Source organism: Ochotona princeps, chromosome 1 (assembly GCF_030435755.1).
Source record: "Ochotona princeps isolate mOchPri1 chromosome 1, mOchPri1.hap1, whole genome shotgun sequence".
Taxonomy (NCBI): domain Eukaryota; kingdom Metazoa; phylum Chordata; class Mammalia; order Lagomorpha; family Ochotonidae; genus Ochotona; species Ochotona princeps.
The window spans coordinates 72795017-72867105 of record NC_080832.1 but is presented as its reverse complement, the minus strand read 5'-3'; the positions used below and the strand labels follow the sequence as shown (position 1 = coordinate 72867105).

The 72089-nt window shown below is 38.2% G+C and overlaps 2 pseudogenes; one reads left to right on the top strand and one right to left on the bottom strand.

Moving 5' to 3' along the window:
• Window positions 1-1753: 1753 nt before the first annotated feature.
• LOC101534451 (zinc finger CCHC-type and RNA-binding motif-containing protein 1-like) lies at window positions 1754-4601 on the bottom strand (annotated as a pseudogene).
• A 12128-nt stretch (window positions 4602-16729) lies between these two features.
• Window positions 16730-67559, top strand: LOC131481269 (DNA (cytosine-5)-methyltransferase 1-like; annotated as a pseudogene).
• The last annotated feature ends 4530 nt before the right edge of the window (window positions 67560-72089 follow it).

The window sequence follows — 72089 nt, the reverse complement described above, 5'->3', positions numbered from 1 at the left end:
CATCCTTGTCTTGTTCCAGATCTCAGTGGGAAGGCATCCAGTTTTTCTCCATTTAGTATGATGCTGGCATTGGGTTTTTCATATATTGCTTTGATTATGTTGTGAATTGTTCCTTCTATGCCTACCTTGGTTAGGGTTTTTAACATAAAGTGTTGTTGGATTTTGTTGAAGGCTTTTTCTGCATCTATTGATACTACTATATGGTTTTTGTTTTTCAGTTTTTGGATGTGATATATCACATTTATGGATTTCCTTATGTTGAACCATCCCTGCATTCCTGGGATGAATCCTACTTGATCCGGATGAATGAACTGTTTGATTTTTTTGTATTCTATTGGCTAGAATTTTGTTGAGAATCTTTGCGTCAACGTTCATCAGGCAGATAGGTCTGTAGTTTTCCTTCTCCTTTCCTAGTCCTGCTGGCACTGGGGGATTTCCTACAGTGTTCCCTGTGGTTCTTTTCCTCTCTGGCTCACTGCAGACTGCTCTCATCCTTCACTTTTAGGACCCTTGGTCACATCGGTCTAACTCCGTCGGCCATCTTGAATCCTCTCTAGGTTAGACTTTTAAAAGGTAAGTCTCAGTCTTTCTGGAACTGTACAGTATTTTAAAGATTTATTTATTTTATGTGAAGAAGGAAAGAGAGAGAGGGAGAGATCTCCCACTTGCTGCTTCACTTCCCAAATGGCCTGCCAGAGCACAACCAGGGCAGTCCAAACCTGGGATCCAGGAGCTTCAACCTAGGAGCCAGGAGCTACTTCTAGGAACTCTGAGTTGGGTGTAGGGGCCCATGACTTGAACCCTCCTGTACTGATTCTCAGGGCTATTAGGAAGCTGGGTCAGAACTGAAGCACCTGGTCTTGAACTGGCACCCGTATGTGATACTGTTGCTGTAAGCAGATAATTAGCCTGAAATGCCATTGTGACAAACCCAGGAATTATACAATTTTTTTTGTGGTTGATAGATTTCTCCTATATGTTTGTACAAAATAAATGGGTTTCAAGTTACTTTTTTTTCTTCTTTTTAAAAAGTTTATTATAATGAATTTTTTGAAGACTAAATTCCATAGGAATTTAAGCCAGTCAGACGAGAACATAGTTATTTAATGGACAGCTCAAATAAATCATATTAATACGCTTTTCCCATGGGATGAAAATGGTATAGCTTCTCACTTTTATTAAAATTAACTCCTTTCAAGATTATTACTTGCAAGTTCTGATTTTTAGTGAAGCTTGTGTATCTCATCTGAAATAATTGGGAACGGAAGAAGTAGTTTGGTTTCTGGGTTTTTCTGGATTTGGGGATAGTTAGTTGTATAAAAGTAATGGGATATCATAGGGATGGGATATTAGTCTTAATATGAACGTCCTTTAATTTTATGTAAACTTTACGTACATAGCGTGGCAATAATTTTACACAGGATGTGCACTAATCTTGTCATGTAAGTGTCCCATGATGTGGAATGTCCTACTTGAAACACTGTGTTGCCATTGAAAATGTTTCAGATTTTGCTTTTTTCAGGATTTCTCATAAGGGATGTTCAAATTGTACTGTCGTAAGGCAAGATAGAACCATATACATTTGCATTTTTAAATTTCCTGTAAACTATTTTCTAGCCAAAAATAAAACCCTACAGCTATTTAGTATTACTTTATTCTTATGCTTAAAATTTGAAAGTAACCTTAGTCTTCAATTAAACTTTATGCTCCAAGAATTTTATTTTATTTTAGGGATATTTTTACAATAAATATTTTAATCACTGAGCTTCTTCTTGTCACTGTAGTATGTGTTTTTCTTTATCTTCTGATGTCTTGAATCATTTGATGCTGAGGGACCCGTGATTGGGGTTTTTATTTCATTCATTTTCCAGTTTTGACTGTGGCTTGGCTCAGGCTTTCCAGAGCACAGTCTTCCCCTTCCTGTTCGCTTTCTTCTACTTCCTCAGCTTCTTTTGTTACTATGACAGGGTGCAACCAGGTGATAGTCCATAACAGTGGGCAGATGTAATTCCATTTTTATTCCTTGACTTAGTTTTGAGCACAGCTAACCACAGCTGTCTGCTTCTGTAAACAGGCTTGCCGACTGATTGGGTTAAGGTGTGGAATGAACTTAATCTATTGGAGGACTTATAATGCTCACCACCTAAGTTAACCAGAAGGGAGCTTAAAAACCTCTGATTTTAGTCATCAGGACAGTAGTTCCTGGAGTATAGTGGTAGCTGCCGCTGCCAAGATTGGCTAATAAAGACTCTTCCTATCATCCTACACTTGTGTCCATGTGATCTCTCTTGCTCTCCATAACAGTCAACAAAAGAACACCATTATTTTTTTCTCTTTCTTCTTTGGAGGTCCATGTTCTCCAAACACATTTTTAGGACAGGCGTAACTTATGTGTCCACTTTCTTCACAGTCTAGCACTTGTATTTCTCAAAGTAGTTTTGTCTTCAGATGAACTCAACTGTTCTTCTGTTGTAGTTATCAATGCTTTTATCACTTAATCATATAACTGTTGTTCATCACTCTGGTGCAGTTTTGCTGAGTCTTTATACAAAAACGAAACAAGTACAACCCTTTACTGTTCCTGAACATTTGAGTTTTCATTATAGTAACATCTACAACTTTGCTAGACTTGGAAAACATTCAGTTTAAGTCACTATCAAGAAAAAAAAGGCAAATTGAAAACACACACTGTGCTTTTGCTTGGGGCCATTCCACCATTCTTTTCAGGGACACCTTCAAGCTACGTGGCTTTGGTCAAAGTTATGGAAGACACAAAGACAGCTGCTGTGGTGGCAGTCTCTGGAAAACACCCAGGCTGATGGGTGCTTACTTTCTCATGAAGTGTAGGCACAGGAGCCCAGCAAATTCAACCTTGACTACCTCCTGCTCCCGCACTGCCTTCTGGGCATCACGGGTCCTGGTAGGAACAGGTGCTAAAAACCAAACCAGAGTGATTTTCTCAAATATCTTTCCAGCCAGGCCCGAGGGAACTGAGATATTATGAAACTTGTTTCAGGATGTAAAGTATACTTTTGCATGTGAAAAAATATCCAGGTGCTGCCATACAGAACCACAAGCAGGTTACTTTGTATATCTCACTAGGGAAAGATGTCAACGAATTGAAGACTGGCATTAAGTTTACGGAGGTTTTGGAGCTTCAGAGGCCACTAGAAACACTAATTGTTTAACACTATGGTTTCTCCTTTGTGAAGAAGTCTCAAGGAGGTTAGGCCCATTATTTGCAATGCAGCCTTACTACAGTGTAGTTCCTGGGTTTCCCATTTAGCTTCCTGCTAATCTGCAGAAGAGAGTGGAGACGGTTTAAGTACTTAGGTCCTTGTCTCCATCATGAAAGTTAAGTTCTCTATCTCTGCCTCCCATTCTCCTCCAATTCACTCTTTCCCATTCTCTCTTTCAAATACCAAAATATAAAGAGTATGATTTTTTAGGTGTTAAGTTTGTAGACTAAGGCTCCCAGAAATTGTGATTTATTTTTTAGAATAACTTTTTTCATTCATTGTCTGAAATGTTCTTCGTTGGTGTTTTGAACAGTTCAATTGATACTTAGCTAGATTTATTCTAACTTGTGCATGAGTCAGAACCAGATTTTGAAAAGTATTTTTGATTCTGCTACTCTGTTCCTTTTTTTCCCTCTCCTGTTGTTAGATTGCCAACCACCAGTGAAAAGAAATATCAGCCAGTTGTAAAACAGATGCACAGAGGCTTTTATTTGAGATCCTCTCTCGGGGAGAGGGCTGCAGGGGAAAAAGGCAAGCTGGGGAATGTGACAGGGGTTTTCAAAACTCTCCCAACTCGGGAGCTGGCATAGGCTCTGCTTAAGTCCAAATAAGTCAGGAATATACACCTAAGGCTGTCATTGGTCAGCAGGAGTTCTGCTAGCACGGTGACATGTCTGGCTCCTACAGCCCTTTCCAGCCATTCCGGGCTGAGGTCTGAATGATGTGTCTGGTCTGAAATGAGCCCAGTCCCCCTCCTGCACCTGCAGCAGCCATCAATGTGTTAATTGGGTTCTTCATCTATTCAGTCCAAATAGTTGCCTATTGGTCTTCCAGAAATAATAATTTAACATTTTGATAATAATAAAAAAGACTAATGAAGACTGATCATATCTGCAAATAGAGAAACATTTTTTTTCAAATCATTTGCTTCAGCAGACTTTATTTTAAAAAAGATTTTATTATTTGAAGAGCAGATTGACACAATTACACACACACAGAGGGAAAGATGTGCAGAAATCTTCTAAATGCTGGCTCATTTTCCAAATGGCCACAATGACCTAGGCTTGTTCAATGAGTTCCATCTGAGCCTCCCATGTGTGAAGGTACTGGTGCCCAAATGCCTGGGCTATATCATCTGCTGCCCTTTTCTGACACATGAGAAAGGAGCTGGATCAGAGGTGGAGCAGTCAGAACTGGAACTGGCGCTGTGACTTGAGATACCAATATCACAAGCTCAATTAACTCCATTGCAACACTGGCCCCTGTTTCGGTTGACTTTAAATCCATCAGCAACATGATGTGGAGATGCTCTTTCAGGTTACTGCTGCTGTCCTCTAGGATGGATTTCTCTGATTGTACCATCTGTATTTTGCTCAACGTCTTTGCTTTTCACCAGGTCATTCTTATCATGGACATTTGGACAGGAATATTGTCTTAGTGTTTCATAATCCTTCTGTTTATCAAAAATTTTGCTTCTAGACTGCAGATATTCAGGGTTCATATCAAGAATAATTGTAGTGCTTGCTAATGTGGGTTATTCTTTGCATGATCAGTGCAAATTATTCCACTGATTCCATATTGATATGGAAATGAATGGCTTCTGACCCTGACTAAAAGCTCTCCAGAGGAGGCTTGGTGGGTCATGCTGGCTCCCAGAGGAAGCTGCTCCATGCTCTGTCCATTTGTGCATACAGAGAGAGTTGTGAGAAAGGACTAGGTGTTTCTGCTCTCCATAGTAAAATTTGCTATTGATGAAAATTTTTGCTTATTAGAAATTTTAGCATTATGCTGATTCCATATCTGTCTTGTGTGATTTTCACCAGTCTTTGCTCTTATCTTTGAATCATACACGTTAAAAGTGACCCCTTTAAAAGCCTCATAGTCAAATGATGCAAACAATGATGCTGAAAATGAGGGTTAAAAAGTTGCTTTCTAATTATTGTAAAGTCATAGACTTATTATTTAATATATAGAAAATCTAGATATACTACATGAGAAACTATGATCTATTATTAGATTACATGTCTATCTTCATTTAGCATGTTTTCCTACTTTGTCTATGATTTTCAATAATTTGTCAGCATCATATGTATAGTTTTAAATCATGTTTTCTAAATAATAAATGGATTTTCATATTCAATCTTGTCACTTAAAAATTAGATGGCTCACTTATTCTCCATCTTTCTAATGCTAGTCATTTAGTACTTATGTTAGTTTGATAAAAATTTTATGATCATCCCCAGTATCTAATTTCTTCCCATGGTAGCAGGGAATTTGAGAGACTATTTTACTGTACAAATATGCTGAACGTTAATCTGTTTCAGAATAAAATCTTGTGTTATGCTACTCTTCAGAATGGCTTGGTATTTGTGACACTTATTCTTCATGCTTGGATGGAGAGGCAAGCAGTGAGAAGTGATTACTTCTAAACACAGCAAAGAAAATTTCCATTTACTTATTTTCCTCACCCACAGAAGCGTCTCTGACAGCTCTAAGGGCCTCTCTCCCGGTTCAGTTGAAGTTTGGATAGTTTACAGGTAAGCCACGATCATGGAACTGGGTAACTTACCCGTACCTTCACCAGTGCCATTTTTTTTTTTAAGTTTAGCATGAGGGATCATTCTCTCATCTCCATCCTATTTTACAAAGATTAAATAATAAAAGCCCCCATGGAAACTTGGACCTAAATTAAAATGATTCTTTTCTGGAGTCTCCTATGTAGGAATTTGTCCTTTCTGTGTTGTGCAGTCATTGGAAATACAGAGATTTGCGAGATCAACCATGCACTGATGTCTAACTAACTTTTCAAAGCAGCTCATTCTGAACAATAAAGAATTGGCTAAGTGTAGTCTCTAAGATATTATGAAAAAGATCTTGTCAATTTATAATTATCGGGAACAGTTTTTGCAATGATGTATTTTAAAACTGCTTTATAATCAAAAGCTTAATTAATTTTTTTTTAAATCCTAACCCTAACCTTAACCCTAACCCTAACCCTAACCCTAACCCTAACCCTAACCCTAACCCTTACAAGTAGTAAGGAGAAAGGCCACTGTTTCTTAGGAGTATAGGCAAGGGCTATAAACATTAAGCAGGTACCTTCCTTCTCCTAGTGCCTAGGCAGCCTCCATGGACCTGAGGACTCCTGTTGGAGGGTGGCAGAGTGAAGCTGGCCTGAGAACTCGCACATGTGTTTGGGTCCCAGGTGGATGAGGGAGGAGGAGGGGAGTTAAGGCCCAGGCTGGTATGTTGGCAGGGTGTGCTGGTGTAAAGGGCTTGGAAACTCATTAATATTCTTGAATCTCAGGTGGGCAGAAGGGTAGGGTCCCAGATCGGCAAGTGTGCTGGAGGACTGGATCTGGGGTTCTGGATGGGTGAGTTGGAAGGGTTTCAGGCCACAACCTATCTGGCAAGAAGATTGGGCTAGGGAACCTATGTGCTCATGGGCATGGGGGATTTTGGATTGATCAGGGAAGTGGGCATAGGATGTGTGGGAGGTGGGCCCAGTGAGGAAGTATGCTACAGGTGAGGAAAGACTTCTTGGGAACTGCTGCTGACAAGGCCACTGTACTTGCTGGAAGCAAGGGGCTTTGACTCAGAGGTTTCAATGAGGTATTTGGAAGGATATTTCTGGGTCAGATTGATGCACCCACCCACGTGGGAGACATAACTGAGCTAGTTAACATTGGCCACTGTGCACATGAAAGCTAGGTTGGGGGCCTACCTCAGGGTTAGACCACAGTACTCACCAGTGAGTGTCAGCAGGGGATGAGTCAACGTTAGGAGGGCCATGACACTAACCAGCACACAAGAGAAACAAGTCTGGGGGCAGATTCTGAGGGAAGTATGTGGGCTTGCCCCTGTGGGACTGTAATATTCTCTGGTTTGAGCAAGAGCTGGAGTAGTGATGAACCAAACTAGATATAACCATGAAATTCTCTGATATTCATGAGTATTGGAATTTGGAACAGGCCAGGGTAGAACAGGAAGCAGCATCCAAGGCATCCCCAAGGATTGGGAGTCGGGTAGGTGAGGCTGCAACATCTACCAACACACAAAGGCCAAGATGAGTTGGTGGGAAATGGTGGTGGACTATGCTCGGTAAGGGCCTGGCACTCACTGGCACACTATGGGGTTTGGGTCCTGGAATTGGCCTGGTGGGGAAATTTTGGGCTCTTCTCTGCAGGCTGTGCAGTGAACAGCATACCCAGATGCACATGGGGGAAATACCGGATCATGAGAGTTGCAGAGAACATCTAGTACCATGGATGGCAGAATAAACTGGACAATTCTCCTGGCTGAATGTTGACAGCAAGTATATGGGCAAGTGGAGACTCTAAGGTAGACTGTCAGTCAATGGACTTTGGAAGGATTTCCAAAACCTTGGAACAATGAACAGAACTACCAAAACCACCTGGGCAGTTATAAAAGCTTATAACAACAACAACAACAACAAAAAAAAAAAAAAAGGAAAAAGAAAGAAGAGGAAAAAAGCTTATAACTGGAGACATTCAATGTTTAGCCATTAGGGAGCTACCTTGGCTGATGCCCCTTTGTGTAGAAAAATGGTTACTTTCTTTCCACAAGTGGCTATTAAGTCTCTAGTGGTCTCAAATCTGTTAACAGTGGGTTATGGGAATCTTAAAATTTATGCTAAATTCTCACTCCTATTCATTTATGTTTTTAAAAATATGTCAAGTACCTACTTTAAAAAGATTCGTTTTGCACGGTTGAATATAAACCAAAATTGAAATGTCTATGAAGAAGTCACAGGCTGTGGTTGAGAACCTGCATTTTCTTATTAACATATTGGTTAATCAATACCATGTCAATTAATGCCACAATGTTGTAAATGGTTGGAAATATTATGTTGGGGCTTTTAATTGATGGGATGATACTCTGCTGGCTCCACCTTCAGACCAGAGGTGGTCTCACCAAGAAACTATTGAACTTACCAGGACAATAAGATGCTGGACTTTATGCTTGGTAAATACCTCCAATGAAAGAATGTCAACTGAATTTGAACTATGGAAATGCAACAAGGTGGCGCAATCCACCGTGGGGGAAGGGCTTGGGGAGGGGCGGGGGGAATCCCAGTGCATAAAAAATGTATCACATAATGCCATGTAATTAATTTAAAAAAATGAAATGCAATAAAAATATGTTTAAAAAAAAGATTCATTTTGATTTGAAATGCACATTACAGGGAGAAGGAGAGACACTGAGAGAAATATTCCATCCACTGGTTCATTCTCTAAATGGCTGCAGAAGGCAGAGCTTGGCTGAGCTGATGTTAAGAACCCGGAACTTTGAGGTCTCCCACATGAGTGAAAGTGTCCAAGGCCCCGAGACATTGTCTACTCCTTTCCCAGGCCATATAGCTTGATAAAAAGTAGGATAGCTGGTAACTGAATCAGCACCTACACAGGATGCCAGCATGACAGGCAAGTTTAGCTTACTAAACCACAGCATTAGACCCCAGGTCTCTGAATTTTGATGAGAATTAAGGGAAGAAGGACTCAGTAGCAAAGCAGGAAGACATGTTTTTTTGAATTTTTAAAAAAGATTTAGTTATTTTTATTGGAAAGGCAGATATACAGAGAGGAGGAGACACAGAGACGAAGATCTTCCATCCAATGGTTCACTTCCCAAGCGGCTTCAATGGCTGAAGCTGAGCCAATCCGAAGCCAGGAGCCAGTAGCTCTTCCAGGTCTTCCACATGGATGCAGGGTCCCAAGGCTTTGGGCTGTCCTCAACTGCTTTCCCAGATAACAAGCAGGGAGTTGGATGGGAACTGGGGGCTCGGGGATTAGAACCGGCGCACATATGGGATCCCGGCGTGTGCAAGGTGAGGACTTTAACCACTATGCTTTCGCGCCAGGCCACAGTTGTTTTTTTTTTTTTTTAATTTATAAAGTTCCCATTTTTTTAGTAAAGGAGGTTTACTAGAAATTCACTTTAGGACTGTATTAGTTGCTTTTTTGAGAATAGAAACAAAATGTGCAAACTGTTAGCCAGATTAACAATACAAAGGCAGAAAAATTCACTCAACATCAGATCAAAAAGGAGACATTACATATAATGAGATATAAACGATTATAACATACTGGTATAAGATATTATATGCTAATCAACTAGAAGACTAGGAGAAAGTGCATGAATTACTGGATAGATCTAACCTACCAAGGTTAAATCAAGAGAACATAGATAATCAAAGGATCCATTGCAATCAATGAGATTGAAGCAGTAATTAAGTGTCTTCCATCAAAGAAAAATGAAAGACCTGATGTTTTAGTACTGATGATAATCATTTTGGAGGGCAATTTGCAGATTCCTTGGGAATCTGCAAATGTATCTACCAGTCATCTCACTTCTGGGACTGTACCCAAGTGAAATTAAATTAGAATATGTGAGAGTTATTTGCACAGAGAATGAAATCAGCATATGAAAAAGGGTTATTTATTGTAGTTTATTATGTAATAGCTAAGGTATGGAATCAACTCATATGTCCATTAACTGACGGAAAGAGAAAATGTTACACGCACGCACACACACACACACACACACACACACGATGTACTACTCAGCTATATGAAAGAATGAATTCCTGACTTTTGCAACAAAATTGGATGCAACTTGAAATCATACTGCTTAATGAAATAAGCCAGTTCCCCAAATCAAAATTTATTTGTAATATGTTGGTAATACACAGAGTACAGAAAGTTGTTTACATGAGCGAAACAGATTCTGATATTTAATTATCGCTTGTAACCTTTTTCTATATTTGTTGAGGAACAGTAGACTTTTTTTTACTAGCTATTTATTGAATTCTTTACCTAATCTAGTGTTAAGTGTGAGATTATGTATACTGAAAAGATGGCTGAAGAGATTGAGTTGGGAATGTGAGCAGGATGGGAAATATTTCATTGTTTCTAAGTTTGTTTTGTAAAATATGTGTAACTTGTTCATATTATACAAATAAGTGAAAATTTACAAGTGAAAATAAAATAATCAGAAATAATTATTACTGTGATAGTTTATCAGTATTTACCATTGGTTTTACAAAGTTGTAAAACAAAGTGTTGTCAAAACTGTATTTGCTGTTGTGCAGATATGCATAAGCATTTCTGTTTTTGTTTTTAATTTTTTAAAATTCTAGTTCAGGCCTATTTCAGTCTAAATGATTTCTTTCAATTCTACTCATTTTGATGCAAACAGTAAAATTTCATTCTTGATATACTCAAATGATATATGTTACACACTATATATGTATGTGTGTATGTATATTTATTGCCCCATATCATTTCCAGCATTCATTCACTTATTTTTTGATTTTTTTTAAAATAAAACAAACATTTATTAAACTATAATAAAAACATTCAATCAAATTACAAAACCTGAGCAAGAAAAACAAACAGCACATGCTTAACTATAGTTAACATTCAAATAAAATTTACATTCCCAAAATATTATACAGTAATTAGAAAATACCAGCCAAAGTAATATTAGGATACTTTTACGTGCGATCTCAACAAATTTGAACAGAAGCAAATTTTAACAAAGGTAAATTTTACAGTGAAACATAGCAGTAGATTAAGGATCTTAACGTGTTTATTTTACTGCTATTTGACACTATGATACAAAAATAAGAGGATTTACATGACATTTTTAATAAATATCTCATGGGCTGTTGAGTGCCTTACTGGTGAAAAGATTTAACTGGCTAATCTCATCAATCCATTTTGTACATTTAGTAGGCATCATCTCTGCCCTACCTAACTCTTCATGCAATTCACAGCACACAAATTGTTATCATATTAAATACATAATCAACTCTGACTTCTCAACAACAAGGAAATTAGTAAACCATCAAATGGACTGCTTACCATACACTTTCCTCATAACTAAATAACACACAAAAAAATCAAAATAATATTTGTCATCACTCTAAACTACTGCCAGCAACTGACGAAAACTGCCAATTTGCCATATTCATGTTCACAACATGCTAAATATACTCTGCTGTTACTTCATCCATGAAATGCCAACATGCCTAGAACAGAGAATTTTCACCATCTCTTGCTGTGGGACCTGACTTGCAGCAATCTATATTTAGATCAGAACTCCATGGGCACTTGATGAACTCTACCTTTCCATGTTGGCTTTCTTATATGAGAGAGAATATATGGTATTTATTCTTTTGTGATTGACTCATTTTGCTGAGCATAATAGTTTCTAGTTGGGACCACCTGGATTTGAATAGAATAATATCGTTCTTCTTGACAGCTGAATAATATTCCATTGAATAGATGTAACACAGTTTTTTTAACCATTCTTCCTTAGACGCACATCTGGTTTGTTTCCATGACATTGCTATTGTGGATTGTGCTGCTGTGAATATAGGATTACAGATCCCCTTCTCATATGCAGATTTCACTTCTGTTGGGTATATTCCTAAGAGCGGGATTGCTGGGTCATATGGCAGGTTTATTTGCAATTTTCCAAGCACTCTCCATATGGATTTCCACAATGATTGTACTAGCCTACACTCCCACCAGCAGTGAAGGAGGGTGCCTTTCTCCCCACATCCATGCCAGCATGTGTTGTTTTTCGAATTCTGAATGTAGGCCAGTCTCACAGGAGTTAGGTGGTACCTCAAGGTGGTTTTCATTTGTATCTCTCTGATGGCTAGAGAGCCTGAGCATCTTTTCATATATTTATTAACTATTTGTATCTGTTCTTTTGAGAAACGTCTGTTCATTTCCTTTGCCCATTTTGCTACAGGGTTTATTTTTTCACTATCCTTGGGTTTCTGAAGCTCTTTGTAGATCCTAGATATTAGTCCCCTGTCACTTGTGTAGAATGCAAAAATTTTTTCCCATTCTGTAGGTTGTTTCTTCACTTTTTTAATTGTTTCTTTTGCTGTGCAGAAACTTTTTAGTTTGATATAGTCCCATTTGTTCATTTTGGATTTGATCGCCGTTGCTTTAGGCGTCTTTTCTAAAAAGTCTTTCCCTGTTCCTATATCTTGGAGTGTGCTTCCTATGTTTTTCTTTAGTAGTTTAATAGTTTCTGGGTGTAGATTTAAGAACTTGAGCCAATTAGAGCTGATTTTTGTATAGTGCGACAAGTACGGGTCCTGCTTCTTTATTCTGCAAGCTGTTATCCAGTTGTCCCAACAGCTTTTATTGAATAGACCAGGTTTTTTACCTGGATTGTTTTCTGTTTTCTTGTCAAAGATTAGTTGACTATTTTTTGATTTTTGATGATAGCTTTCTAACTGGGGTGAGGTGTAACCTCATTTTCATTTTTATTTGCATTTCCCTGATGGCTAGTGACCCTGAATGTTTTTTCATGTATCTATTTGTTATTTGATTTTAAACCTTTTAAATGACCTGTTCATTTTTTCTGTTCATTTCCTAACTGGACTTTTTTGTTGATGTTGAGTTTCTTGAGCTTTTTATTAATCCTGAGTATTAATCCTCTATCAGTTGCACAGTTTGTAAATATTTTCTCCCATTTTGTTGGTTGTCGCTTCACTTTGTTAATGATTTCCTTTGCGGTGCAGAAGCTTCTTAGCTTGATTTAATCCAGTTTGCCTATTTTTGATTTAATTTCATGTTCTTCCTGAGTCTTTTCCAAGAAGTCTTTGTCTACGCCTATATAGTTTATCAATGTTTTCCTCTAATAATTTGGCAATATCTGGTCATAGATTTAAATCTTTGATCTTTTTTGAGATGATTGTTGTACATGCAAGATGTAAGGTAGGGATCTGATTTCATACTATTGCAGTTAGATATGCTTTACCCAGTACCATTTGTTGAGGGTCTGTCCTTTTCCTTGGATTGAGTTCATTTTAAGTTCAATTTGATTGTTTAAAAAAATAGTTGCCTTAGATATATGGATTTATTTCAGTTCTGTTTTATTTTATTTATTTATTTTTTAAGATTGCTTCAGCTGGGCCTGGTGCAGTAGCCGAGTGGCTGAAGTCCTACCTTGAATGTGTCAGGATCCCATATAGATCAGAGAGGAAGATTCCATATGCACAGAGAGGAAGATCTTCTGTCCACTGCTTCACTCCCCAAGTGGCTGAGATGGCTGGAGCTGAGCCAGTCTGAAGCAGGGAGCCAGGAGCTTCCTCCAGGTTTGCCAATTGAGCACAGGGTCCCAAGGCTTTGGGTCATCCTCAACTGCTTTCCCAGGTCACAAGCAAGGAGCTAGATGGGAAGCAGGGCCCCCGGGATACAAACTGGTGCCCATATAGGATCTTGGTGCGTGCATGGGGAGGACTTTAGGCACTAGATTACCACCCCGGGCCAACTTACAAGTTTTTGTAAGACATGGAATTGTTTGTGTATATAATGGTATTCCTTTTCTGGGGATATAGATTTTGTATCAGTCTACTTTAGTAAAATCTCTTATGTGTCCCAACACTCACTTACTGGTTTGTTTTGGTCCCCCTAAATAGAGAATTACATGATCTATAGACAAGGACATCTTAATTTCCTCCTTCCCAAAGCATCCTTTTAATTTATTTTTCTTGCTTTGTGGCTCTAGTGAGACTTGGCATTCTTGTCTTATTGTGTAGTTTAATGGAAATTGCTCCAACTTTTGTACCTCTCAATGTGGTACTCACAATTGGTTTTTCATGTATTGCATTGATTGTAATGAAGAATATTCCTCTATAAACAATTTTGCCTAACTTTTTTTTATCATAAAAGCATATCATGTTTTATCAAATGCTTTCTCTGTACTTACTGTGATACTCATTTTTATTCTTTGGCTTGTTGATATATCACATTTATTAATTCTAATAAATTGAATCATCCTTGCATACCAGGAATAAATCCCACCTGTTGTGGATGGACTTTTTAATGTGTATATGTTATTCTATCAACATAAATTTGTTGAGGACATTTGCAGTTGTATTCATCAGGTCTGTAGTTCTCTATCTTTGTTTTTGTTAGTTTGCTTGTTTTCTTTTTTTGTTTTGGGAATTAATGTGATTCCTGTCTCATAGAAGAATTTTTGGAGGATTCTTTCCCTTAAATTCATTTAAGCTATTTGAAAAACATTGGGATGAGTTCTTGAAAAATTTTGTAGAGTTCAGCTATGAAGGCATCTCATCAGGAGTTTCTTTGTTGGGAGAGTTTTTATTACTATTTCAATGTGTATCTTATTTGTTGATCTGTTTAAGTTTTCTATGTGATTGCAACTGAATATAGGTAAATTGAATGTGTCCAGAAATCTATTTATTTTTTCTGGATTTTCCAGTTTGTTGACATACAACTATTTGTATTACAAGGAATGAAGAAGGGGAGCATGAAGGGAAGGAGCGATGGTGGACAGTACACTGTATTCTTAGATCTTATTGAGAATCAAGGTGGCAGGATAATGTGAGGACATGTTTAAACAGATAGGGAATCACTGACCAGGATGACACACAGAGGGCACATTCCAGGGGATAGAAGAGAACAAGTCAGCAGCAGAGAGACATCTTGAAACTGGCAGAAATGGGAAAGCAGTGGAGACAACATTGTGGTGTTGCAGTGACCAGATACCCAAGTGGGATAACTGAGCTCCACCAGCAACAAAGTGGGAAGGAGAGTTCATTGGGAGCTCAGCAGGTGAACTCCGGCAAAGAACTGCCTGTCCTGATGATTTGTTTGATTTGACCAGGAGCAGAGACAGAGCAACAGATCCCAAAAAGACAGTGCAGGAGCAGGGTAGATTTCACAGCGAAGATGTCCACCAGAGCCGCACTGGGCACCATTTTGTTTAAGGAAGCAAAGGATGTGGGATGGGACTGCGCATGCACTGAGCTTGGAGAAAACTTATTTCTAGCTCAGTGCATTGCACAGACATGACATCCTACAGGTTCCACCCAAAATAAGTTTGGGTAGTACCCAGATCCAAAGGTTAGTTGATCCAGAACTCTACCAGTGGCATATAAGGCACCATTTTGTATAGTGTGGCAAAGGCTGTGAGACTGCAATGACAACAGTGAGTTGTGCATGCACTGAGTTGGGAGTAAACTCACTTCCAGCTCAGTGTGCTGCACTGATCCCACAGGAAAGCATTTTTCGTATTATTTTCTGGTGGAGTATTTTTAACTTGCAAATAGGCAGATCAAAAACTGTATAACTCAGGATTTGTGTGGAATATACAAGTTCCTATTTAACAAAGCATTACATAATGTATGAGGGTGCTTCACTAAGTTTTTGGAAAGTGGATTCAGAAGCTGAACTAATTTTAGTGCCAACATTTTAAAACTAATGTGTGCAAAATATATTTTAAAATCTAATGGAATAATGTGACTTTTAAAGAAGCTATTCAAGGATTGCAAATTTTTTTGCAGCATAATAAGTTTGTTTTGTAATTTCATTTTCCATGGACATTGAGAAGCACTCTCATACATGCCTGAGCTTTGGTTGGCTCATTTGACAAATTCCCTCCTCTGTAATGACTAGGTCTAACTAGGCTTCCTGACAACTGCCTTAAAATACTCAGGATGGTATAAACATTGGTATTTGAACTTTGCATTTCATCTTTCAGAATGGTGAGGAAATATTACTCAAAATGAAAAAGAATGAGCTCCTGATACTTACACCAAAATCAATACAACTGAAGATCATTATGTTAAGTGAAATGAGACAGACAAAAGTGACAGATATGTTTTCTCTCATACGTGGAAGTTGATATATACAAAGAAAGCATAAAAATTATATGACTGTTGTATTATTGTGATTTGTAGTTAATTATAGATAGTATCATCATTGAATTGCTGCAACAGCATAAAATATTGCCTTTTGCCTTATTTTATGATCATCGTCATGAATTCTAGATTGTGTGAAATGACTATTTTGTTTTCAAGAATGAATTGTTTCTATATGTATGTAATATGCACATATGAAGTGAATATAGAAAATTGTAATGAAGTGAATATAGCAAATAGTCTCAAAAAGTAAAAAAAAAAAATTTTAGGAGCACAAAAGAAAAAATTACAAATGTAATACTATACCCCATAAATATGTGTAACATTAATAAATATGTTAAAAATTACATTACGATTCTTTTGAAAAAAAGATGCACACTTGTTTTCATCACCAGGAACTGGAGGAAGGCTGCATTTTCCTGTTGAAAAATTCCCAAAACTGTATTTTAGGGAGGATCTGAGAGTATAGATCTTAAATAAGGTAACACACTTAGATTGTTAAGCTCTGTGTGCCTGACTCAGACAACACTGAGGGGGAATGTTTCCATTTTATTGCTGACTTAGAAGGAAAAGTGAGGTGGATACATACTTTGATACTGACCTGTGATAGCTTCACAAAGCCTTGTGCCTTGATGTGCTCCTCCAGTCTGCAAGTTCAACAGAGGAAGGTGCCAGCCAATTGCTTTGCAGATACAGGAATGATACATGAAATTTTACGAATATAGGCACCATTGATGGAGTGGAAAAATGCAGGTACCATACATAGGGTTTTACGATGCAGTCACCAAATGTTGAAATCACTGATGACAGGTACATGATCTGCCTTAATTCAGACACTACCTCAAGTAATAGAAGCCGCATTCTTCACCATCTCCTATACTCACGGAAAGATGAGTGTTTCTTTTTTCATCTGCTTTGCACTTCCATTTTAAATTTTCAGTGGAGAAAACTAGGGAATGGAGGCACCGAGTTTCAAGGCTTTAGTTAAATACTTGCTGGGCCCTTTAGCTTTGTTCTTTTCCTCTGACTCTAGGTGCTTCCCAGCGTCAATCCTTTATTTAGCTACTGCAGTGTTTAGGAACATGGATGGTAGAAAATTGAATATTTCTGTTTATCTATAAAATAGAAACAATAATATGGTCTATCACATAGTGTTATGATGTGAACTGTAACATGAGTAAAATATTCATAGCAACAACTCAAATTTAGGAAACATTCAATAATTGTTTATATTCATTCGATAAGTGTACACCAGTGGCCACATAATTGATTTCAGTGATAAGTAATGGACATGTGGTGAAGGAATTTTCAATTCTAAAAGAAAGAACTCTAGGTGGTTGAACAATATGAACACTTGGATATTCTAGGCAGACTGTTATTTAATGTTGTGGTTAAGGTGAATCATGTTTCCATTCAATCCTTACTACTAATATATTTAATTTTCTCTTACATCATTTTTATTTTTCAAACCAAGTGTTTATTATTTTTAATATTCACTTTTTATGTATACAAATGCTTATGGTTTTGCTCAAAACAATTTTTTTAGCATGTTAAACTTACAATTTTTCAGGCATAGGCTTCTTCCCACTCTCTCGCCCCTTGTCTAAACACTTCTAACCATGCCTCAAAAGCACATTCAGCTCTCAAAACAGATATCTTCATTCACCTGTGGTAAAATTTTGCTTGGAATGTCAATAATGAAGCATCATAAGCTACTTAAGGGGATTTAAAGGATTTTACTGGTAGAAGTTGAAGTTCTTTTTTGAGAAAAAGTTGCTACTGTTGCCCAATTATAAAACAACAATGAAATGAAAGTATTGCATAATTTCATGGAATTTAACAGCACTTTTTTTGTTCTGGTGTAAATGTATGGTAGCTGAGGGAGGGGACATATGTGTCCTTATCCAGATTTCTGAAGTTAGCAAATAGGGGGAAGTGAAACAGTTAAATATGATTTGTAAGGAGAAACATGATCTGAGTAATGATTTATGGAATGGCATTTTTTTGTAGATGACCAGACACCTTGACTTAGAGCTAAAAGATGTGTTCTTTAAGAAGCCAGTCCTGAAATCATTTTTCAAAGTAATTAATGAGTGTAGCTGATGTAGAACCAAAAAGTTGCCATGGGAACCCTTAACTCTTTGCCCTTTCTTGAATTGTGAAAGTAAATTGAGGGATGGACAAACATTTTAATGATCCAAATCCTGAAACTAATTTTAATACCTACTTTCAGATCTTGTCTAACTCTTTGAAATTTCACTTTACAGAAGAAATAATCATACCATTTGGAAAAACCTACACACATCTCAAGTTAACAATTCAGACATCACTCGTTCACTATTTTAAAGTTGAAAACAGTAGCAGGAGGTTAGTGTCTAGAAAGTTATTCCTATTACTTTTAGTTGTTCTTCTTGATATAATTTCATTGTTATGTTAAGAATTCCCTGTGTAAGAGAATCTATATGAGAATAAAGTTAAGACTATTATAAATAACTAGATATTTCAGGGTAATGATGAATTAACTTCCCTGAATATCTCTTTACCTTATAAGAATTAATAACATAAGTTTTTCAGACTGAAAACAAGTGACTCCGAATCGTAACATGGGTATATGCAAAAACAAAGAGCATCAGTAAATACTATCATGTGATTATATCAACCCAAATGTATGTTATAAATGGCCAGCATTGCAGCTTACAGAATAAAGATCACTACTTGTGATGCTAGCATTCTGTAAGTGTGCCAGCTCCTCTTCTCTCTCCCATTGCTGATCCAGCTCCCTACTAATGGCCTGGGAAGGCAGTGTAGGGTGGCCCACATGTTTGTACCCCTACCACTCGTGTAAGGAGGCCTGAATGAAGATCCTGACTCCTTGTTTTGACCTGACTTAGTGCTGGCTGTTGTGGTCATCAAGAAAGTGAATCAATGGATCAATGAACTGTCTCTCTGGCTCCACTCTGTCTTTGTAACTCTGACTTTAAAAATAAATCAACAAGTCTTAAAAACAAACACACAAACACAAGGAACAATATGGCTGTAACACATTGTTGGCCCTGCAATTGATAGAAAAATGTTTACCAGTAGTGATACCTAAATGCTGGGTAAGAACAAAACCATATTAGGGCAAGTAAGTTATGTAAGATGGTAATTTGAATCTTGAAGGCAAATAAGAAGATCCAAGATGATAAATTAGAAAATATGATTGAGCTCAGTGCAGTGGCTCAGTGGTTAAACCCTTGCCTTGCAACTGTTGGGATCCCACATGGGCGCCAGCTTGTATCCCATCTGCTCCACTTCCGTTGTGGCCTGGGAAAACAGTAGGATGGCCCAAAGACTTGGGTCGCTGCACCCATCTGGAAGACACAGAAAAAGCTCCTGGCTTCAGATTTTTGTAGCTCTGGGCACTGCAGCCACTTGGGGAGTGAACTGCAGATTGAAGATCTTTCTGTTTCTCCTTTTTTTCTGTAAATCTAGTTTTCTAATAAAATAATAAATATTAAAATATATAACTATATTAAGCCATAAATATACATAGCTTTAATTTTTTCATACTTCTTTCAAGGTATATAAAATGATATGAAATAATAATGTTAACAATTCAATATTGAGCTTCTATTATCGGATAAAATATTTACAAAATTCATAAAGATGGAAAAGGGCATAGACCTGTACAGGAGTAATATTTCTGTATATCATTGGAAATTTGTATAAATCAAAAATTTATACAAATATGATGCTAAGTTGTACCTACAAAAACGTACTAAACATGAAATATCTGCATTTGAATATATTGCTGCAAAAAAAAGCATTAGAGGATAACCAGATTAATCAAGGAGATAAAGGACTTGCAGAACAAAAACTCTAAAACATCATTAGTATAAAGTAAATGGAAAATATCCCATGTTGATAGATTAGAAGACAATGTTACTAAATTATTAATACTGGAGTTGGTGTTGTGACATACTGGGTTAAGCCTCCATTTGAGATTCTGCATTCTCATATGGACACTGATTTGAGTGCTGGCTTTTCTGCTCCCTTTCCAATCTAGAACCTTGTCAATGGGCTTGAGAAAGCAGTGCAAGACGGACCCAGTGATTGGCATCCGTATGGGGACAATTTTTCTGTTGCACTTTAGTTTTTGAAGCCACTGGGGTACACAGCAGTGGATGGAAGATTCTCCCTTTCTAATATCACCTTTCAAATTAATAAATCAAGTAATCAATCACCAAACAATCTTTATATCACCTTTCAAATTAATAAATCAAGTTATCAATCACCAATCTTTTTTTAAAAGTTAATACTACCAAAACTGACCTAAGTAATAAATGTAGCCCTTGTTCAATTTGCAATTACAATTTGTAGTACTTTAAAGGGGGATTTTAGATTTCAAATGAAATTATAAAATATCTAGGATAGGCAAAAAATATTGAAAAAGAAGAGCAAACTTAGAAATTCCATGCTTTGAGATTTCAAAATATATTACCAGGATGAGTGTTTGGCCTAAAGCTTAAGATACTAGTTAGAATCAAAAAAAGATGGAAAATGCAGTAGATGAATCAACCACATCAGCTTTATGCTTGCAGCGGAAAACTGGACAAGGGGAAACCCTAAGACGGACTATGTCAATCAGTGGACTCTGCACCAGCCTCATCATACCTGGACTGTTGCTGATGATATGTTGGAGCTTCTAATTGATCGAGGTGACGCTCTGCTGGCTCTGCCTTCAAACCTGAGAGGACCTCCCTAAGAGGCCGTTGAACTTGAACTGGACAAGTGGGATGCTGGACTCTGTATGGTGTAAACTTTTAATAAGGGAATCTCAACGGAACTTGAGCTGTGGTTATGCATCAAGGTGAAGGAATTCATGATGGGGGAAGGGTTTGGGGTGAAGGGGGGGGAATCCCAGTACCTATGAAATTGTGTCATGTAATGCAATGTAATTAATGAATAAATGAATATTAAAAACAAAAAAAAACCAAAAAAAAAAATACAAAGAATGAATATCCAGGCTCATGATGGATATCTCTAGTCCCAGGTGTTTGGAAATTCAAAACATTTGCGAATTACACGGCTATTGTGAATCTTGCAAGATCACGACTCAGGACACCAAGAACGCGATCATAAAATCTCAGCACTCAACAACACCCGTGAGGGCTGGATGGTTGAGTTGGTTAGATGGAACTAAGCTTTAATACCCATTGACAAGTGCCAGAGCCAAATGGGATGGGGGACAGACTGGTCTTCTGCTACACATACTGGCAAACCAGGGTAGGGGGCGGGCCTGGTGGGGGTTATCATGGGTTGCCCCAACTAGGCTCCAGCTCCCACTGGTTAGTGTGAGGGCCGAGTACGTGCTGGGCAGAACCAGACTGGACTGCAACAACCATTGGTTCCAGTGCAACTCGGGACTGAAAACAGAACCAACCCAGCAATTGCAACCACCAGCTGATCGGGGTGATGGACTGTGCCGGGCCCTGTGCTTGCTAGAACATACAAGAAACTAGTCTGGGAATACCTCAAAGTTTCTTTGGAGATCTCCCCAATCGAACTGCTGAACTCAGAACTCTAATCAAGAAAAGACAGAAGACAGAGCAGATCGGTCATTCATCTCAGCTATATGTTGGCAGCGAAAAATGGGGCAAACGGAGACTTTATGATGGACCATATCAATCAGTGGACGACCTCATCGAGCGAAACTGGCAGCGATTCATAACTGGAGAACTATTAACACCACTCGAGTACATATCTCGGAGCATGCCCCACATCCGGGACTCGGGGTGGGCGGGAAACCGGGTGGGGCTTCTCCCTCAATATCCTCCTTTACCTCAGATACAAGATGGAAACAATATGGACATAATAGTATTGCCCACTTCCCTATCCCCCTGAACCTTTTTTTTTTCTTTTTCTTTCTTTAACTGTAATTAACTATGAAAAGATTGTCAACAACAACACAATAAAATAGATTATAAAAAAAAAAAAAAGAATCCCTGTGACTCAAAATAGATTTGATTCCTGTCACTGAGCTCTGATTCCATCTTTTTTGTCAATACAGACTCTTAGAGGCAGCAGCGATTGCTCAAGTAAATGGAATTCTGCCATTCATCCAGGACATCTGGACTGAGTTCCTGGCTCCTGGCTAAGAAACCCAGCCACAGCAGGTATCTGGGGAGTGGACCAGGATTGGTAAGCTCTATTTCTATACTTGTGTGTTTTCTTTTCAAATAAATATATAAAATGTTTAAACAATACTGTAAGTTTCTGTGGCAATAAATACTGTGTGAATTGGGGAAGGGTTCTATTATATTGATTAGCAGAATAGAATTGAAAGATCATAAATAAATCCAAACAATGAGCTTCTCTGAAGTCATTTAGGGTAAGAGAGGATACTCTTTTCAACAAATGTTATAAGAACACCTGGCCAGCCATGTGAGAAAGAATATATTTAAACGTTTAATTTATATCGTTATTAAAACTAACTGCAAATCAAGGTCTAAATGTAACAGCTCAAATGATAATTCTTATAAGAAAACATAGGAGAAAAATATTTATGAACTTAGATTTGGTAATGGATTCTACTATGACATTAAATGTAGGAGTAATAAAAATTTGATAAAAAGTAAAACTTTATCAAAATTTAAAATATGTCCTTCAAAGAATATTATCAAAAAGTATAAAGATAATAATATATTTGAACCTAGGTACACACCAAGGGTTCTCAAAAGTTCATGGAAATGGTAATTATGAAAAAAAAAAGCATGGGTTTCAACTTTTTTATTCCGAAATAAGATTATCTCTTTGAAGCCCTTTGTGTAAGAACTCTTGCAAAAGAATAATTAAAAGAAAATTAATAATGTCCAAAAGATCTGATCAAATTTTTCTCCAAATAAGATATATCCTATAAACTTGTAAAAACAGATTTGACATCATTAGTTATCAGAGAAATGCAAATCAACATGACTAAAAGATCATTCCACTTTCAAAATGATCATTAGAATAAAATGGTGGTACAATAACTAGTGCTAATGAAGGTGCTGGGGAAATTAGAACATCTACACTGTTGCTGGAAATGTAAAATGAAGCAACACTTGGGAAAATGTCTGGTAGTTCTGCAAATATATCTTCATTTAGTTCTTCAACTATATCTTCATATAGTTACTGTGCTATTTAGCAATTCTATTCCTGTGTATTGACCCAAGAGTAATGAAAGCTTATATATTCACACTACCACAAGAGCCAAATTACTATGAGAATGTTTATAGCAACATTATCTGATAGGAAAGAGTTGGATCTGATCTAATGTTTACTAACTGGTGAACAGATAAATAAAATACGGGCTATTTATGTAATGCAATAATATTCATTCTTTGAAAGGAAGGAATGATATACTTACACATACTACCCCAAACTTGAAAACATTATATATTAGAGTGAGAAAGCTACTTACATGAATAGGCAATTCAATAGAGAAAAAAAGTGTAGTTTAATGATTGCTTAGAACTGAGAATAATAGAAGTAGAAGAGATCATAATTAAAGAACACAACATTTCTCCTTGAAATAATAAAACTTAAATCATAGTCATGCTGACATTTCTGTGAATAAAGCAAAAACATTGACTTGTATATGGGTGGACTATGTGGTATGTAAGTAATATCTCAATAAAGCTATACTAAAAGTGAACTAGAAATCTTTAAAAAAGATGAGTAGAGAAAGCAAGATGGCAGTATATGGTGAGGACAGGTTTAAATTGACAGAGAATCATTAGGGTGATGCAGGGAGGGCACATTACAGGAAACAGGAGAGGACAGGCTGATGGCAGAGGGGCACCTGGAGACTTGTGGACACAGAGAAGCAGTAGACAATGGAACAGTGATGCAGTGACCAGATACCCCAGCAGCAGTCAGGGATCAGTGTTTGGAGCTTCACTGGCAGCCAGGTGGGAAGGGAATTCACCAGGATCTCAGGAGGTGGACTCAGACATAGAACTGCCCATCCTACTGATTCGTTTGATACAAGCACGAACAGAGTGGCAGATTCCAAGCGGGTGGTACAGGAACAGGGTGGATATCACAGCCCAGACTACCTGGGTGGCCCCCAGACCTAATGATCAACATACCCAGAAACCCACCAGTGCCACATCAGGCACAATTTTGTGTACTGAGACAAAGGCTATGGGACTGGAGGGAAATGAATGAGGTGCACATGTGTTAGGCAGTGTGTGAACTCACTTCTAGCTCAGCACATTGCATTGGTCCCACAGAGGAAATTAGTACTGACATGGCTTCTTAATGATTGCATCCAAAATAGGTCTTGATGGCCTTCAGTCCTAACAGGTAGCAGGTTCCAGCAAGAATAGCACCCAGGGATTTGGGACAGCTGGCATCTCCCTAGACCTGGGCACTGTTCAAACTGGGAGTGGGAGAAAGTCTGTACAAGCAATGGTGTGAGGATCACACCAGGTGGAGAGTGGTGATCAGGAGCTGGGGCTTTGGAGACAGGTGGAACTCCAACACAAGAGCCCGTGACTGAACCTTGCTGGAGGGAGTGGCATAAGTGACTGCAAATGAAGAACCAGGTACCAAATACAGTCAGTAAAATTGAACTGTAGACCTGTGGGTGACAGAGCTTTGAAAGCTGCCCCAAGGAGAAGAATCGTCTAACCAGAAGTGCAATGATGAAAAGCAAAAGAATAGATAGAGGCCCAATGAATATTATTGATGTCTCCCTGCAAAGGAGCAAAAGCTTTTGCCAATCTCAGATTTAACTGGAATACATCACGGAAATGGGAAATAAAGAATGTTTAAAACTTGTTATAGTACTTCTTATGAACAACTAGAAGCACATATAGGGTTTTAAGGAATTTAACGAATATGTCACACAGGAAATAACAACACTGAAACAAAATCAAGAAGAAATATTAGACTGAGTGGCACAATGGAACAAACAAGAATTCAATGGAAAGCCTTAATAATAGAATGAGTGAAGCAGAAGAAAGAATCTCAGAATTGGAAGCTGAAACAGGAACTGAGTCTACCAAAAAAGAAGAAAAAAATAAAAAATTAAGAGACACTACAAAAAGGCCAAATATTGGCCCAGCGTGGTGGCATAGTGGCTAAAGTCCTTGCCTTGAACACGCTGTGTTCCCATATTGTGCCGGTTCTAATCCCAGCAGCCCCGCTTGCCATTCCTTTTCCTGCTTGTGGTCTGGGAAAGCAGTCGGGGGCGGCCCAAAGCCCTGGGATCCTTCACCTGCGTGGGAGACCTGGAAGAAGCTCATGGCTCCTGGCTGTGGATCAGCGCAGCTCTGACAGTTGAGCTCTGGTCGTTGTGGTCATCTGGGGAGTGAATCATTGGATAGATTTTTAAAAGTAAATCTTTAAAAAAGGCCAAATATAAGAGTTATGAGAATTTCAGAAGGTGCAGAAAGAGAAACTGGGTTTAAAGCTGTATTCATTGAAATAATAAATGAAAATTTCCCTAATATGGAAAAACAATTGGGAAACAGCATCCAGGAGGGGCACAGAACTCCCAACAGGGATGACAGAAAGTGATCTTCACATGACACATGATAATCAAGCTCTCTTCAAGCAAACATAAGGAAAAGATTCTAATATGCACATGAAAAAAGTCAGTTGACATATTGCAAAATGGCAGTTAGGTCACAGTTGACCTCTCACAGGGAACTCTACAAGTCAGAAGAGAATGGAGTGATATATTCCAGATTTTAAAGGGGAAAAATTGCCGGACTGGAATAACATACCCAGAAAAGCTTTTCTTTGTCTTTGAAAATGAAATAAAATTCTACAGTTAAAAAAAAAAAAAAACTCAAAGAATTTGCCTCTTCCAGACCTGTCCTACAAATAATACTTGAAGATATTCTATTGACAGAGAAAAGGAATAGCACTCACCTAAATCAAAGGCAAATATGGAAAATGCTCCAATAAAACAGCAAAAGAAGACTAAATTAAGCAATGAATAACCCATTGCTACAATGATAGGACCAAATTACTAGAAACTGAAAGGATCAAGTTCCAGGGCACCTAGCTATGTGAAACAAATATTAATGTGCTTAAAAAGAGAAATAGACTTTCATAGAATAATGAAAGACCTTGATATCCCACTGACATCAATAGATTGATCAGAAAGACAGAAACTCAGCTGGGAAATTATAGAGCTCACCTAAACACTAGAGAAAATGAACTTAATTGATATCTACAGAAAATTTCATCCTATACACAGAAAATACATGTAACATGATACACTGTGTTGCAGGCCATAAAACCTCAGCAAATTAAAAAAAAAATAAGATAGGCATTGAAGCCAGCCTCATAGTAAATGGAAAAAGACTTGAAGCTTTCTACTAAGAACTGCAGTTAGGTAAGGGTGTCCACTTCCACCACTGCTATGCAGTATAGTATTGGAAGTCCCTACCAGAGCTATTAGGAAAGGAAAAGAAATAAAGGAATTCAAATCAGAACTGAGGAATTAAAATTATGTCTTTTTGCAGATGACATGATTCTTCACATAAGAGAACCAAAAGACTGAATCAAGAGGTTTGGAACTCATAAGAGAATTTGGTAGTATAAAAATATTAATGAACACAGATCAATGGCACTAGTGCACAAAAATATTCCATGGCTGAGAAAGAACTTAAAATAGCAGGTAGGAATCTTAAATATCTTAGAATTAATGTAACCAAAGATGTGGAAAACCTTTATAATGAAAATTGGAAAACATTTAAAAAACAAATAGAAGAAGACATTTAAAAACAGAGAAACCTACCTTGTTCCTGGATCGGCAGGATCAACATAATCGAAATATCCATATTATCAAAAGTAATATACATATTCAATGCAATCTCAGTTGAAATCCCAATAACATTCTTCTCAGAAATAGAAAAGATGATACAAAAATTCACCTGGAAACACAAGAAACCATGAATAGCCAAAGCTATCCTGAAGAATAAAAATCAGGCTGAAGGAATCACAATTTCAGACCTCAAGACATACTGCAGGGCTGTGGTCATCCAAACAGTCTGGTATTGGTGCAGAAACAGAAAAGAAGATCAATGGAACAGATTAGAAACCCTACAAAGCAACAGAAGTGAGCTCACAAATGTATAGCCAAATAATCTTTGACAAGAAAACTGAAAATAATCCAGGGAAAAAGCCTGGTTTCATCAACAAATGGTGTTGGAACAATTGGATAGCAGTGTGCAGAGGTAAGACACCCACACACACCTGATACAAAAATCAGATCTAAATAAATCAGGGACCTAAATCTGCACCCAGAAACCATGAAACGGTTAGAGGAAAACATAGGAAGCATTATCCAAGATGTAGGATTGGGGAAAGACTCCTTGGAAAAAACCCCTAAAGCTCAGGCAGTCAAAACAACACATGGGACTACATCAAACTAAAAAGCTTCTGTATAGCAAAGGAAATGATCACCAAAGTGAAGAAGTGACCAACAGAATGGGAGAAAATCTTTGCACACTACACAACTGGTAGTGGACTAATATCCAGGCATTTCAAAATGCTTCAGAACCTCAACAAATGCAAAACAAACAACCCTGTGAAGAAACAGACAAAGACAATAAACCAACACTTTTTAAAAGAACTAATTCAAATCGCTAAGAAAAATGCTCAGGCTTCCTAGATGTCAGGGAAATACAAATGAAATTCACATTGCAGTTTCACCTAACTCCAGTGAGATTGGCTTACATTCAGAACTCTACTAATAACACCTGCTGGCATGGATGTGGGGACAGAGGTACCTTCCTCCGCTACACTTGGGAGTGTAGACTAGTACAACCAGTGCAGAAGTCAGTATGGAGAGTGCTAAGAAAACTGAAAACTTACCTGCCATATCTCACTTTCGGAATATATCCAAAGGAGGTGAAGTCTGCATTTGAGAAAGGGATCTGTAGTCCTATAATCATAGCAACACAATCTAGAATAACCAAGACATGGAAACAACCCATATGCCCATCAAAAGAGGGATGGATAAAGAAACTGTGGTGGGCCCGGCACAGTAGCCTAGCAACTAAAGTCCTTGCCTTGCATATGCCAAGATCCCATATTGGTGCCAGTTCTAATCCCAGCAGCTCCGCTTCCCATCCAGTTCCTTGTTTGTGGCCTGGGAAAGCAGTCGAGGGCAATTCAAAACCTTGGGACCCTGCACCCACGTGGAAGACCCGGAAGAGGCTCTGGGCTCCTGGCTTTGGACTGGCTCAGATCTCGTCATTGAAATCACTTGGGGAGTGAATCAACGAATGGAAGAGCTTTCTGTCTCCTCCTCTCTGTATATCTGACTTTCCAGTTAAAAATAAAATAAATCTTAAAAATAATTCTGATATATCTACTCAATGGAATACTACTTAGTCACTAAAATGAGTGAATTTCTAGCATTTGCAACCAAATAGTCCCAATTAAAGACCATTAATGCTCAGTGAAATCAATCAATCCCCAAAGGAGAAATATCTTATGTTCTCTCTGATAGAAGGCAATCCTCATGCAAAACATTAGATCAGTAGCCCTTTTAATACTGTTTTTGCTATGTCTCATGGGTTCTGAAATTTGTTTTTAATTTAATTTCTTTAAAATATTTTCCTTATTAAGTTCTTCACTGACTCATAGGTCATTCAGTAACATTTTTAAAAAGATTTATTTATTTTTATTACAAAGTCAGATATACAGAGAGGAGAGACAGAGAGAAAGATCTTCCATTCGGTGTTTCAGTCCCCAAGTGAGCCTCAACGGCCTGTGCGCGCCGATCCGAAGCCGGGAACCAGGAACCTCTTCCGGGTCTCCCACACGGGTGCAGGGTCCCAATGCACTGGGCCGTCCTCAACTGCTTTCCCAGGCCACAAGCAGGGAGCTGGATGGGAAGTGGAGCTGCCGGGATTAGAACTGGCACCCATATGGGATCCCGGGGCATTCAAGGCGAGGACTTTAGCCGCTAGGCCACGCCGCCGGGCCCCTTCAGTAACATTTTTTAAAAGAAGGTTTTTGGTTTTCTTTTTCATTTCTTCAGTGACACTTTGGTGATTCAGTAGCATGTTACTAACTTCATGATGTGAATTTTCTGTTTTTCTTCCTGTTGTTGATTTGTTGATTTTATTTTATGGCTTCTCATTTAATGGGGTTTGTATTAACTGTGTAATAGGGACTACCATATCCAGATGTGAGGATACATTGTAGTATGCATCCGTACTTCCAAATTAAAGATGGACTCCAAGTGAAACTGTTAACTATGTCTTGACAATAGGATGCTGGACTCTGCCATTGTCCATGCCTGCAGTGTCAACATACACTTAAATAACAGGACGATGGATTTCTGACTGTTTTGGAAGTACTACGCAACTGTGATGAAGAAGGACAAATCAGTGTGGAGAGGGGATTTCAGAAGGGGGATGGGAAATGCCAAAGCCAATGGAATTGCATCATAAAATAATAAAATAAGTAATTAAAAAACTTAAAATGTATAATTACCATACAAAATAAATGAGTGTGGAAGTTGTAGATTCAGAGTTTTGAAAATAATATGAGTAATCAATTTCAGAACTTTCCTTTTCATTTTCATGAATTAAATTGGATGCTTATCTCTGTGAACACTAGTTGTGTTTGCAGTTGGTAAGAGGCAAGCAGAAAGATGCTATAGTATGCCTCACGTTGTATTAATGTATTAGAAAATTCCCCAACTTTCGTAACAGTCAGAACCCAATTCTTCCATAAAGCAAGTTTGTATTGTTAGAACATGGAGAATAAACATAATTACTATTCATGAATGCAGAATGATTGATTCAAGCCACGTAAATGTTTTATTGACTAATAAATTATAATAATTACTAATAATATTGACTAATTCCCATTACATGAAAGGCATTTCATGTTAATATGAAACTTAAAAGTAAAATAGTAATAGCGCATAAAATAACTTTTTTTGGATGTGTGGTTGTTGGTTTCTTATTTTCAGTAACATTTCTCTTTACTGGGCAATGTTTTCCCTTGTTTTTCTTCTTAACAAAGAGGAACTAAGCATCTATTTCAACATGCCTTCCCACATCATGTAAGTACAGCTATGCCAGAGTTCATCACTCTCTGAGAAATGATTCACTGGGAAAAGAGCTGTTCTGTCAAGTGTCAAGTACCGATCCATAAACTATGTGTTTCCCCAGCTACCTAGTGCTGGAATTGCACGGGAGAAAGAGGTTTAAAGACATAAGGAAACATGTATTCCTTCTACTGGCTGTTTCATAGTAGGGACATAGTCAGATGAAAAAGAGAAACTCATTCTTGCCACCATGCTTTCAGTTGGTTCATGTAAAGAGACAAATGAAACCTATAGTTGTGATTCTAAAGAATAGATTCACACAGACTAGAAAGAAAGCACATAAAGTCTAGAAAAGAATCTGAGGGAGCCTCAGGGAAACTTTAGAGCATTTAAAATTCTCTTAAGGTGTAGCTCATGCTTGGATGCCTTCAAAACCTGAAGAGGAAGATCTAAAATTGTGAGTTTTGTTTTCTTTTTTTTTTGATCTTGTGGATCCTTTAATCCAGGCTAAGTAGAACACTGGGAAAGCAAATCTTTAAGCGAGAAGTACAAGCATTATTCTTGGCTTTGCTGGTCAAACTGTACCTCAGGGTAATCAAATGATCAATGAAAGAGGCTTGTGAAGGAATAAGTTTGTGAATGAGCATAACTTAGTTTTCTATATTTTAATTGAAAAAGTCCTTTAATTTTTACTGTAATATATGGCAATACATCTTTCAATTGCACTGAATATACTGTAGAGTGATTATGTGAAAAAATCTGTTGCTAAGATTTCACATAGGAAAAAAAACAAGAAAGAAGCTTGTCTTTCTCTATCATCCATCTGACAGAGAAGGAATCATAGAATTAAAATTTTACCTTTGTAAGACTATGAATGCATTATAGAGTTAGAAAATGATTTGGAATAGCTGTAAGCATCTAAGAAAGACCATCAGATATTCTGAGCTTTCTCACCAAAGAATTCACTATCAGATAGGAAACTATCCTGCTCTACCCCCACAAACTAAATTTTAAATGACCTGTCAATTACCTCCTGATTGATAGGAAATACAAGGACTAAAAGAGTATGTTAAATAGTATCACAAGTATGCGCTGGAAAATACAAACCATGGAAAATTATGTAGGGCAAACAACCTGGTTAATTTCACAGAAAACATCTCAAGGAGAAAAGAATATGGTGAATTTGTGTGGGAAAGATATTAAAAGGGATTTAAGATATACGTTAATTGTTGAGCATATGAAATCTTGGTTTTTGTCTTAAACACATAAGCTATGGGCACTGACAACATTTGACAGTATTAGGCATTATTTTTAATACAGATTAAAAGCATTACAGGCCAAATGACATAATGTCTGGAATTTCCTTCAAAGCAGTCCAGGCAGGGAGAAGTTTGGGGATGGGAAAAGAAACTGTGGTTTAACAATCATTGAAGTTAGATGATGATGTCTTGAAGGTTTATTCTTTTCTCCACGCTTCTGTACAATTGATGCTTCCATAAATCAAAAAAGTTCACCATCCAGTCAAGCACAGGTGGAAAATGTATTTGATTTTGAAATTCAGTATTTATTATTTATTTTAGGAATTCTCTTACTCATTAGAAGCCCAAAATGCAAATTGATGACTTTCTGGGTTAAAAAAATACACTTTATTCACTAAAATTATATGTATATGTATACATTTTCTTCAGGTTTAGTGTTGGTTAGATCTCCAGGCCCAAGGTTTTCACCACATCTTAGATGACCCAGTCTGCTTTACCTCTAATGCAATATGCTCAAACCCAGCCTGAGCTTTGCAGAACACTGAGACACTGAGAAAAAATAATCCTTAGCTTCAGCACTTTGTTTTATTAAAATGAGGGTTTGAGTCATGTTATCTCCATCAGTGTGTAAGTTTCTCTAAAAAAAGCATTTATTTAAAGCCAGACAAAGAGAGAGAGAGAGAAAAATAGAAATCTGTTGGTTCACTTTCCAAATGCTTGGCGAGGGCCTAGCTGAAACCAGGTTCTGAGAACTTAGTTCAGGTGTTCTGCAAGGGTGACAGGGACCCAGATATTTGGGCTGTCAGTTGCTACTTCCCAAAATATGCAATCAGTATGGAGCTAGAATCAGCAACAGAGCTGCTTCTTCCAAAGTGGAAACTTAATAATGTTTGCAACAAATAATTGGTGATCCTACCAATTTGTAAATTGTCTTGGTGGTATAAAGGTAGTGGGACTGGTTTTATAATAGATGTGTAATTCATAAGTGAAGTCAGATTTTTTTTGAAAAAGTTTTCTAATTATTCCAACACAGTGAAAGGCATTTTTGAGCTTCATATTGCAGGGTTTTAGAGTTATAGACATGTAGGTCAATATGTGAAGGAAAAATGAATTACTTTTATTAGTGCTATCTCTGTTTAAACAATAATTTTTTTTTAAAGATTTATTCATTTTATTACAGCCAGATATAGAGAGGAGGAGAGACAGAGAGGAAGATCTTCCGTCCGATGATTCACTCCCCAAGTGAGCCGCAACGGGCCAATGCGCGCCGATCCGATGCCGGGAACCTGGAACCTCTTCCGGGTCTCCCACGCGGGTGCAGGGTCCCAATGCACTGGGCCGTCCTCAACTGCTTTCCCAGGCCACAAGCAGGGAGCTGGATGGGAAGTGGAGCTGCCGGGATTAGAACCAGCGCCCATATGGGATCCCGGGGCTTTCAAGGCGAGGACTTTAGCCGCTAGGCCACGCCGCCGGGCCCCTAAACAATAATTTTAATGAGATCTTTCCAATATACTTTGGATTGTTTTCTGAAGGAACACATTTCCCTTCTTACTGAATATCCAGATATTTCTTATTTAGTTTCTTACTACCTATTTGTTAAAGCTGTATGAAGCAATATACCATGCTTTCCCAGTTGATAGTCTTTTGCCTGTGGAAGATATTGCAGGGAACCGTTATAACATTCATAGTTTCACAACTGGAATGGAAACCCTTTTACAAAAGAAACATAAGAAAAGTTAACAGTTTATCATATATATTTTTTACATATGTGTGGGAGACAAGGAAAGTTTGAGTTTTCAATGTCTCGATTTGAATTTTGGCCTCAATAGCATATTCAAGAAGGAAAGTGGATTTTTAGGGAAGAGATACATGACGAAGGAAAAGCACTTTTCCTGAGAGAAAGCAAATATCTGTTAGGTGAACTAAGGCTGGTGTGATGCCACGGCTTAACCAGCTGCAAGGGACGCTCAATCACATATTGGATGCCTGGGTTGAGTCCTGACTACTCTATGCTTGTTTTTCAGATTCCTGGAAGTCAGGATAAGATGGTTCAGGTACTTGTGTTTCTGCCACCACTGTAGGAGACTCTAAAGTTCTTGTTTCTGACTTCAACCTAGCCCAGTCCTGCTGTTGCAGACTTTGTGACATGAACCTGATGAGGGAGAATTTGCTTTGGCTCCCTTCTTCCATTTCTGCTACTTTGCCTTTCAAATAAATACATTTTTAAAAAAAGATTAGTTAGTACAGCTGTTATGGAAAAAAGGATGGAGATTCCTCAAGCATTTAATCTAACAGTAGGAATGTTGCTTTATATGTCTGAGTCCCACACTGCGTTACTTGGTTTGGTGCTTGCCTCCTGCTCGGTACTTCAGGTTCCTGTTAATGTAGACTTCAGGGGGCAGTAATGCTGACTCAAGTACCTGGGGACCTGGGTTAAGTTCTTGGCTCCCATGTTTGGCTCATTCCAGCAACCCCAAAGGTTTTGAGCATTTGGAGAATGATCCAGTGGATGTGGATGCTCAGTTTTCTCTCCTATCTGTCAGTTTGTATGATTATTTGCCTTTTTAAATAAATAAATGAATTTGTCAGTATGAAAAAAATCCCTGAAAATAGTACTAGTATATGATCTAGCAATCCCGCTATTGGGTGTATAGTCAAATGGGATGAAAGTAATCTGTTGACTAATTTCACTCTCCAGTTTACTGCAGTACTAAGAAATATAGCCAAGAAATGAAAATAATCTAAGTGTTCATGTGATTGTGAATAAAGAAAATTTAATGCATGTATACAGTGGAATACTGCTCAGCCATAAAAAAATGAGATCTTGTTATTTGCAACAACTTCCACAGATGTGGACGTAATTGTGCTAAATGAATTACAAAAGACAAACTCTCATTATCTCACTCACCAGTGGAATTAACAAAATTTGATCCTGTGAAAGTTAAAATTATAGTGGTTGTTATCAGTGTTTTGAGACAGTAAGGGGGAATTAACTTAGTTAACTAGGAATAATTAAAGGATACTAAAATAGATAGGAACTAGAAGTTCTGATGCTGCATTCACAGTATGTGACTAGAGGTAATGATAATACACTGTACATTTCTTTTAAAATAGAAATATTTCACCATAAAGAATTGCCAAATGTTGGATGTGAGGGCGATCTGACTGCGACATCTGTCACCCCATTGCTCGCCAGGGTTGATTTGGCTGATCTGGCTGGCTAGGCGGGTGTCCCCTTCCTCCCTCACCGCCCCATGTGCGTCCCTCCCGAAGCTGCGTGCTCGGTCGAAGAGGACGACCATCCCCGCTAGAGGAGGACCGGTCTTCGGTCAAGGGTATATGAGTAGCTGTGCTCCCCTGCTAGAACCTCCAAACAAGCTCTCAAGAATTGCTAAATGTGTCAGAAGATAGATATATTTACTCTGATTGTAATACACCTGATACATTGCCTTTAAAATTAAAAGATGTCCATCAGGTACTGTGATTGATTTTTTTTTATTAATTACATTGCATTATGTGACAGTTACATAGGCTCTGGGTTTCCCCCATTCCTTCCCCATACCTGCCAGAGTCCAGCTCCAGCCGAGAGTTCAGAGCTCTGGAAGGGTGCGTGGAGTCGGCGATAAAGAAAGACACAGACACTGACACTTGGTGCGTTCTCACAACAGCCCAAGAAAAAGCTGTCCTTTTTATTTACTCAAAACCTCACAAGCTTCTGCAGAAGCAACTAATTGTGCTATTCTTACTTCAAGACCAAGGGGGCATGTACAGACATTTGGTCACTCTGTCTGCACTTCAAGGCTAAGCAGGTGTCCCAAAAGATAATTCTTTAAAACACTGTATTCATATTCTTCAAAGCAAGCCATTATTCATTCTTCAACAGTAGCCATGGAGCGGCAGCCAGGACTCCAAGGCCAAGGCACATGCGATTACCTGCTAATCAGTAGTACATTCCTACCACATTTCTATTTCTACAACTTGTCCATTATTTAATGGGAAAATAGTTTACAAGGGAAAAATATAATTCTAAAAACAAAAATTACAAATATTAAATCCCTTTACAACTATAGGCCCTGCAACCCCATAAACAATAAAACAATAATAAAAAAAATTTTTCTTTAATAAAAGCATCCTTAATTCCTCTAGCTAAAAATTATAAAAGCAGCTAAAACAGCTACATTTTCTATGCTCCAAAAAATTGCAAAGACAGGCTAGCCTATAAGATAACAATAACTTTATTTATTGCCATAGCAGTTTCAGCTCTCACTCCCATCACTTGCATTCCCGTGGGTCCACTGGGTGCTACCTGACTGGCCAGGCCCTGGAAAGGAGGCAGATCTGCCTCACCTGTGACCTCCTGTCTTCCTGCTGCCTCCTGGCCTTGAACCAGCCACCATATAGGGCAGGGCACTTGTGCAGTGCTCCCAACACATACCCTTCCCCCATGGTGGATTCCTCCACCTTGTTGCAATATTACAGTTCAAATTCAATCAGTGTGATTGATTTTTAATTATAGGTTTGGCCAGGTGTAATAACTTATCACTTACCTTGGGACATTGCAACATGTTCCCTGCCACTGGACCCCTAGTAATGTCAGGCAAAACACCCCTGAATGTTTTTGAATTTGCTTCCCATCCTCTCACATGTGTGTTGTATCAGAGAACCTAGCATAGTTGCTACTTCTTACCTACGAGGTCCAATCAGTGTAATATCAATGTAATGGCCCAGCATGATAACATGTGGAAGGGAAATGCAGTCAAGATCCTCACAAACTAATGAAGACATAGGACAGTAGAGCCAATATATGTCTGAAAAGTGAAGCAAAATTATATACTTGTCATTGTTGCCTGAAATAAAATTTCTTTCCATGCTGCTTATTGACAGGGATAGAGAAAAACTAACCTGCCTCTTCAATAGGCTTCTTACCAGGTATTAAGAGGTATGTTGATTTGCTCATTAACACATACTGGCATGTGCACGAATTGAGGCTGGGGGTTTGTCTGAAGGAGGTTAGTGGAGTAGCTCTTACTAACCTGCAATTCCTGCTGGTGTGCATAAGAGCTGAGTGTGTGGTGGGCAGGGCTCGTCAGGGTGCAGCATGCGTTGGGTTTGCATGAGAGATGGGGCTGGAGACAGAACTGAGCCAACAACTGCAACCACTGGTGTGTGTAGGTGAAGTGGGTGGCATATTGAGTCCATCCTTCCCTTGTTGGCATACACAGAAGTCATGTTCTGGTCAAGTCTAGTTAGGTTTCTTTGGGGAGCACCCCTTCCCACCACTGGACTGATGATCTCAAACTCCAACCGTATGGAAAAATCATAGGATCTGTGGTCTGACTGTGGACTTCATGTGTCAGAACTGAGCCTTCTCAGTTGCTGAAGCCTGTGCACTAGATGGCATGCCCAGATGTACATAGGGGAAATGACAGATCATTGAGAATTTCAAAGAACATCTAGTACCATGGATGGCAGAATAAATTGGACAATTCTCCTGGCTGAATGTTGACAGCAAGTATCTGGGCAAGTGAAGACTCTAAGGTGGACTATGTCAGTCAATGGACCTTGGAAGGATTTCCAAAACCTTGGAACAATGAAACTAACAACATTTAAGGGCCGAACCAGACTGGACTGCAACACCCATTGGTTCCAGTGCAACTCGGGACTGAAAACAGAACCAACTCAGCAATTGCAACCACCAGCTGATCGGGGTGATGGACTGTGCCGGGCCCTGTGCTTGCTAGAACATATAAGAATCTAGTCTGGGAATACCTCAAAGTATCTTTGGAGATCTCCCCAATCGAACTGCTGTACTCAGAACTCTAATCAAGAAAAGACAGAAGACAGAACAGGACAATCATTCATCTCAGCTATATGTTGGCAGCAAATTATGGGGCAAACGGAGACTTTATGATGGACCATATCAATTGGTGGACGACCTCATCGGGCGAAACTGGCAGCGATTCATAACTGCAGAACTATTAACACCACTCGAGCACATATCTCAGAGCATGCCCCACATCCGGGACTTAGGGTGGGCGGGAAACCGGGTGGGGCTTCTCCCTCAATATCCCCCTTTACCTCAGATACGTGATGGAAACAATATGGACATAATAGCATTACCCACTTTCCTATCCCCCTAAACCTTTTTGTTCCTTCTTTTTCCTTTAACTGTAATTAACTATGTAAAGATTGTCAACAACAATACAATAAAAAGAAAAAAAAATTTAAAAAAAAAAAAACCACTTGGGCAGTACCCTAGGAACATATTCCACACTGGGTACCCTAGGATGACAGTGATTGGCCATCCCACATCCCCAGCTATTGATGTGGTTAAGTTATGGGGAGCAGCGTTTTCCCATTCTCTCCTCCCATCCTCCAGATACAGGAAGAAAAAATTGGAAATAATTTTCTCATCCACTTTCCTGAATTTCTTGACTCTTCCCATACCAATCAGTGGTCCACATGGGTGCTCATTCACAATCATGTAAGCATCAAAAATAAAATTAATAAAAAACTGGGAGGGGCCAGCATTATGGCACTCCATTTCCAATCTAGCTCTCTGCTAATGTGCCTGGGAAGCATTCAAAGATGATCAAGTGCTAGGGTCTCTCCACCCATGTGGGAAATGCAAAAGAAGCTCTTGGCTCCTGGATTAAGCCTGGCCCAGCTCTGGCTGTTAGGACTATTTGGTAGACTGAACCAGGCATGTTATATATCCCCAAATTTTCTTTAAAATAAATAAATAAGACAATATAGAAAGTTATCAGCAATAAAAATCAGAAACAAGAGACAGGGCTCCTATCTTGTGGTTCACTCTAAAAGCTTGTGATGAGGGATGCTGAAAGCTATGATCTGGGAACTCAGTCTGGGAGTGTAGGAGGTGGGACAGAACCCCACCACTGGAGTCGTTGCTGGTGCCTCCTTGTGTCTGCATTACCAGGAATCTTGGACTAGGGTAAAAAGAAGATACTGAACCCAGGTATTTTGACATGGATTTTGTAAGTCTTAACAGTGAAGTCAGATGTCAACCCCAATATAAAAATTCTTAAATGTGAAGCAGCAAATTAAATTCAAGAACACATAAAAAGACTATTTAACATGATCAAGGGAATTTGTCCCAGTAAGTAGAGAGGTTCATTATCCACAATCAATAAATGTAAAATACCAAATCAACAGAATGAAACCTGGAAAGTCATATGATCACTCAGTGAGGGAGAAAAAGCATTTGATAAAACTGAACATCTGCTCATTTATAAGAAAATCTCTGAAAAAATCAAGGAAGAATATCTCAAAACAAAAAAAAAGTATGACCCCACAGACATACATTTTTTTTCTTTCATTCATGTATTGAATGAAGAAGAGCTGAAAGCATTTTATGTAAGATTGGAAAACAGATGGGGATGTCTCTTCTTAGCAGTCTTATTTAGTCTAATTATGGACATCCTGGTTAGTCAAGAGAAATAAATAAAAGGCATAAATAAGGAATAGGACGAAAAGTGATCATATTAATCTTGTTTTTGTGATACGATGGAGTCATCTGTGTTGTTCTGCATTATCTTCATCACTTTGCAAATGCTCCAAATAGTGTATGTGTACTTTTTATAAGGCTTAGAATTACCTTGCAAGAGATGCTAGTTTGAATACTGTGGAAAAATTCTCCAAGATTAGCAAACACCAATTTTTTATTTCCCCCTCCCATATCTTCAGTTGAGCTTTAGAAACTGTGTAGTAAAAAGAGATAGAAAGCACTTTGATGTGGAAATTTAATTGGAAAATAAGAGAGTGAAACCTTGGGTAATATGCCAAGATTCAATTGGTGTTAAATACCTCTGTACTTAAATCCCATCCTTGAAATATGTCCATTTGCACTGTTGATAGATCTTGATGTATCTAAGGAAGGCAGAGTTGCTGAGAACATAGTAACACCAGTAGTGTCATAGACAGTCAAAGCCCAAGGCTATGTCTGATGACTTGCAGAGTCACAACCCCAGACTAAGAATAGCAAGTAACACTGCTTTCTGCTTTCTGCTTTCCTGGAACACCTCCAGCAAGGAGGCAGGGCAGAGATACCACAGAGAGCAACCCAGCTCTGTTAATCACTTGCTGCCTGACACAGATTGAATTAATTCTTCCGGGGTGATATTTTTATCTACAAATGGGGATAGTACATAGATTCGTCTTGCAGGGTTGCTGTATGGCTTAAATGAGACTAAGACTATCGAGACATCACCCAATGGGAACTGTAACTTTCAGTGCTGTCATTACCGGCCTACTATAAATGACATAAGCTACTCCATGTGACTTAGGATTGGGTGTCAGTGTTTGTAAATACTGATCACACTTACAATGTATGTACCTGTTTACTGTTCAAACTTGAGTAATGTTTAAACTGTGTGTTAAAGGAAAAAGTTATAAATATTTAATTTTTGTTATTAGTTATTTGAAATTTATTTTATTAGGAGAGAGGGGAGGGATGGAGGAAAAGAATGAAACAATTCCAACCATTGATTCACTCTCTAAATTTCCTCAACAGCTGGGACTGGGTCAAGATGAAGCTAGGATCAGGGAACTCAGTCCAGGAGCCATCATCTATATCTCCCTGGTTGTGATAGTAGGGAGCTGGAGTCAGGGGCAGAGCTGGTGTTCAAACCCATTTATTTTTCATATTTTTCAAATAATGATGCCTTAATCATTAGGCCAAATGCCATCTGCCAGATGAATGATTCTGATGTGATAGAAGTACATATAGATATACTTAATTCCTTGTACTCATTGTTCTTTTATAACTTGGACTGCAAAACAAATTGTCAAGATACAAACACAGATACCAAATAAATAAAAGGCAATTGGAGTACAAAAAGTAACCAGCAGCGTAGTAATGGGTTTGATAAAGTAGAGGAAGTCTGGACTTAAGTGTATGTGGAACAAATTTATGAAGATAACAAAGGTATCCAATATTAGAAGGGCATGAGAATTGGTGAGCAAAGGAAAACAATGTTCAAGCTGAAATCTGAGAGAATAATATCCTAAAGGTGTTTGGTTTCAGGAAAGAGCAGAAAAAAATGGAAGGTACCAATGTATGGTGCAATGAAATGAGTTAGGGAGCGTCTGTACACCGAAGAGTAAGTCATCTCTTACTCTTTGATATTATCCTCTTATATATTGGCTACCAGCCACCAACCTGAAGACTAGATGAATATGAATAAAATTCTTGTTCCCAACAGTACTTGTTTTATTCAGTTGGAAATCTGGTTTGGCACACTTTACTCTTTAGGTGTCCAAAAACACTGTTTCTGCTGAGAATTCAAACCAGATTTCCATGTCCTAGTTCAAAATAAGCCCTGACTGATCCCAATTATTTAGCATAATATGTAAGCTTCTTATAAGCAAAGAACAGACAAAGGCAACTAGCTAACTAAAAAATATCATAGGAAATAAAGAGGAATTAGAGGACAGAATAAGAACTATGAAAGGAAAGGTAATGTTTCTGTGAAATGTAAGTTGATACAGAAAAGGAGTAATCACAAATATTCCCAGCAGAATATTTCTAGGATTGAAAATTCTGACACATTTGAATTTCAATTCATGCAAACTACAACACAGATAAGTGGGTAAATATGTATGTATTATATCCATCTAGATGAATTATAGAATGGAGACTAGCATGCTGAGAAGTGAAGATACATTGCAATATGCATATCTACTGCAAAATAAAAGACTACTAATGAAATTGTTAAATATATTTTGAAGATAGGATACTGGACTCTACCATTGTCTATACCTACAATGTCATGGCATGCTTAAATAGCAGAACAATGGACCTGTGACTGTTGTTAAAGGACTATACTATTATAATAATCTAAGGGGAAAGTGTTTGGGAGGGTGAATGATAAAAGCAGAAAGGGAAATCCCTATGGAAACTGTATCATAAAAAATAATAAAACAAATTCTACTACCATAAAACAAACCAGGGGGACTTGCAGTGGTGTAACAGGCTAATCCTCCACCTGCAGTTCCAGCATCCTGTATGGGCTCTGCTTCTATTCCTGACTGCTGCACTTTTGATCCATCTCTTCATTGCTCCTTCTCTCTGTACTGCCACCTTACGTATAAGAAATAAGTAAATCATAGAAAAACATTTTTTTCAAAAGCAGCAGCAGAAGTTAATGTTAGGGAGATTTCCCAGAGAATAGAAGTTAAATATGAATGGTTGTTCAGTTATCTGACTCTATTACATTTTTCTTTTACTTTAAAAAAAATTTAATAATAGAACAAATTTTAGATATTTCATAAATGTAATTCTAGGAAGATAAATCAAAAGATACAAAAACCATAAACAAATGGCATAAGAATTCCCAATAATTAAAGGACTGAGTCTAACACGTAATCCAAAGACACTAAGGAGGAGGACTGGATATTTGGCACAGTGGTGAGATGTTGTTTGGAAGATTCACATTGCATACAGGAGTACATGAGTCTGATCCCATCTCTGGCTCTGGATTCTAGCTTCCTGCTAATGTGATCCCCGAGAGGCAGCAGATAATGTCTTAACTAGGACATCTGAATTGAATCCTTTGCTCCTGATTTTGGCCATGCCATCACTGGCTTTTTCCAGTTCTTACTACTGTGGGCATTTTGGAGTGAATCACAGGATGGAGGATTTCTCTTTATTTATCTGTCTAAAAATAAGAAACGCTAAAGCCTGTCAAATCAAATTTCCAAATATAAAGGAAAAAGAAAATATCTTTAGGTGCTAAAAAGTGAAACTAGGTCATGGTTTGGTAACCATTATAGCATTGGATTTTGCAACTGAAACACTGAATACCAGAATAATGGAACAATGCTATATCAAAGCAGGTGTTAAATACTCCTAGCACTTGACATTTTATATACCCGTTCTTTTTTTAAAATTACTTTTACTGTTTCCCATGATACATTTTCATAGGTGTAGGGATTACCTCTATTCCCCTTTCTTCTTCCTTCCACTTTCTGCCTCCTCACTTCCCTCTCCCAACCTTTCTCCTCATATTATTACAGTGGTATAGTCATAACAGTAACAAGTTTAACATTCTGCTATTTAAGTGCTTCATGGAATTGTAGATATAGACAAAAATAGAAAACATAATATCATGTTGTCAATGTATTTTTAGCTGTTTCACTAGAAGATCTCTTTCATTCAGGAGCAGAGGTGCATACTGAAATGTACCTTCACTTCCTGGTACGATAGTCTGAACTATACATTTATGAGAATACATTTATATACATACATATATGTTCACATACGTATGTATGTATATATATCTGAGTATACTTACATTTTTTCATATTTTGCATAAATGTAGCCCTGAATCAGAGAGAATGTAGGATATTTGTCCTTTAGAAACTGGCTTATTTCACTGAACCTAATGGTCTCTAATTGGGACCATTTTGTTGCAAATGGTCCTTCTTTTTTAATGATTATGTAGTATTCCCTGGAATAAATGTACTACAGTTTCTTTATTGATTCCTCTTTTTTTATGTCTTTTTTTATTTATTATTTTTAATTCATTAACTACATTGTATTATGTGACACAGTTTCATAGGTACTTGGATTCTCCCCAACCCTCCCCAAACCCTCCCACCATGGTGGATTCCTCCACCTTGCTGCATAACCACAGTTCAAGTTCAGTTGAGATTCCCCCATTGCAAGCATATACCAAACATAGAGTCCAGCATCTTATTGTCCAGTCAAGTTCAACGGCTTCTTAGGTATACCCTCTCTGGTCTGAAGACAGAGCCAGCAGAGTATCATCCCAGTCAATTGAAAGCTCCAACATACCATCAGCAAAAATTTACATCATTATGGAATTAATTGACATAGTAATGAGTAACCAATATGTTAAAAGTAAATGTGAGTTCTTAACCACCTTCTGTGACCACCTCACTTACATTTCAATTTTAGTTTATACACAACATATAACATACATAACATGTTATACATAACATCATATCTTCTTAAATTAAGGCAAACATGTGATATTTAACCTTTTGGGATTGGCTCATTTCCCTTAGCATTATGGTTTCCAGTTTGGCCCATTTGGCCACAAAGAACTGCATTTTGTTTTTTTTAATAGCTGAGTAGTATTCCATGGAGTAGATGAACCATAGCTTTCTTATCCAGTCCTCTGTTGATGGGCATTTTGGCTGCTTCCATGTTTTTGCAATTACTGATTATGCTGCTATGAACATAGGCGTGCATGTTGGTTTCTCATAAAACAATTGTTCTGGATATATTCCTAGGAGTGCTATTGCTGGATCATACGTTATGTTGAATTTGAGTTGTTTGAATATTCTCCATACTGATTTCCATAGAGGCTGTACCAGCCTGCAGCCCCACCAGCAGTGGAGTAGGGTTCCCTTTTCCCCACAACCTCGACAACAAGTGTTGTTGGTGCTTTTATTCATGTGGGCCAGTCTTATTGGCATTAGGTGGTACCTCATTGATGTTTTAATTTGGATTTCCCTTATTGCCAGGGAACTTGAACATTTTTTCATATGTTTATTTGCCATTTGGGTTTGTTCCTTTGTGAAGTGTCTGCCCATTTCCCGTGCCCATTTCTTGAGTGGCTTGTTTGTTTTGGCATTTTGGCTGTTTTGTAGTTCTTTGTATATTCTGGAGATTAGCCCTCTATCACCTACTATCACCTACATAGTGCGCAAAGATCTTCTCCCATTCTGTGGGCTGCTTTTTTACTTTATTGATTGTTTCCTTTGCTGTACAGAAGCTTCTTACTTTGATGAGGTCCCATTTGTTTATTCTGGTCTTGATTTCTATTGCTTTTGGAGTCCTTTTTAGGAAGTAGGGACCTACCCCTAGATCTTGCAGAGTACTTCCAACATTTTCTTCCAAAAGTTTGAAGGTTTCTGGATGTAGGTTTAGGTCTTTTATCCATTTAGATTTGATCTTGGTGTATGGTGAGAGATGTGGGTCTATCTTTTTGTTTCTACAGGCTATCAACCAGTTGTCCCAACAACATTTATTGAAGAGACCTTCCCATTTGCCAGGATTATCGTTTGTCCTTTTGTCAAAGATTATTTGGCTTTATCTGTGTGGGTTCCCGTCTGGTGCTTCTATTCTGCTCCGTTGATCTTCCTCTCTATCTTTGTGCCAGTACCAGGCTGTTTTGATAACCACTGCCCTATAGTATGTCCATAGATCCGGAACTGTGATTCCCCCTGCTAACTTCCTGTTCTTCAGGATGGTTCTGGCTATTCGTGGTTTTTTGTGTTTCCAGATGAACCTTTGGATCATTGTTTCCACTTCCATGAAGAAATTCCATTGGGCAATTTGATTGGAATTGCGTTGAATGTATATATTGCCTTTGGTAGTATAGTCGTTTTAATGATATTGATTTTACCTATCCAGGAGCATGGGATGTTACTCCATCTTTAGAGGTCTTGTTCAATTTCTTTTTAAAGTAGTTTGTAGTTTTCCTCAAATAGGTCTCTTACATTTTTGGTTAGATTTATTCCTAGATACTTCATACTTTTCTCTGTTATTTTGAATGGTATTTTGCTGGTTAGATCTTTTTCCAACTTGGGGTTGTTTGCATACACAATGGCTGTTGATTTTTGTTCATTAATTTTATACCCTGCCACTCTACCAAACTCTTGTATGAGTTCTAGCAGTCTCTGTGTTGAGCCTCTTGGCTCTTCTTTATAAAGAAACATGTCATCTGTGTATAGTGAAAGTTTGACTTCTTCATTTCCCATTTGGATTCCTTTGATTTCTTTTTCTTGTCTTATGGCCTCAGTAAGTACCTCTAGGACTATGTTGAATAGTAGTGGAGAAAGTGGACATCCCTGTCTTGTTCCAGATCTCAGTGGGAAGGGTTCCAGTTTTTCTCCATTCAGTATGATGCTGGCGTTGGGTTTTTCATATATTGCTTTGATTATGTTGTGGATTTTTCCATATTGATTCCTCTTTTTATAGGCATCTTGGTTGTTTTTGTATCTTTGTTGTTGTGGATTGTACTGCTATCAACAGAGTTGCATGTCACTTTCTCATAGTTAGGGAGCCTGAGCAGATAAAAGCTAATATGACTGTCAAACTACAAGAAGCTTCTGAAAAGCAGAGAAATGATCAATAAAGCAAAGAGTCAACCAACAGAATGTGAGAAAATCTTTGTACGTGATGCAACAGGGGACTAATATCCAGAACTCAACAACAGCATGACAAACAACCCTGTTAAGAAATGGGCAAAGGAAATGAACTGACAGTTTTCTAAATAGCAAATTCAAATGGCTAGTAAATATGAAAAAAAGATGCCCTTACAATCAGTTTTTGTAATGTGAAGTTAGGCTCTATAGTACTTGGGGACTTTCCTTTGTATATCCCGACTCTGCATTCACATAAGAAACTGAAAATATGACCGAAGGCAAGTTACTTGGCTCTCCAAATACCTCATAGCATATCCATATTATTTTTGTCTTAATATAAGCCTGAAATATCTAAGCCTGGGCACAGATATTTAAAGATCTTTCGTCATTCTTCAATGTGAAGTTCAAGTACTATATCCACTTTGAAAGCTTCCTTGCACCTCTCCATTCAGGTTAGACAATCAATTAATCCACTGTGTTCATATTTTTATAATGAAACAAGAACATGTCTCTTAAAGTCATGACATTATTTTATAAATAGTTAGAACATAATTTTGATCTCTCCATCAGAATTTTGATTTCTCAGAGGATATGGTTAATACTTAATGCTTTTTTTCATTCCAACATGTATTCTTGTGCTTGCATAAATAGGTATTATCTACGCTATGCTTTGCATATGATTTTTACTCTTAAACTCATTTTGAGATTTGATTTTCAATATGATGGTGTTGAGAAGCAGCAAGGACTTTAAGGCACATGTAGATGATCAAGTGAGGTCACAAGATTGGGACCCATGATGGTATTAGAGGCTTTGTAAAAACAGAAAGAGACACCTTAGCTGCCTTGCTTGCTATGCTTCATTGTGGGATGCCCTGCTGTGTTATGACACAGCAGAAAGTCTCTTACTAAATGCTGAATATATGTTATTGTACTTGTCAGCCTCTCTAACCGTGAACTAAGTGAAGTTCTATTCTTTACAAGTTGTCTTGTCTATAATATTTTACATCAAAGGCAATTTGTTATATTGAAATGAATCAGCAAGCATTAGAAAGTTAAAAAATCAAAACAAAACAAAATAACCATAGAATGGGTTTCAGAGCATGTTTAAAATATTTCCTATCATGATAATTAATGTTCACTTGCTAGATTGTTGTAAAAATTCAGATTTTTCTAATTAGTGAATATTACATATCCCTCATCCCTTAGAAAGTGTGCTCATTTAATTAATTGGGATAGGGCTAGCTCTGTCTTTTAATCAATGTACGCTATTCCCTTGAGTATCAGGTGAGAAAAATGTTGTCACATTCCCTTATTTTTCATTCTCTCAGTGTTGCTGTCAAACAGAAACATTCTTAGAAAAACAAGGAAATAAGGATGAGACCAATTAAAGAATGATATGGTGAACTTACAGAATTGCCTAAAAATTATGGTATCTTTATAGAAACAATGTAATTTTCTCCTGGTTGGTATACTAATAATTTGATCATCACAGGTATCATAGAATTTGTAAAATAGCAAACATTTATTTTTGGACAGTGTTCTAAAATTTCAAATGATAGGAAACGTGCAAATGTTTTACATTAATCAAACTGTATAAAAATTTAAGGTATATTTCTGTTTTCCAATCTATCATATAGAGGAAAAAATATGGATGTTTTTCTTCAAATGTTGAACAATATCATGTTTGAGAGAAGACAGTTAATTTAAAACATTAGCAGAAAATTGATGGAGTTGCTAATGGAAAATGGAAAATTATAGCTTTACGTGTTAGACAAGCACATTTAAACATTTTTTTTTTTTGTTCATTTAAACAATTTGAAACTACTACTCCCCCACAGGATTGCTTATGTCTCATTTCTAAGTTGTCAGTGTCTTTGATTCATTCCAGTTGATTTCATTAGTTCATCTTTTTGAAACAATGCAGGTTCACTGTAAGGAGAGATGCATCATTTTAATGCACAAATGAATCAGCTCTTAACAGCACTTGTAAAGTATTCCTATGGTAATGTCTATCACATTTTGTTAATTTAAGCTACGTTTCAAATATGGGAATGTGATCCTAGCTGGGATTTCAGAGATGAGGTTTATACTAACTAGCATTTGAGAGCTCCTTATGTTTTGCACTTTTAAAGGCTGCTGTTTGAAAAATGTAATGATTTCTGCTTTGAAGAGTCCAATCTATGCATCAATCATGAAAACGATCTCTAAAATAAACCAACAGTAAAGGTGTGATGTTTTTATGGTACCAATTCTAAATACAGTTTTATCGCATACATTGCATTATCTACTTGTAATGCTAATAAAGAACAATGAGATGCCCTTAGTGTGTGCACATGTTCCAAGTTCATGTATTGAGAATGCCCTGTAATTTGCCATGGCAGGTGGATTTCAAAACTGCCACATCTCATATGGGCACTGGTTTGAGTCCCTGCTGCTCTACTTTAGATCAAGCTCCCTGGTGATGTACCTGGGAAAGCACTGGAAGAGGGCCCAAATGCTTGGGTTCCTGCACCCACATTAGTGACTGAGAGGAAGCTCCTAGCTTCTGACTTTGGACAGGCCCAGCTCCAGGTGTTTTGGTTTTTTGGGGAGTGAACCAGAGGATGGGAGTCTCTGTCTCTGCTTCTTTTTGTGTGACTCTGCCTTTCCAATAAAAATAAATAGATCTTTTTTTAAAAGTTGTGTAATTATCTGTGAAGTTATTCTCAGTATGTGTCTCTCTTCCTCTCCCTCTAAGAACAGAAATTTTTAAAATCAGCATACCTATTGGTATATATTGTCATTTTACACACTCCACAATACTTGTTGCATACATTGCATAGGACAAAATACATGTTCTGTGAATTTCTGTTCTCAAAATAGATCCTGGCCACATTCAGTAAATTTTCCTCAGACCATCCTGACTTGACAATAGTCTCTTCAACTACGTTAACACTAATTGCTGTCTATCTGTAGCTATCTGTCTTTTATCTCCACCACATTTATCATGCCATTTGCACTCTGCTGTCTAAATCTTGTACCTCCCCTGATCAGATGAGGCTGATCCAACAATCTCGGTGACCACAAATTGTAAAACAAGTCTACCTATCTAACTGAGGGAGAACCATGTGGCATGATGGTGAGAGCTATTACATTTTCTGTCCATGGGTAAGGCTTACTCTGGTCCTTCTTGCCCTGGAAGGGGCAGAGGGTGTCTATCTTTGTGTGGGATCACTTGGTTAGAAAATAATAGAACCTGATATTTGTTTCATCTTTTGAACTAGATAATGTGCCTTTATTGAGATTACAGATTTGGGCAAAAGCTGGATTTTAAATGTAGCAACTTTGGGATGGGACCTCAGAAGGAAGTAAACATAATGATTGACCTGGCCAAGGTACAGGCTTTAGCAAAGGACCAAAAGCACTTCCTGTTGAGTCACTTATAATTTGTTTCAGAGGAGGAGTCAGTACAGTCTGAAACTAAGTTCATTTATGCAGCAGTTCAGAGAGATGCCTGCTGTTCATTACCCTTGGGAATCAAATGTGAAGCCTCCGTAGTGAGAAATACAACTAATGAATTAAAGTGCACACACGGAAGCTTGGAAGATCAGTATCTCCCTGAACTTGTGAGACCAAATGATTCTTTTTCCTTTCCTATTTTCTAAAATCTGTAACACAAATGACATAGAAACAATTACTATAAATTGGAGAGATACTGAATTTAATGGGTTTTCGGAAGGTAAAAATGAGATTTATTTTCCAATGTAACTTTTCCTTTGAGGTGCATTTGGACAATTATTTGTAATTAGTGTTTTAGTAATGTTTAGTATCTGTTTACGTATTGCTTTTTGCAGAAATAAATGCTTTGTTTTGTTACTCTTTGCACAGTCATTGCTCATGATGGATGTCCCCCTGGAAAGTTGCTCTTCAATTTGCTTGCTGTAGAGCTATTTGCTTATGTAGAAAAAGACACCTGTTTTTGCCTTCTTTAATGCTGATCTTTCAGTGTACTACATACCTTTCTTGGGAGTTGTGGTTATAACATTTTCACGGGACATCACACTTAGGTTGTTGGGTTTCAGATATTTCAAACTTATGTCTTCCAAATTTATGGTGAAGTTAATTTTTTCCAAAGCTGAAGATCCCAGTAATTTTTCATCACCCAAAGATTTAACTTGTACCCATGAATTTCTAGATTTCAGCAAATAAAAAAAATCCAGAATCAACTCGAAGGTTGACAATGGAGGTAGAAGAGTATTATTTAGTACTTGGGAGGGCAGGAAGAGGGGTTGGGGGAAATCCCAGAGCCTATGAAACTGTGTCACACAATGCAACATAATTAATAATAAAAAAGAAACTAAGGTTTATTCTGATCTCCTAGAAAAGAAAAATAATGACAAAACTTGGTCAGCACATTCCAGTAAACCTGTTTGGATATGTGTAAGAATATTTAGCATGGCTCCCATTTTTATGATTTTCCCAGACTCAGTAGTATTAGAAATATCTGTATGGAGGATGCTTGGTTCCTGATCCTAAAGTGAAACATATCAATGTAAAGGAATTGTTAACTCACAATGGAAATGTACCACTGGTTGTATTAGTGCTATAATCCAGAGTTGGAATATGAAGTTAGGAATACTTTAAAGTTGGGGTGCAAATTCTGCATTCTATGATCCACTGCCTTTCTAATTATGTACCTGAAATGCTATGTGGAGTTCTGCTCACCATTACTGAAAGAACCAGCGTTAATCATAGACAGGAATCAGAGAACAAAGAGACTGATGGGCTGTCATGATTGTGGTTGGTCAGATGTTACTTTCTCTTCAGTACTTAGATTGCTGAGACAGCAGCTGGGTGCATTGGTAAAAGGCACAGTCTTTATCATTAGCCAAAGCTTGGTGCCTGTAGTTTCAATCTACTCACCTTCAATAATGAATATATTTAACATTTTTTTTATCCTCCAACCCCTCCCACTCATGGAATGAATATTTTTAGACACCCTTTTGCCTCCTTTAAAGCCCAGGAAAGGGCTGGTCTAAATTGTCCATTATGCTTCCATTTACCTGGACTCCATCTGACGCTACCTAGTCATTAGAGCTGAGGGGGTTTGCCAAGCTAAATGCATCACCCAGCTTTTTAATATTGCACTAACAAAAGAAAATGGAAAGGGTAGTTGTGGGGATTGAGAAAAGTTTTTTTTTTTTCGATTTTTATTTTTCTACTGCAGTCCCAGCATTCCACCCTCTCTTTGTGCAGGTCGCTGGCATTCCATTTGTCCTTGGTGTATTTTGGGACTTCTACTTGGAGAGAGAGGAAGAAGAAAGTATAACGGTAGTGGAGATGAGTTTAATAGGGAGGCCAACCCTTCTTAAGTTATACTTACTATAAGATATGCTTACTATATATCTTGCTAGGCAGGGTCTGGAATCCATTTGCAGTTATTTCCTTATGACTTCAGTGGACATTAGAGAAAAATAAGTAAATATTGAGCCCTAGTCCCTTATAAAGCAAAGCTTGGGGCTTACGAAATAATATACTTATGAAATAATATAGTTTTTAGCTTTTCTAAATCTATTTTTATTTGAATGAAAGGGAGTCATAGAGAAAGCTTCCATTTCTGGCTCACAGCCCAGGCTGCAGCAAACCAAAATTAGTGTCTCTCAATGTGCATGGTTGGGTTCCAAGTACTGGAGAAATCATCTGTGCTTCTGAGGGTGCACGTTAGCAGGAAGCTCATCTGGAAGTGGAATAGCTGGGATTTAAACTTGGTACTCATGAAATTGGGTTTAGATGTCCCAAACAGCTACTCAACTGCTGTGCCACTTCACTTATAGATGATACCTTATGAAACAGTACAATTCTAGGCAGAGAAAATGAAAGACAAGAGAAGTGAGGCAGGGAAGAAGGGAGAGGAGATAGGAGGAGGTATTATAACATCTTTGGCTATGGTTAAGGGCTCCTGCTTATTTGATTATATAGACTTTACATCTAAGAAGCCAAAAAATGGATGTAAAGGTATTTCATGCAGGATAAAAAGGGTGAATTAGATCATTCCCTAAGTGCTAACTCATCCAGCTTCCTTCCTTCCTGGCTTACACCTGCTCCACCAAATGAACTCTGGCAATATCCCTACTCCATATTTCAACAAAGAAGTTCCAGATAGGACAAAATCTATGGGCCCAAATGCTGTTAGGTTATGCCTGCATGAAATTGGCTTTAGAGTGCTGACGAGAAAGAAGCGGATGAGGCAGAGGAAATACGAAGTGATGCCTCAAAAGTGCATTCGTGCAACTAGGTGTAAGTTTATGATAGATAGTAATCACTTACATTTACACTATCTTTTCTATATTTCCTTCATTGTCTTTCAGCACTTTGACTTGCCTAGGATGTCTTTTTTATTAGCTTAACATCCTCAGAACTTTATACTCAGACTCTTGAATTCTTAACTGTCTTGTCCTTGTTGAGTTACCATTGTTGTACCCCTGATTGCAGTAGTATCACTTAATATACAAGTATTAAGAAATTTAAAATTTTTTGGCTTTTATAAATAGCCTTTTCTTTACCCATTGTGTAATATCAAACCTATATTCCCTAATAAATGTCAATGGCCCTTTACTATCTGTTGGCTCATGGCATGGGGATTCCAGTGATAATGTTTTAGCCATAATTTTCAGCTCAGTGAAATCTTTACTGAGTCCTGGTGGAAACACCATTCTGAGAATCAGTAATAATAATTACTAGAGCCTACCAAGGAGTCCTTTGGAGTGATAGTGAGAGAGGTACAAATCCTTCTCCCTCTCCTTGGTTGTTGAACTCATATAGTCTAGTTACAAGTGACCTAGCAGTACATATTGGCCATTAGTTTGGGTATATATCTAAATCTAGAATATAGCATGCTGACCCTGCCAGGTGTTACTACCAAGCTGATGCCTTACTGCAGTCTTTAATATTATTCTCCCTTTGCTGTTCTGGTTCTACCGGTTAAAATATACATGGTAGATTCATTAATTCCTGTGATCATATGCTCATTATTGCATTCACTTTAATGTCAAATGGACGGCTTGGTCTGAAACAATACAGTGTAGGATATTGTAGTGATACATCAGAAATTCGGTAAGCCTTCAAGTGACAGTACCAGTGGCAGGGGAGGAAAACCCAAATATGAAGAAAGTATTCATTATGGTGAAGACAGATTTATATATCCTTCAGGATGTGATTAGCCTACAAATAAGTAGCTGATTTGTCTACATGTGATGGTGCCACACTAAAGTCATATTTTTAGCCTCTGCTGGAAAATTGGACATTCAACAATGGTTCTAGGTATATCAGCCTTAGTCAGAGGGAGTCAGTGTTGTCAGGGCTAAGTATTGCCTCCATCCATGGTTGCTATGTTGTAAGGAGATAAAAAAGATCTTCTATGAGATGGCATGGAGAGAACCCATGCCTCTATAAAGACAGGCATGTTCATTTGGCCCCATCACCTTTAGATTCTGAGTCTCTTATGAAGTTCAACAATAACCTTACTCTGGAATGCATCTATTTTTCCTGGATGTCGAAAACTCCCACTTCTACAAGCTCTCTGGATCCAATTGGCATAATGTCATCAATATATGAAATATGGGACTTCCAGCAGTGTGTTCAGATCATCAAAGCCTATGTAGAAACTTACAGTTTAGCGCAAGGGAGGTCAGCATGGCGTGCTGCAAGATGGTGACCACATCCAAAGCCTTGATTTAAAGTTGGTAGGGTATTGCAATTTTTTAAGCTTTATTTATTTTTGTTGAAAGGGCAGCTTTATAGAAAGAAGAAAAGACAGAGAGGAGGCTCTTGTTTTTGCTGATTCACTCCCCAAATGACCACAACTGCTGGAGCTGAGCTGATCCCAAGTCAGGAGCCAAGATCCTCTTCTGAGTATCCCACATAAGTGAAGGGTCCCAAGGGTTTAAGTAATCCTCTGTTGTTTTCACATGTCATAGATATGGAGTCTATCAGCCAGGGCATGAACTGGCACCCATATGAGATCCTGGTGCTTGCTGGCAGATTAGCCAATTGAGCCATCCTTCAGTCCCCAATTTGTTTCAGAAACTTTCATTAGTATGAAAATTTTAAGGATTCATATTTAAACCTCAATTGTGTGGGAAATCCATGCACATGGAATGATTCATTTCCTGATAAGTTGATTAAATAAATATGCAAATTTACTTATAGATATTATTTTGGGGGTAGAATGACTTAGAAATCATAAATATGAACTGACTTACATTTTCCATAAATAAGTATTTTACATGAACATTGAAATGTTTTAATGTTAACATGTTTATTTCTGAAGGTAAATAGCCTAGATACACATGCATTTTCATGTTAAGAAAAGAATGGCTGACACATATTTATTTATCAAGTTATAGCTGTATAATTTTGTAGGTAAAATTTGTCTTCTTATTATGGTTTTGTAATGGTTGATAGAAAATATTCGTGGATACTGTTCTCACTTTACAAAAGGTGAAAATATTTCTGACTAGGAATAAGGCCCAGCTCAGAAACAGGGTTATTAAATATTAAGCAGAATATCAGAACAATGCAATTGTGATTCAACTTCTATCATAAGCAAGATATGAATCTATTCTCATTAAATATTCACCACCTATGTTTCTCCTAATTTTTTAAGTTCCACAAAATTGTACACATTTTTGGAGTGCCATGTAGTATTTGACACATTTGTCCACTATGGAATTGTTCAAATCAGGGAAATTTTATATCCTCAGACATTTACCAGTTTTTATGGTGATAAGATTGAAGTTTTTTTTCTGGTATTTTTGTTTTCTTGAAATATGCAGCCAATTATTGCCTCCAATAGTCATTCCATTGTGCAATAGAACGTACTTCTCCCTGGATATACTGGCATGTTGATGCTAACTATGTCCAAATTGTCTAGGGGACAGCTTTATTCTGCTGTTTCTTTGTTGATTTTTTTCATTTGCAAGATCTGTCCATTGCTAAATGTGTAGTAACAAAGTTCTATAAAATTATTGTAATCAAGTTTATCTCTCCCCTACATCTTTTATACTTGCTTTGTTTATTGGAATGCTCAGATTTTGTGGGCATTTTACCATTGCTTTTGTAGTAGTTAATCTTTTATCATTATTTAATGACCCATCTTGTCTTTTTAAAATGTGTTTTATCTAAAATTGAGTATATCTTTATAATGTTGGTTACTTCTATTTTCTTTTATATTCCCTTGGCACAGAATATCTTATTCCATTCTTTTAATCTACGCATGTCATCAGAGGTGAAATGAATTTCTGATAAGCAAGAAACAGCTGAAGCTTGGTTTCTTTATGCATTCAGTGATCATATATCTTATATAGATGATTTAATCCATTTACATTCAAGGCAATTATTAATAGTATATATTTCAGTACTTAGTGGCTATAACAAAACTCAAACAGTGCTTCAGGAAGAATTTTGATACTGTACCTAGAGAGAGAATCAATCCCGATCACAAACCTTTCCTGTTCAGCCCTAAAAGCTTAAAGAAAAAAGCAGTGCATCAGTGAGTTAGGGAAGTTGAGCGATTGTGAGCAAGATACAGGAAGGATATGGCATGTGTCATTGTGCCCTTTTTTCTAAGGTATAACAATATTGAAATTCCACTATGCTTTATATACAACATCTCATCTAGAGGACATAAGAGAAGGAAAGAAATTTCAGAAATTATTAAAATAGACTCTGGATAATGAGAAGAAAGTGAAATAGAGGTCTATTGTTTGCTTCCTTCTCCCTGAAGACCTATCTTGAAGTAAGTGCCTGAGGAAGAGCATCTAATGGAATAAGGTAACAGTGGGAGAACAGAAGGATAGTGAGGTCAACAAAGCAGCACAAGATAGGAAGTAGACAACAAGCCCACGTGAGTCACCTGTTGCAGGGGAAAGGGTGAGCAGGAACAGCTGAGGACTGCATCTAGTCAGCACAGCCAGAAGCTTCCCAAGTAGAGTGCCTTGGAAAACTCACAGCTTCCTTGCTTCGGAGAGGAAATGTATACTCTTCTTTCCCCACATATTTCAGAATATAGGCTGCAGCAGTGTGGCGCCACTTTGCAAAATGAGTCACTTTTGAAAGCCATACTGAACTAGAATACAGAAGCCCTTGCGTGTTTTCTTCCAGAGATCATAATGATATTCTTGTATTATGGCAAGGAAGACTGCACATCATAGGTACAACTGAACCCAGCATAGTAAACATTATCCTAACATCCTGGCACATAGCACTCTGCACCTCAGAGGATGGTTGGACCAGGATAGTTGGATTAACCAGCACCTGCATCTCTGAAAGTAGAGATGTCTGAACCCCCAGATTTGGTATCATGTACCTCTTCACTACCTTTCCTCCTTGAAACACTGTTGGTTGCTGTAGGAACCAGTGAACACCAGGACCTAGTCAGGATTCCCATAACCATACCCAGTCTGCCTACCAAGGCTCAGAGCTCTCTGTACTAGGGGCCGTTCTTGAAGCAGTATCTGACCAGGAAGCATAGAGCATGTGCCCATGCTCTGGAACATGTGAATGTCTGGGAGGATGAATATAGCTGGGACAGTGCACTGACTCTGAACAGAAAATCAACTGAGTTGTAATACTAGTGTGGAGAAGTGCCTGCAGCCTCAACTCTGAATCACTTTGTTCCAACTCCCTCACCTACAACTAGTAGCAGCCAGGACTTCTGTGCCATCCCACGCATAATTCCAGACACTTGCACCATCCATGAATAGTTGGCTGGGTTTCTGGCCCTACCTAGTATGTTCACTGGAGGCTTGGACTTGGGCTTTCCATGCTCAGTGAATCACAGCATGTAGTCTGGGCTTTCTGTATCACATCTAAGTCATTAATCATGCATTCTTGCTGTAATCTCTGTCCCAGAGTTTATAAGCTCAAAGATGGCCCAGTACAGCATTTCAGCCCCTCCAAAGCAAATTTGTTTCTGTTTCCTTGCCTGGGGTTTCTACTCACGTAGCAGCCTATGCAAAATGGCTTAAGAATGTTTGCTCTGCTCTCCCAGAGCAAAAGGAACTCTCATGAAGCTGACCATTCTTGTAGACAAATGTGTGGAATGTATTGCCTCCAGCCAGTATTAGCTCTTCTCCTGAACCTATGAAATCAGACAGGCAAAGGCTGGTAGTCTATGAGACCATTTCTTTCCTGGAGCCAACTAATCTTTAACTCTGGTTGCTGTGTTGGATATTGACTGAGAACTTGTGTTCCGTTCCTATCCACAATGTCAATAGAATCTATTCCAACACCTAAGGAGCTCCTGTTTCCAATACTTTTGCCCCTTTGTCCCTGTATTTTGAAACATCTCAGTCAGACAAAAAAAAAAAGGAAAAATTAAAAAAGGGTAAAAACTGTGTGTTTGGGATCTCTTGAACAGCATCAAGTGAGCAAATACCCTAATCTGAAGAATTTCTAAAGGAACAGAATGGAAAGTGTGACTTAGAAAACCTGTTAATAACATAGCCAATAGGGTTTATCCAAGGTATGATTACTGCTAATTGAAAACTCTTCCTAGTGCAAAATTATTGAAAATGTGCCCAAATTTGAAAACAATATGATAATTGAAATACTCCTCCAAATGGACATGATTACAGAACAAACTCATCATGTTTTATTACATTCAATTTTTCAAAATTAAAATAGAAAGAGACAATCACAAAGTCTGAAAGATAAAAATGCCAGATTACTTTCAGAGGAACTCCCATTAGTTTGGCAGAAAATGGATCAAAAGACTGGAGAAGTACAATTCAAGTTCTGAGAAAAAATAACATCTTTCAATCAGAATATTTTACTCAGAAAATTTTTAATCAGAATAATAAATGAAGACACAATGCTGACTATACAATACAAAAAAAATAAAAAAAGGATTTCATCATCCAACCAGCCTGGTGTTGAAACATGCACTGCTTATAGAATCAAAGAAAGGATGTAGTCCCAGGAGTGAGATAGTTGGGTCATATGGTAGCTATCCCACTCTTGGGAATATATCCAAAGGAAATGAAATATGCATATGAAAAAGCGACATACAAGCTTTTATTTATAGCAACACAATCCACAATAGCAAAGACATGGAAACAACCAGATGCCCATCAAAAGAGGAATGGATAAAAAAAGCCATGTATGACTAGTCCATGGAATAATACACAACCATCAAAAAAATGACATCCTACCATTTGCAACAAAATGGTCCCAACTAAAGACCATTATACTCAGCGAAATATGCCAATACTCAAAGAACAGATGCCATATGTTCTCTCTGATATAAGGCAACATTATGCGAAATACAAAACAAATAGATCTATAGGTGAGCAAATCTATCTATCTATCTATCTATCTATCTATCTATCTATCTATCTATCTATGTATCTTTCCCCACAGATGGACTGAGGAATAAAGACTGGGATACCAGGAAGAGAAGATATGTTGCAGTAGGCATCTTTATTCCAAATAAAGGGAGTATTCCAGGTGAAGCAGTTAAAAATAGTTTGACAAAGTTACAGAATTGAAAGTCAACAGCAAAAAAAAAATCATAAGTGTTTTTGTATATCAACAATGGGATTGCTGGGAAAGAAATTAAAAGAATCATCCCATTCATAATAAACACAAAAATTAAATGACTGGGGCAAATTTAACCAAGATGTGAAAGGCTGCTTTAATGAATATAGTAAAATACTAATGAGAAAATAGAAGGGAACAATAAAAGTGGGAAAATCTCTGAAGATCATGAACTGGAAAAATTAACATTAGCAGAATATCCTTATTATCCAAATTGATTTACAACTTGAATACAATCCCCATGAAAATATCAATGACATTCTTCACGGAATTAAGATACGAACACTAAAATTCATATGGGAGCAAAAACAGTCCTAAATAACCAAAGCAATGTTGAACAATAAAAATGAAATGGAAGAATCATAATATCAGATATGGCAGAGTATTAAGATCAACACAACATGCTATTGGCACAGAAATAGATACATCAATGAAAGATAAAAGAAATCCCACAGATTAAAGCCATAGAAGTAGTCAGCTTTGCTTGATTTAACAAACATTCCCAGAGAAAGGATAGTCTTTTCCACAGTGTTGAGAAAATTTGGATTTATACATGCAGAAATATGAAGTGTGACTTCCTACTCTAATGTAAAAATGGATCAAGAATCTAAATGTATAATCAGAAATTTATAAAACCTCTAGAGGTGGAAAACCTTTCAATGCATTAACATGGCAATGGCATTTTGGATAAGACCTCAAAGCTTAGGCAATAACAGAAAAACTAGACAAAAGAGATAATATCAAGCTAAGAATTTTCTGCAATGCGAAAGAGATTCCCAATATGCTATTGGTGAGAATAAAAGGTATTACATAGCCACTATGGAAAATGGCATAGAGATTCCTCAAAAATCAAACAGACCTACTGTTTGTTCCACATATCCCACTTTGGGTATCTGAAGAAAATGAAATCGGTGTATGAAAGAGATATTTGAGCTAAAATGGCCAATTCACAATAGTCAAGATATGGAATCATCCGAGAATTGGTGACTGAATAAAGTAAGCGTAATATACATATATGTTGGAGTATTACTTTGCTATAAAACAGAGTAAAATCTTGATATTAGCTACGGAAAGGGTGGAACTGCAGATTATGATGCTAAAAAAAATAAGCCAGATGCAACAATAGAGAATTTCATGTTTCTTTAATATGGGGAAGTTTAAACATAAATACGTGTGTGGGCATGTAAATTTTTAGGAAATAAGCTAGAATTTGAATTCTAGGCCTGAATTTGTGCTTAGATTGATAATCTGCCAATTATTATCTTTATGAGCCAAGCCAAGTTCTTAAGTCATCCCAACTTCAATATCCACATTAGTATAGTAAGTATAATAGTGACTTCCACTTTATTAAGCCAGTTTACCACTGAGACAAAATAGCTTAATGATTGACAGTAAGTGTATATGCCAACATTTAGTAGACACCCACTGTCCCAGGCACTGGATACAGAGACAAACACATGATCTTGGACCTCAAGGAATTCATAATCTAAAGGTAAATGTGCACAGCTAGATGTTATAGGGAGAAGGAACTGTAGTCAGAGAGCTAGATTACTCAGTTATAAACAGATCCTTAGGTTTCATGAAGCTTCATTTATTTTCTGAATGAGATGAGTACAATTTACTAAAAAACAGTGAAAGTCTACTTAAGTTCAGGAAGTATTAGATGCATAACAGCATATTTAAAATCACTGTAAGTGTGATTTACCAGTTTGAGAACATTAATTAAAAATTAATTGAAATCAATTTAGCAACAAGCCATGCTGTGTCTTGAAAGTGAAGGGATGTGAAGAGAATGATTTAATGAGGAAATATTCGGTCTCATCAGACCAGAGTCTGATGTGTCTTAACCCACCATCATCCCCTCTGAAACTGATGAAACAACTAAAGCTTTCTTTCCTCTGTCTTTTTCAAGGGTCTGCATATCACTTGGATGTTCTTGTGGGAAACCACTTCTAATTCAGTTTGTCATTTCCATTCCATTTTTTTTTTCCTCTCGGGTGTAATTCCAAATTCTTCAGCATTAACATTAGCTCCTCTCCAATGACTTAAATTCCTTTTTCTTTGTTTTCTACTTAATATTTTATTTATTACTTCTTAGGATAGCATACTTTTGTTTTGCAATATTCTTGAGGGCTTAATGGTTGTGGCAAACAAGGAATTCAACAAATATAAAGTTAAGAGGATCATAGTCCAATAGGAAAAGAGTCAAGCTCTCTCGCCTATAATTATATTACAAGATGTTCAATTTCACTCATCTAAGGTAAATTTTTAAAAAGTCATGATGTCATTAAAGCTATAGTAACAAATACTTCCTATCAATTAGCTGGACAAAGATTTCAAACCAGTTTTGACAAAGCACTTCATTTGCAGCAAAACTAACATAAACAGGCATTTTTCTTCTGGAAAATTTGGCTTCAACATCTAAAGGACAGCATGTGATATTTGTTTTTATATACTTGTTATTTTACTCAATATGATTATCTTCCATGACCAAACATTTTGCCACAAAGAATATGACTCATTTTTTATAGTTGAATAATATTCCACTGTTTATATACACTGTTCACCAAATAATGGACATATTGGTTGATCTCATATTTTGGCTACTGTAAACAGTACTGCAATAAGCATGGTGGAGTATCTTTCTCTGATGAAATGAATATATATATGCTCTCTCTATATATATAGAATGAATGTATGTATTTAGTCTTCTGGGATATATACTAAGTAGTATGATCACTGGCTCATATGGAAAATCTATTTTTACTATTTTTTTAAAGAAACATCCATATTGGTTCCCATAGCAGTTGCACTAATTTATATTTCCAAAAACAGTGTGTTGGTGCCTCTTTATCCACATTCTCACTAGGATTTGTTGCTCTGTCTTTTGAGCAATAGGCGTTCTCACAGAAGTAACTTGATATCTCATTTAGGTTTTTATTTGGATTTCCCTGATAGCTGGTAATTTTGAGTATTTTTTCAAATATTTGTTGGCCATTTGTATTTCTCCTTTTGAGAACTGTTTATTCATGCCTTTTGCCCATTAATTTACTGTATTATTTTGTTGTTGCTGTTGTTGTTGTTGTAGTTGAGCTTTTTGAGTTGCTGATACAATTGGCTGTTAATCATTTATCAGGTATGTGGCCTGAAAATATCTTCTCCCATTCCATCAAATGCCTGTTCACTCTACTGATTGTTTTCTTTACTGCCCAGAAGCCTCTGGATTTGATAGAATCCCAACTCCCTAGCTTTGTTTCTGTTGCTTGTGCTTTGTGGTTTTATCCAAGAAGTCATTACCTATACCTGTGTCTTTCAGTGCTTCTGCTATATTTTCTTCCAATAATTTCATAGTCCCAAGTGTTAAATAATTTAATTTCTCTTTTCAATCATTGGGCGGTATGCCACTTAAGTTATCACTTAAAGCAATTCTTTTTCCAAGAATTTGGTTTCCCCAGAAGTACATTCTGAGAAAAATCTAACAATTTGAGAAATTTACTTGGGATAATTCCGGGAAATGATGAGGGCAAGAGCAAATGACATTGGTTAAAAAAAAGAAGAAGAAGAAGAAGAAATAAGGAAGCTAACAAGAAGAGCAGGTGTTGAACAGCTCCACTGTGGGGAGTTAGGGCTGCATCACACTGGTGATCAATATAGAATCTGCTCCATAATTATTCCCTGAAAAGTAGAAAAAGGAGGTATTTCTATATCATCTTTTTCCAGTTATTGCTTGGAGATATTCCACAGGGTATTAGCTGCTTGGCACTAGTGGTACTAAAACAACTCTCAGGTCTAAAAGAACAGGTACCAACAGCAAGAAACTGCACATGCAGAGAGGTGAATGCTCAGGAAGCAATTGCAATGCTGCTCTCAACTTCCTTGATCTTGCCTTTGTACGCTTTCATTGTATTTCCTCCATTACACCAAACTCACTTTTTAAAAAATAATTTTATTTTTACTTGACAGGCAGAGTTACAAAGAGAAGGAGAAACACTGAGAAAAATCTTTCATCCATTGGCTTACTCCTCAAATAGCTACAATGGCTGGAGATGAACTGATCTAAGACAGGATCCAGGAGCTTGCTCTGGGTCTCCCATATGGGTGCAGAGACCCAAGGACTTTAGCCATCTTTAATGGTTTCTCATGTCATAAGCAGGGAGCTGGATCAGAAGTGGAGCAGCCAAGACACAAACTGGCACGCATATGGTGTGCTGGCATTGCAGGCAGACGCTTAGTCTACTATGCACAGAGCCAACCCTTGAACTTAATTTTCATGTGTGCTGCAAACCACATATTAATCCATGTGACCACAAATGTGACTCAACTAGAGAAATGAGATCTTATTAACCCATGTTACCTTTGTAATGTCTCATGCATGAATATGCTCTCAATACCTCTTTCCTTCTCCAACCCTCTCCACCTTTCCCTGGTTTAGAACAACAGCTTCCTAATTAGTTTCCCTCTTCTTGGTCTCTTCACACTCCACTTCATCTGACAAATAGTTGCTACAGTAATGTCAATGCAGAACTCACACATTCCCATTTGAAAAAGATCTTCTGAGAGCTGGAATTATTGCTCAGTATACCATTTCAGTTTGCTCAAAATATAGGCTCTGTCTGTATTAACGGCTTTTCCCACTGCTTCCTGAAAAGTTACGTACATTCCTTATCACTTTCTGGACCACTGGATTTGTCCTCTATTTTATCATTTGTATGCCTTTGTTCCCTATCTGAAACACCAGTGCCTTCACAGCTCTCCCATCGTTTTGATTTTGAAATTGTGTTTATATCGACAGTTTTCCTGAAACAGAAACTAATCCATGAAACTATCCTGAGGTTGCTCTCTTTTGTTCCTTGTAGACTAAGTCCATAGCAATTTGCTTAAAAATAAGAGTCAAGTGAAAAAAAGAAGAGAAAGACAGAGACCTCACAATTAGGCCTTTAGCTGCCTCTTTCTCATTCTTTTATCTGTCTATCTATCTATCTATCTATCTATCTATCTATCTATCCGCTTATTTATTTGTTTTTAATTCCATGATACAATTCCATAGGCTCTGGGAGTTTCCTTCTCTCCTACTCAGGTCCCTGCCTCTCCCCGCAACTAATTTTGCCCATCTCATTACAATAGTGTAGTCCTTCCTATTCAGTCATAAGTCCATCATTCTGCTATTTAAGTGTATCCTGACATTGTAGGCATGGACAATGGCAGAGTCCAGCATCCTATTGTCAAGATATATTTAACAGTTTCATTGGGAGTCCATCTTTGATTTGGAAGTAGTAGTTTCTAGTTCTCTGCTCAGCAGAGAAACATGGCAATTGTCATTGTGAAATCACTGGTTTATTTTTGGGCCATGAACCCATATCACCAGGAACTGGTCCCTATCATTGGCAACAGTGGGCGTCACAGGCAGGTCCGCATCTACAAATGATTATTCTTATGGAAAGTGTATAATGTGCTGAATGCTTTCCAACAAGAGGAGTGCTGGACAGTTGCATCCTGTATCCTAGTAAGCAACAAATAATTTGATATTTAATGTTTTCATTCTTTTAATTAATAAATTCACTGAAATTATAAAGAATGAAAATGATATGGTGAAAAGAACCCTGTAATGATTCTTGAAGTAATCTATTGTTTACAAACTCCCATGAGTTAATCAGCTCAGTATCATTTACTACCCCCTTGCCGTATCCTTGCTAACACAGAACACGCACACGGGTATAGGCAATGTCAGTCATCTTATGTAGAGCAAGAAGTGTCAAGGGCATGTTGCTCACTCATCCTTTGAACCAGGCGAGTACACAGGTGGCTTTTTGGAGGATTCCATAAAATTGCTCCTTCGTTTTCTGTCCCCGTCAGCTTCTCTCCCTGCTTCTGTCACCTTATTTTATTTTCTGTCTGTATTCAAACTTGCTACAAAATGAACAATTTTCACTTATCCCTGCTGTTTCTGAAATAAGAAAAGAAACCCCATTTAGATGATAAGTGCTTTTACTGCTCGTCACATCAGGGAAGCCAACAAGTTTGGCCAAAAAAGACAAACACCAGTGAGAGTTTGGAATAACTCAAACATTCTGAAATTGCTTCAGCTCTTCCCTCAAATGCTGAAGAGTCTCAAAAGGAATTCATCTGTTCCCTTCTTTAGATGACTTATGTGTTTTCTTAGAGTGTATAACCTTTCCCATTCTGAAGATTTTAAGAATTATTCTACCATTTTTGCAACAAAATGGGTTCAACTAGAGACAGTTATGCTCAGTGAAATAAGCCAATACAAACAGACAAATATCATATGTTCTCTCTGATATAAGGTACCTTCATGTAAAATTCAAGATCACTAGATATATAGGTAAATCTGTGTATAGTTCCTTTCGGGCTGTGGGGGCTGTCGGAGGGCTTCCACCAGGCAGGCATCTCCGAGATGATGTGGGCCATCGATATGTGGGAGCCGGCGCCCAGGTGTTTGGCACAACAACCCCGACTCCACGGTGTTCACGGAGGATTGCAACGTGCTGCTCAAGCTGGTCATGGCCGGCAAGAAGACCAACTCGCTGGGCCAGAGGCTGCTGCAGAAGGGCAACATGGAGATGCTGTGCGGTGGGCCGTGCCACCGTGCCAGGGCTTCAGCGGCATGAACCGCTTCAACTCGCGCACCTACTTCAAGTTCAAGAATTCGCTGGTGGTCTCCTTAGCTACTGTGACTACTACCGGCCGGCCCCGCTACTTCCCGCTGGAGAACGTGCGCAACTTCGTGTCCTTCAAACGCTCCATGGTCCTGAAGCTCACCTTGCACTGCCTGGTCCAAATGGGCTACCAGTGCACCTTCGGCGTGCTGCAGGCTGGCTAGTACGCCATGGCGCAGACCCGGAGGCAGGCCATCATCCTGGCTGCGGTGCCCGGCGAGAAGCTGCCGCTCTTCCCGGAGACCCTGCACATGTTCGTGCCCTGGGCCTGCCAGCTGAGCGTCATGGTGGACCACAAGAAGTTCATCAGCAACATTACCAGGTTGAGCTCAGGCCCCTTCTGCACCATCTCGGTACCAGACACCATGTCTGATCTCCCGGAGATCCGGAATGGGGACTTGGCACCTGAGATCTCCTACAATGGTGAGGCCACAGTCCTGGTTCCAGCGGCAGCTCCAAGGCACACAGTACCAGTCCTTTCTCCGACACCACATCTGCAAGGACATGAGCGCCCTGATGGCTGCCTGGATGAGGTACATCTGCCTGGCATTGGGCTCTGACTTGCGCGACCTGCCCAACGTCCAGGTGCAACTGGCTGATTACACGCTGGCCAAGGCACCGCGCTACATGCACCACGACCCCAAGAACGGCCATAGCAGCAAGGGCGCCCTCCGCGGCGTGTGCTCCTGCGCGGAAGCTGGCAAGACCTGCGACCCCATGGCCCGACAGTTCAACACGCTCATGCCCTGGTGTCTGCCCCACACCGGGAGCCTGCAGAACCACTGGGCCGGCCTCTACGGGCGGCTTCTTCAGCACCACCGTCACCAACCCTGAGCCCATGGGCAAGCAGGGACGCGTGCTGCTCCCGGAGCTGCACCGCGTGGTCAGCGTGCGGGAGTGTGCCCGCTCCCAAGGCTTCCCCGACACCCACCGGCTCTTCGGCAACATCCTGGACAAGCACCGGCAGGTGGGGAATGCTGTGCCACCCCCTCTGGCCAAAGCCATCAGCCTGGAGATGAAAAGGTGTTTGTTGGCTAAAGCTCCGTAGAGCGTCTCAGCCAAAATCAAAGAGGTGGGGCTTCTCCCTCAATATCCCCCTTTACCTCTGATACATGAAGGAAATAATATGGACATAATAGTCTTACCCACTTCCCTATACCCCCTGAACCTTTTTTACCGCACTTAACTATGTAAAGATTGTCAACAATATAATAAAAGGAAAAAACAAAAAGTTCAAACCCAAGCAAAAAAAAAAAAAAAAAATCAAAGCGGAGGAAGAGGAGAAGATAGTTGTGGACTAGTCTGGCTGCCTGTCCCTGGGAACCTGCGGCACTCGCTGCTGTCCTGCAGTGAGTGGAGCGTGCCGGCTCAGACGTGCACCAGCTCAGATGTGCCGTCCACAACCACGCAGGCCTGAGCCCGCGTGGCGCTGGCTGATCAGCTAGTGGGACTCGCTGATCGGCTAGTGGCTTCACGGTGGCCCCTGTGTGATCTCTTGTATGCGCTCTGGGTTCTTAAAGTTTTTTTTGTGTGTGCATTTTTAAAAAAAATTTTTTTAATTAATTGCATTGCATTATGTGACACAGTTTCGTAGGCACTGGGATTCCCCCAATCCCTCCCCGTATCCTCCTCCCCCCCCATGGTGGATTCCTCCACCTTGTTGCAGTATTACAGTTCAAATTTGGTCAAGTTTCTTTCATTGCAAGCATATACCAAGCATAGCGTCCAGCATCTTATTGTCCAGATAAGTTCAACGGTTTCTTGGGAGACCATCTCTGGTCTGAAGGCAGAGCTGGCAGAATATCATCGATCACTTGAATAGAACCATGTTCTCAACATTAACCTTACGGATATTTTGAGCCAAATAATTTTATTTTTTACAAAATTATAATTTTATTTTTTACAAAATTATTTTATTTTTTACAAACCTATCCTGTGTATCATGGGATGTTCATCTCACTAGAGACCAGCAGTACTTCCCCCCCATGGAACCAGCAACAGCATCTCTAGATGTTGCCAAATAAACTATTCCGTAGGAGCACAACTGTAGCTGCTCTAGAGGAATTACACAAAGTTACTCTCGGTTCAGCAAAGAAATAAAAAGAGGCTATAAAGTAAAACACATATCAAAATGAGTCAAGAAATAAAAAAAAGCACATTTAAGGTTTGAAGGTGACACTTAATACCCATGAAAAAAGTTTGGTGTTTCTAAGAACGGCAGTAAGCCATCCAAACTGAAAGTGGTGAAGATACATAGTAGTATGCATCTCCATTGTTGAATACAAGGAGGACTCCCAGTGAAACTGCTAAATATACTTTGACAATAGGATACTAGATTTCCTACCGTTACCTGTATCTACAATGGATAATGCAGTTTAGTAGCAGACTATTGGACTTATCAATCCTTACTGAAGGACTATACTATTGTAACAATATTGTGCTGGGAGGAGTTTGGGGAAGGATGGGAGGGGGGTGGTGGAATCTCTATACCTACAATCTCTATATCTATCATGGAAAGTAATCACAATAATTATTCTAAAAACGAAGAAGATATTTTCTCCCAAAACAAAAGGAAATGCTGAAAGCAGTGAACAATTTTGTGAAAATTGCCGTTAGTCATATAATTCAAATGAGGGCCTGAGTTTGGCAGCTAAAACACTTTTTAGAAATTAAGAGCAAGTTTGACATGAACCTTAAACACCAAATGACCATGGTGACCCAGTAAGTCAGCTTTGTGAGTAAGGAAATACATCCCACTATGTCTCCAGATATCCTGAAATTTAAGCGTGGGACAAAAGAGGTGTGCAGACAGCATGCTTTATTAGCAGTAAAGTGTTTATAAACACTTGGTGTAAATTGTATTTTGTGTTTTTACAGCAATGTAATCTGAAGCATTCAGTTTGAAATAGCTTTCCCTGTTTAGTAAAGAGCTCATTATTTTTATGTTTCTAATATTTACTTACATCAAATGCAGAGCTACAAAAGGAGGGAGGGAGGGAGAGAGAGAGAGAGATACTTCCGTTCGCTATTTCTTTCTCTGGATGGCTACAATAGCCAGAGCTGGGCCAAGCCAAAGCGAAGAGTCAGGGATTTCATCCAGGTCTCCCACATGGGTAGCAGAGATCCAAGCACTTAGACATTCAGCTGCATTCCCAAACATGTTAGCAGGGAGCTGGATCAGAAGTGGAACAGCGGGGACTCTGCCTCACACTCTGATATGGGATGCCAGCATTATGAGCAGTGCCTCATCTGTATTCTGGTGGAGCTGTGTTCTTTCTACCTTTGACTTGTTGAATGTTATGATTAGTGGTGGCTTAAGTCCATGTGTGGATTAGAATTATGTCTTTTCAAAAACTGGTGAAGAGAGGGTAGAGAGGCACGAGGGTGGGGGAAGATGCAGAAGTGAGGGAAGTGTAGTTGTCTCCTTTAAATTTTACCTGCAGAATGCGCAAAATTTACTCTATATTAATAAAAATTAAACAAAATATGGTGTGTATGAGAGAAACTGAAATTTGGGGATTTGAGGATTGCTTACAGGCCCAGTTTATACTCTTGAGGAATAGTGGCTTTCCTGCCTATTACTGAATTCTTCACTTAGTGAAAGATTAAGCTTGTAATTATAAAGATGATTAAAAGTATGTTATTATAAAAATAAAAAAACTAATAAAAGAAGGATGAGAGTGAAGAAGACAGGGTAGGGTGGGAAGTATCATTATGCTCTTAAAACTATATATTAAATACATGGAACTTATTTACTTTTTATAAGTGAGAAAAACATAGAACTAAAAATTAAAAGGGAGTTTAGAGACAACACTTTCCTCGGACATTATGAGTAAGGTTAATTGGTAGCATTCTTGCTGTGAACAGAGCCTTTGTCCCTTCGGTAAGCTGTAAGAAGGGAAGACAAGGAGCCTGAGCAATAGTTCTTCAGTCTTCCTTTCTCCATTGTTATTCTCTGCCTTTTTTCTCCTCTTGGCAAGCAGAGTCAGGTGGCGAAGCAGTCCGCGCTCTCAACCATAAAGGCTTCATGGGCTTTTGCACTTGTGCAAAATATTCAAGTCTTTGGTTAAAATATTCCTTATTTTGGCTTTCTGCGTCCTACCAAGTTCTCTGTGCAGGTTTCTTATTTCACAGTAGTCTGGGGAGGGCTTGGCTAGCAGAAATAAAACACAGTTTGGAGGTTTTAGCTGATATGTTCTCTTCTACCTAAGTTCTCACTGAGGAGCAACATAGCTGTCTTTGCTCCTAGAAAGAGGAGATGGTTGGAGATTATTCCATAATCCTCGCCTCTCAGCTCTCACCTAGCACAGTCTGTGTTAGAACCCTGTGTTGGGAACAGCTTTTACGGTTGAAGAGGAATCTTTTTCTCTTAAAATTTACAACTGCATTTCTCAGAATTATTAGATTCATATTCTAATAAAAGTCATCTCTTCTGTTGACACACCCACAGCTGAAAAGTGAATCCAGTGATGGGTATTTTTTTAAATTATTTATTATTTTTAATTCATTAATTACATTGTGTTATGTGACACAGTTTCATAGGTACTTGGGTTCTCCCCACCCCTCCCCAAACCCTCCCACCATGGTGGATTCCTCCACCTTGTTGCATAACCACAGTTCAAGTTCAGTTGAGATTCCCCCATTGCAAGCATATACCAAACATAGAGTCCAGCATCTTATTGTCCAGTCAAGTTCAACGGCTTCTTAGGTATACCCTCTCTGGTCTGAAGACAGAGCCAGCAGAGTATCTTCTGATATCATCGTATGTTTTGTTGACTGTTTACATTTTCATTTACTTTTAATTTTAAATTGTATCATTGGCATAACACACACTCAGAGGTTTTAAATTAGTTCTATGAGGCTTAAAATGAAATCAACACTTTCCACTTAGGATTCCCAGGAGGCAGCCTGGTCAACTATTGAACCTTTCTTTATTTCTTTTAGATTCCTCAATATATTAAGAGACAGGATTTTATCTACTTTCTGATATTGCTCAAAACACAGTATTTTTCCTTGTGTTCAGGTCAATGCTTTTGTATGATATCCAGAAGAAAGAAAAATCCATTAAGGAAGTACGTGCACTTCTTTTATCCTTTATACTTTGTTATCATGATGCCTAACACCTGGAAAAGTGCTAAAACAGAAGCTTAAAGGTGAGGAAATTACATCAAGTGAAACTCATGTAAGCAGCATAATCGCTCTGAAGAAATGGCAGGTTAGACCTTAGACAGCCACTGCACAGATGCTCTTCACTGGTACTGCCTGTCCTCTTCACTGTATGCCATGAAGGGCATAGAGTCATGGCTTTTACTTTTTATCAATCATTGGTTAACATATAATCATTCTTATTCATCATTTTTGGATTTTAAAAGTTGTTTTACTCCAATCATTCTCAAAGAAAATTGTTCAGTTTTGAATGATTTTGAATTCCTATAAATAAATGGTCTAGAAATTTTTATGATCAAATTCTTTTGATCAATGTTGTGCCTGGAAAACCTATGCACCTTCTTTTGAAGAACCATTTGTTTAAAAGTGAGTCGCCCAGGGCCCGGAGGCATGGCCTAGCGGCTAAAGTCCTCGCCTTGAAAGCCCCGGGATCCCATATGGGCGCGGGTTCTAATCCCAGCAGCTCCACTTCCCATCCAGCTCCCTGCTTGTGGCCTGGGAAAGCGGGAGAGGACGGCCCAAAGCTTTGGGACCCTGCACCCGCGTGGGAGACCCGGAAGAGGTTCCTGGTCCCGGCATCGGATTGGCGCACACCGGCCCATTGCGGCTCACTTGGGGAGTGAAACATCGGATGGAAAATCTTCCTCTCTGTCTCTCCTCCTCTCTGTATATCCGGCTTTCCAATAATAATAAAAAATCTTTAAAAAAAAAAAGTGAGTCTCCCACATGGGTGGCAGGGACCAAGTATTGATCGCTTGTTGTCTCCCAAGGTATACTATCTAGGAAATGAACCAGCAATCTTATGCCATACAATACAGACTAATACAACTCAATCCTTTAATACATTGTAAATATGGAAATGCCTTTTTCTCAGCACTGCACACAATAATAAATTGGTGAGAGAAAAGTTCAGGAAGAAGGAAGTTAAGTAAGGCTAGTAGAAAGAGTAAAGGTAAAGGATTAAAATTGTGCTGGAATATGTATTTCTTTTCCTGAAAACGGGGCAAGCTGGATATTCAATTTTTGATGCTGTTTGGGATAGCTTCATCAGAGTGGAACTGAACTGTAAGTGGAAGATCCATTCTTTTAACACCAGTTCAACATAGAAAAAAATCTTGCCTTATTGATTTAAGACTATTTTTTTCACATCATGTTTCTTCCAGCTGATGCCATTTGGGGGAAATGTGACTGTTTCCGTGTTTTCAACATAGGCCTGTTTGTGATTAATTTAGTAATTTCTGAAGATTTCAATACCAGATAGTAAAAGGCTTTTCAGAACTTTTATGGAGACTATACCATAAAAATGCACTCTACATGGATATTCCTTGACAAATGGTAAAATCATCATGCTTAAAGCAGTGATTCATTAGGAAGATGAAGGCAAGAAGCAAGAGGGGAAGAAATATTCATTTCAATTGGAACATAATTGCTTCATCATTCTTTATCAGTAAAAAGGCTTTGGGCTACCTGAAAGAAAGTGTATTGCTCCCTTTGCTTGTGGAGTTATCTGTAACAAAAAAAAAATGTCCATCTCTTCAACCAGAATAGCAGCCATCTCTCTTTTATGCTCTCTATCTTTTCTTTCCTGAAATCTGACAATCAAGTTTTTCAGGCTCTCAACTGAATCAACTGAAACAGATTTCTTTCACTCAAGTTTCTCAACGTAAAACTGAAGCAAAGAGCTTTTTGACCAGAAATAGTCTCCCCAAGAAACTGTTCAACCCATCTGGACAATAAGTAGCTGGACTCTATGCTTGGTATATGTTTGCAAAGAAAGACTCTTGATTGAATTTGAACTGTAATACTGCAACAAGGTGGAGGAATCCACCAGGGGGGAGGGGCGTGGGGAGGGGTGGGGGGATTCCCAGAGCCTATGAAACTGTCACATAATGCAAAATAATTAATAATAAAAAAGAAATTACAAGAATGTAATTTGATCATCAAAGAGTTTTCTATGGGGTATCATGAACCAGAGTTTGGATAAATCTGTTGTCATCTGGGTTAAGAGCCCCAGATTTATGCATGTGGCTAGAATTCTCAGTGGAAGACATTAAAGCATAAGAATAATAAAACCTGAAAGACTGTAGTGGTGCATAAAAGGGTATGAAAAACAAGAACATAGTTGACATTCTCAAACTTTCCGGCAACTATATCATTGCTAAGAACAAATTCATCTTCCTCTCTAAGGGCTTATGTTTCCACTTGTCTGAGTGACATCATCTTCCTCTCCCTCACACAGGCATAAAGTTTGTAGAGTGTACTAAGAGC